Source organism: Elaeis guineensis, chromosome 3, assembly GCF_000442705.2.
Source record: "Elaeis guineensis isolate ETL-2024a chromosome 3, EG11, whole genome shotgun sequence".
In the NCBI taxonomy this organism is placed as follows: domain Eukaryota; kingdom Viridiplantae; phylum Streptophyta; class Magnoliopsida; order Arecales; family Arecaceae; genus Elaeis; species Elaeis guineensis.
The window spans coordinates 7829754-7901842 of record NC_025995.2 but is presented as its reverse complement, the minus strand read 5'-3'; the positions used below and the strand labels follow the sequence as shown (position 1 = coordinate 7901842).

The 72089-nt window shown below is 36.5% G+C and overlaps 2 protein-coding genes across 2 annotated transcripts; both read left to right on the top strand.

Moving 5' to 3' along the window:
* The first annotated feature begins 25972 nt into the window (after positions 1 to 25972).
* LOC105036796 (probable LRR receptor-like serine/threonine-protein kinase At3g47570) lies at positions 25973 to 42396 on the top strand. Its single transcript, XM_010912530.2, has 3 exons — positions 25973 to 26035; positions 39238 to 39817; positions 42266 to 42396. Exons 1-3 carry the CDS (start codon positions 25973 to 25975, stop codon positions 42394 to 42396), a joined length of 774 nt encoding a protein of 257 aa, XP_010910832.2.
* Positions 42397 to 48065: 5669 nt separating this feature from the next.
* On the top strand, positions 48066 to 60320 carry LOC105042323 (homocysteine S-methyltransferase 2). The gene is made up of 7 exons (XM_010919487.4): positions 48066 to 48329; positions 51940 to 51996; positions 52070 to 52299; positions 52397 to 52526; positions 56409 to 56612; positions 58772 to 58843; positions 59910 to 60320. The coding sequence occupies exons 1-7, from the start codon at positions 48153 to 48155 to the stop codon at positions 60081 to 60083; spliced, it is 1044 nt and encodes a 347-aa protein (XP_010917789.2). The 5' UTR covers positions 48066 to 48152; the 3' UTR covers positions 60084 to 60320.
* Positions 60321 to 72089: the final 11769 nt, after the last annotated feature.

Genomic DNA, 72089 nt, shown 5'->3' with positions numbered 1-72089 from the left:
CAAGACACAGATAATCTTCCAAGAGAATGGAGGTATGTCCATAATCATCCTAAAGAATTAATAATTGATGATCCGACATAAGAAGTTAGAACTAGATCCTCACTTAGAGATGTTTGCAATTATGTAGCTTTTATTTCATATTTAGAATATAAAATAATAGATGAAGCAGAAAAAGATCATAACTGGATAATTGCCATGCAAGAAGAGTTAAATTAATTTGAAAGAAATAATATATGGACATTAGTTGCAAGACCTAAAAATCATCCAATAATAGGAACCAAATGGGTATATAAAAATAAATTAGATGAAGATAAAAATATAATAAGAAATAAAGCAAGATTAGTTGCTAAAGGATATAATCAGTAAGAAAGAATTGATTTTAATGAAACATTTGCTCCTGTTGCTAGACTAGAAGTCATAAGAATGTACTTGCTTTTGCTTGCTTTATGAATTTTAAATTATTTCAAATGGATGTTAAAAATATTTTTCTAAATAGTTATATTGCTGAAGAAGTATATATTGAACAACCTCCTAATTTTGAAAATCATAAATTTTTAGATCATGTATTTAAGTTAAATAAAATTTATATGGATTAAAACAAGCTCCTAGAGCTTGGTATGAAAGATTAAATAAGTTTTTATTAGAAAATAATTTTTCAAGAGAAAAAGTTGATACTACTCTTTTTATAAAAAGAAAAGATAAATAAATTCTAATTATACAAATATTTGTTGATGATATTATATTTGAATCTACTAATGAAAATTTATGTCAAGAGTTTGCCAAGCTCATGTAGGGAGAGTTCGAGATGAGCATGATGTGAGAACTCACATTCTTCCTTGAACTCCAGATTAAACAAATGAAGGGATTTCCATCACCCAAAGTAAGTACATAAGAGAGTTATTAAAGAAATTTGGAATGGAGAGCTCAAAAATTATAAGTACACCTATGACCCCTTCCTGTAAATTAGAAAAGGATGAGCATGGTAAAAGTGTTGATTCAAAGCTTTATAGAGACATGATAGGCTCTTTATTATATTTGACTGTAAGTAGATCTGATATAAATGCTGTTAAAAGGATCTTTAGATACTTAAAAGGATCACAAAATTTAGGTCTTTAATTTTCAAAATAATCTTCTATAGACTTAATAGGTTATTCAGATGCAGACTTTGCTGGATGTAAATTTGATAGAAAAAGTACTAGTGGAACCTGCCAATTTCTAGGAGTAAACTTAATCTCCTAATTTAGCAAGAAGCAAAATTCAGTAGCTTTGTCTACGATCGAGGCCGAATACATTGCAGTTGAAAGTTGCTGTGCTCAAGTCCTATGGATTAAGCAACAGCTCATAGATTTTGGCATTGAACTTAAAAACATCCTCATAAAATGTGATAATACTAGTGCCATCAATTTGACCAAAAATTTAATTCAACACTCTAGGTCAAAATATATTGAAATTAGACATCATTTTATAAGAGAACATATTCAAAATAATGACATAATATTTAAAAATAAAAATACTAAAAATTAGTTAGCTGACATTTTCATCAAAGCACTTAATGAAAGTAAATTTTATGAAATTAGAAGAGAATTGGACATCTTAGACCCTTCTGCTTGAATTTTAATCTTAATTTTACTTTTAAAATTTATTTAAAATTTTTTGACTTTATTATCTTAATTTTGGAAGTCATCTATCATTTTTTAAAAATTTTTCAAGATAATTAAAAATCATCAATGCTATTCAGATATCTTCTCTGATTTTTTTTATTGAAATATTCAATCAAAAATCATATCAAAATTTATCTAGACTCTTAATAACCCTCTCAACTCGATATGATAAATTTTAAATTTTTTAGTTTGAATTTTTTTTCTTTTTTAAATAATTTTTCCATCGTCTGATGTAACCCTGGATGGGGCATCCCATGGGGCATCCCATTCATGCGGATAGGCTCTCTTTAAGTGAGCCGACCCAAACCCTGTTTCATTAAAAAAGAGTTCCAGAATATCTCAAATCCAAAGACTTTTCTTCTCCCTCTCGTCCCAACCTAGGAACCTCATCCTAGATCTCCCAAAAACTCCAAAATCTCTCAAAATCGAGATCTACTCTCTCCAAATTTACTGCTCTCACGGCTCATTTTCCTAATTTTTCTAAATTCCAAACCCTAACCCTTAAATCCATGAGAAACTTTTAAAAAAATCATCTTCTCCACTTAGTTTCACTTCAATCTGCATCCTTCTCCACCCTCTTCTTGGGACATGGCCCCCAAAATGAGAATGCCACTAAGAAGGAAGTCAGTGAGATCCGTGAAAGCAGAAGAAAGGAGGAAGAAGGCAGCACATGAACCAACCCAAGTATCCCCTCCAGTAACTCCAAGTAAGATTCCATTATCTGCAAGGAAGGTTGCTTTGGGTAGAAATGTAGACTTCAAATTTTTGAGATATGATGGTTTTTCAATTGGAGATAAACTAGTAAAGCAAGGGTGGAAATCTTTTCTAAGTTTGTCTGAATCAGTTTATATTGATTTGTTGAAAGAGTTCTACTCAAATTTGGTTTTCACTAAGGATGTTTTGAGGTCTACTGTAAAGGAAGTTCAAATTGTCTTAAATGCACCTAGACTAAGTAGACTGCTTTAGATGCCTTGTGAGGGTAGTTGTTTAGATGAATTGCTTAAGAAGGAGATTGGACTTAGGACCATTCTAGGGAGAGATGATATGGAAGGTTTTCTGAAGATTGAGGCTAAAGATCTTAGTGTGGAGATGAGACTACTCCACCATATAGTATCCAAGATTTTCTTCCCCAGAGGGGGAAGATATGATCTGATGACGGGGAGAGATATTTGTCTCATGCACCATGTAGTTTCAGAGACTCTCCTGAACCTTCCTTTCTTGATGATAGATACCATGAGGAAAGCCTTGAACAGGTCCAAGGCTCCCTTGCCCTATGGTATGGCCCTTACAATTATTTTCAAAGAGTCAGGAGTCAGTTTTGAGGGAGAGATTGTTTGTAGACTGTCATATGCTGACACCTACAACAACCACTCTTTTAGGTGCATGGGTTTTGTGAGAGTTGATGGCCGGTGGGTCAAGGGTCGAGCTATAGTTATTGAGGAGAAGAGTGATGAGGAGGAGGAGCATGCTAAGGGGGAGGGTCCATCTTCTCCTTTGCCCAGGCTGAGTTCAGCTGATCACCATGTTTCAGAGCCTGAGGTAGGACCCTCAGTCAGAGTTTCTCCATCTAGTCATACCATGTCTACTTTCAGTTTGAGGGATATTGATATGGGACAGCTTGCTGAGAGGGTAGCAAGGATCTTATCAGTCTAGCAGCAGCAGTTCAGGATCAGATTCTACAGCAGCTCCATCAGTTTCAACTGTACCAGGAGCAGATTCTACAGCAGGTACAGCAGTAGGTACAGTAGCAGCCACATCAGCCACAGTAGTTTCACCTTGTCTCTTCGAGTGCCTTCTCTGCTCCATTGGATTCATCTATTGTGCCATATATTTTCTCATTGATGGAGCTTCTATCATACTTGAGTATCAGATTGGAGGGTGTGGAGAGCTCCCTTCTGAGATTCAGTGACGGGATCTTTAATTTGGAAAGAGAGATCAAACAAATAGTAGATTCTCTCTCTACTGACATGGGCACATCGACTTCTTCTGCACCACAGATGGATGACCTGGCTCGAGAGATAGGCAGACTTCACTCACGGCTTCACTCTTCTCTCGAGGTGATTAGGGCAGATATCAGAGACTCCAAAGATTTTATGACAGCTAATCTGGATGGACTCAGAATTATTGTGAGGGGTATCTTGTCCCAGTTAGATGGTATTAGGACTCAGCTTCAGTCTAGGTCCTCTACATCTACTGAGTCTGCATTCGTACAGTCCATTACCTTTCGTCCTCCTGCTTCTTCATCTCAAACAGACCCTTCGATTGAGGACGAGGCTGATCCTGTGTTATCTATCTTGATTCCGTGCTCGATGTCCAGTCTCTCTAACTTTATCATTTTGTATTAGATTACTTAGTTATATTTTGTAGATTAGATGTATGAGAGCTTTATGCTCATTATGACTCTTGTAACCTCTCTTTTGGTGTAAATGAATGAGGTTGTTTCCATTTGACTCATTTCTCTTTTGATAAATGAATGTTTATTATCATGTCTTTTTGGATGAATGAATATTTATTATCATATCTTTTTGGATGAATGAATGTCTATTATCATTCTTTTTTTGGATGGATGAATAGATGCTTTATTTCCTTGATACTTGACCTAACGCCGTGAAAATCTTACTCTCCTAGTTATTCTTTTTGATGATGTCAAAAAGGGAGAGAAATGATAGTAAATGGTGAAAGTAGTGTATTTGTTATAAAAAGGGAGAGAAATAATGGTAAATAAAAAATAATAATGATAAAAAGAGAGAAATAATGATAAATAGTGTAGTTGTTAAAATCTTCTGTTCTTTTTAAAATTTTTTTGATCTAATGCAGTACTCTATATTGATTCGCCCATTTTTTAACTCTGATACATTTTTTTTTTACCTTTATTTTGATAATATTTAAAAAATTACTCTGATCAATCTATTTTTTTTCTTAAATACTCTACTAATCTTATTTTTGCACTGATACCAAATTAACTCGATATATCTATTTTTGATTCTTGCTCAATTTGTCTCATTCTTGTCTTAATATCCAAACAAAAAAAAGAGAAAGAAATATCCCTTTCATATCTATTGCTCTGATACTAGAATCAAAGCAGAAAAGAACAAAATTTTTTTATGAACCATCTTTGCTTCAATAAATTTTTTTTTAAAATGGAACACTCTTTATATAAAAAAGAAAGAGATTTATTTTCAAATAATCAAAATAATCTAATTCATACAAGAAAGGAGAGGATTTTGATCGAATAAGAACAATTCTTAGAAATTTTCTAATTCCGTCACAAATGGTTTCAGCTAAATGAATTAAATCATTAAAGTTTGCTGAAAACATGTATATCATGATCCTCTATGTTGAATCCTTGGCATAACTCTTCTAGTGCTTCACAAACCTAAATTCTTTGAGCTTTAAAGATATTTTTTATATATACTCAAATATTTTATCATCATCAAAAAGAGGGAGATTGTTGCTTCAAAAATTGATTTTGATGATTACAAACCATTTGAGGAGACTACTAATGTATTTTCTATCTTTAGAGCTTATTTTTGTGATGTTTCAGATAGTCCAAGAGATTGGATTTGAAAAGCTTTATCAAGTGCGCCAAAAGTTGAAGTTTCAGCAAGTTGGAGAAGTTTTTGAAGGCTTTTGAGAGTGTCCAAATTAATTTGAATCCACTTGAGAGCGTTTGAAAGTATTCTGGTAAGTTTCAGACCTTAAATGTATAAAAAATTAGGTTGAAATAAAATGAAACGATCCATTTGGGTCATCTCCTTTTGTTGGACAGCCGGCATGCTTCATTTTGGCTCATGACACGCAGTGGGACGATCCGTCTGAAACGATCCATGTGATTGGGATGACCCACCTGAGATGATCTCTGAGATCCTGAGATCAAAATAGAAAGCTGAACTTTCTGTCTGACCTATTGGGACACCCCATGGGATGTCCCAATGTCAGTGGGATGCCCCATGGGATGTTCCATTCCTGCAAGCACATGTAACGATTAGTTTTCAGTCCATTTTTAACGCATTTAATGCGCATTAAACGCACTCCAATGGCTCTAAACCAATTCTAAGATATTTTTAAGAGTAAATGGCAACTATAAATACTCTCTTAAAGTAGAAAATCATAAAGTTTTGCTAGCATTCAAAGCTCACATCTGTAAAAAGCTCATTCAGCCCTAAAAGAGAGAAAAAAAGCATTCAATCATTTCACCAACCACTCTCCAGCAGCAATCAAGTATGGAATTCATTGAGGGTGTTCAGCAAAAGCTTCTTCTCCTTGAGTATTGTATTTATTTTGTATTCATTGTATCTATTTAAGGAGATTGTGTGCTGAATTTTCTGTACTCTATTTTTCTGAAATTGTATTTAGATTTTTGAGTTTAGGGAGGTTCCAAAACTCATTTGGGTTGATCCGAACCCTGAATCGGATTGTTAAGGGTTGGCTTGTATCCAAAAAATAAATGTTCTTGCTTGGATAGCAAGGGTTGGAGTGTCCAATGTGTTGTAACTTTGAATCCATTTAGTAGATTGAATTCTTAAGTAGGGACTTGAGGAGTGGATGTAGGTGCAAGATTGACACCGAACCACTATAAATTCTTGTGTTTGGTATGCTTACTTCTCTTTACTTATTCTTTATGCCATTTATTTGTATTTCTTCTTTTATGTTTGAATTTATTTTTATTGAATATCAACCCACTTCACTCGATCTCTTTAGCACATTATTTTAGTGCACTAATCTTTTAAAATTTTAAAAAGATCCAATTCACTCTCCCTCTAGGGCTCCATTTCTGGGCAACACCTTCTCACTTGGGTTTAAAATCCTTGTGGCAGCCCACATCACCCTCCACTCTCTAGCACTTATCTCAAAGACTGAAATGTCTTTTTGGATTTATTTTTGGGCATTGAAAATTTTTGGAAGTAATATCGCACATGCAGAAATAAACTCTCGTGACTCTTCGCATGAAGAGTCCTACTATGGACAGAAGGAGGTGTCTCTTGCTGATGTCCCTACCATTTGAATTCAAAGTCAAATGGGGACATACATGAAAGTTTTTAGATTTATCTGAAAGCAGAAAGGATGCCCAAATGTCACTTGATTGCAGCATGCACGGGGAGAAGAGAAAGGTCGCATAGAGTCCTTCCACCAGAGGGACACCTCTTTTTGGACATGCCACCTTTTGAGGATGTGAGGAAGGGTTGTAACCCTTCCTCAGGTGCCTCTTTCTCATCTATAAAAGTCCCACTACATTGGGGGTTCCAGAGCATTCAAAAAAATCAATCCAGAAGTCCCCTTCTAGCCTAAGACAAGTCTCTCTCTTCTCTCTTATATCTCTCTAGTTTTAGTATAAGTCTTTCTTTTTTTAAGACAAGCCTAAATCTGATCAAGACAAGAAAAAAAGAGGTTCTGAAGGAGAGGTTTAAAAAGTATAAAAGAGTTTTTGAAAAGGATGAAGTCAAGTTCTTGAAGAAACTTGACCAGTGCAAGGCTATTCGAGTTCTAGGGGCTAGAACTCTTGAAGCAAGATTCTAAAAAGGAGCATTATCCTTATTGTACTTTCTATATGGATTACTATTGGATGGCAGACACTTGTATGCCTATAAAAATTATTAGCATATACAGGTATTCTTTTTATTCTATTTATTTATTTTGTGCTTTGATTTCTATAATCAAGGGATTCTGGGTATTAGAATTTTGGAGTACTAGGATGTTTTTAATGAAAAATTTTAAACACCATTCCCTTTCGTTGCACATCGGAGCCCTACAGTGGTATTATAGCCATCTTTGACTAATACAATCAAAGGATAGGATGTTGTCTTGATTGAAATTTTCTAGGATTTCAAATTGGTTCAATATCGGCTATGTGATGGGTTTGATTGAACATTCAAACCCTAGTTAATCTTAAAGATCTGTTTAGATGCATCACTTCAAATTATGATTCACTCCTAGCTCAGTATGATTATGCATCATTATGAAATATTTTGAATAGATGTACATGAGACCATAAATCCCTCCTAAAAAATTATATTAAGTCATAGTGGTGGAAACCAAAAGCTAACCAATTTTAAAATTGATTGATCAATTAGTATCTAAGAAAAATATTTTTAGTGTAGTGGTTATTTAATTAGGACCATTGTGAAAGCACGGTGAGCCTTCCATCAATTTTATACTTATCTGGCTAATTGGGTTAATTAGTTTTGAATTTGGATTGCTTATTATTAAGATCATTACACAAACCTTCCTTCATGCTAAGCCAAAATCTTGTCAAAAATTATAGTAGGTTTGTTGTGCTATCCACAAGGCTTACTATAAAAATTAATATCGAGTCATCTTGATGCATAAGAGATGCTTACAGCATATTTGGATATGTTGCTTTATTATGCAATCTACAAGGACAACATTAATTTAGATATGACTGTTTGGAAATAAAAGATCTGATTTAACTAAAATACTATAGTTTGTTATGCTATCTACAAGACTATAAATATTTTAGAGATAAGATTTTGTTGAGAATTGCATGGGATGCAATTGAAAAAAATTTTTCTATCTTTGAACTCATTGGGATTTGTTGTGCTATCCAGAAGGCTTCTTTGAGAAATTAGGATCTCAACCCCACTAAGAAACTAAATTAAGGTTTCTCACTTACCATAGGTAAGGGATATGGTATTCGATAAAATAGTGAGAGACATAACTAGACAGAAGATCTTATCTAATTATGCATGTCATCATGAGTGATCTGCTTATACGATTGTTCTTAATTCATGTAGATTAAATTTCTACATCATGACATCTTCACTCTCATTGCGTGGTATCTTTGATGCAAATAAGTTGTCCAATTCGAACTATATAGATTAGTTAAGAAATTTATGAATCGTATTCTCACAGAAAAAGATAAAGAATATCCCCATAGATATTATCTATTAACACTGTAGCAAGGTGGGACATTGGAAGAAGAATTGTAAGAGTTATCTTGCAAGTTTGAAGTAGGGTGAAAGTATAATACAGAAAGGTGTGTATATGGTACATATCACTTTTTCATTGAGTACTTCAGCCAGTGATTCTTAAGTATTGGATACTGCCTATGGTTCACATATCTGTAATTCGTTGTAGGGACTACAAAGGATCAAAAGGCTGAAGAAAGATGACTTCGATCTTTTCGATGCAAGTAAAGAGTCCATTCATTTCAAGGCTATGAGAACTTATCTACTGAATTTGCCATCGGACAAGATTCTAAAATTAGAAGAATGCTACTATATGCCTAAGATTATTAGAAATATTATTTCTATACCTTTATTATTGAAACAAAGTTTTGAAATAAAAATAATGGACAATGATTGCTCCATGTATCATTCTAATAAATTCTATGGCAAAGGCTATATTGTTAATAATCTTTTGATTCTTGCACTTAATGAAAATATCCTTCATATTCATAGAAATATAAAAAGAAAGAGAAAAGATATAAATATCACATATCTCTGGTATTGCCATCTTGATCATACTAGCGAGTCAAAGATAAACAAATGGTATAAAAAAAAGTTTTTTGATCCCTATGATTATAAATAATATGAAACTTATAAATTTTATCTCATGGATAAGATGATCAAGACTTCATTCATTAGACATGGAGAGAGGGCAACTGAGTTATTGACCCTAGTACATTCAGATATATATGGACCGATGATAACTCAAGCTAGAGATGGATACTCCTACTTCATCATCTTTTTGGATGATTTATCAAGATTTGAATATATATACTTGATGAAACACAAATTTGAAGCCTTTGATAAGTTCAAAGAGTATCAAAGTATGATCAAAAAATAAACTAAAAAAAGTATTAAGGTTCTTCGATCTGATTGAAGAGAAGAATACTTGTCTGGTGAATTTTTTGATCATCTTAAGGATAAAGGCATTCTCTCTGAATGGACACCTCCTTATACACTATAGTTAAATTGCGTAACAGAAAGGAGGAATCACATTCTATTAGATATAGTGTGGTCCATGATGTACTTCACCAATCTTTCAATATCTTTTTGGGGATATGTCCTAGAAACTACCGCATACATATTGAATAGGATACTTTCAAAGTATGTTGCTAGCACTCCATATGAGATATGAAAAGGAAGAAAGTCTAGTATTAAACATCTTAAGATATGGGACTGTTCAGCTTATATCAAAAATATTTTAGGATATAAACTAAGTGCTATATCAGATAAATACATATTTGTAGGGTATTCTCAAGAAACTAAAGGATACTACTTCTACTATCCTACTGAACAAAAGGTATTTGTTAGTAGGTTTGCCAATTTCTTGAAAAAAAAATTTATCTAAAAAAGAGATAGTAGGAGGAATGTTGAACTCAAAGAAGTTCAAGACCTACAAACCATTTTAGAAATACTTGTGAATGGACCATAAGGAGATCCTCAACTAGAAGTATCCAAGGATGAAGTACATCCACTATATACACCTCTTTTTCGAAAGTTAGATAGAGTGCGACAGGCACCTCTAAGATATGATTTTATCATTAAAAATGATAATGAGATCAACATCATTGAGGATGATGATCCGATAACTTATTCAGAAGCTGTCACGAATAAAACTCTGACAGGTGGCTAGAGGTCATGAAATTCAAGATGGACTCAATATATACCAACTAAATGTGGACTTTGGTTGATGTGCTGGAAGATGTGACCCCAATAGGATGCAAGTAGGTCTTCAAAAAGAAGATTGGAGCAGATGGCCAAGTTGAAACTTATAAGGCTAGGTTGGTGGCAAAATATGTCAGGCAAAGGCAAGGAATTGATTATGATGAAACCTTCTCACTAGTGGCTATGCTTAAGTCCATTCAAATTCTGCTTACTATAGCTACATACTATGACTAAAAAATCTGACAGATGGATGTCAAGATCGCTTTCCTCAATGGTAATCTTGAGGAAGAGGTTTATATGACTTAATCGTAGAAATTTATCTCTAGTGGGAGGCAAATCATGTATGCAGGTTGAAGAAATCAATTTATAGATTGAAACAAGCTTCAAGAAGTTAGAATATTTATTTTGATATGACAGTCAAAGAGTTTTGCTTTATCAAAAATAAGGATAACCATGTGTGTATAAGAAGATAAGTAGGAGTACTATTATCTTTTTAGTTCTATATATCGATGACATACTACTCATTGAAAATGATATTCTAATGTTATAATCGATCAAGTCTTGGCAATCAAATAAGTTTTTTATAAAATACTTAGATGAGACATCTTATATATTGGATATAAAGATCTATAGAGGTAGGTCTAAAAAGATACTTAACTTATCCTAACCTCGGTACATAGATCTTATGTTGAAGAGATTCAACATGAAGGCAAGTAACAGAGGTTATCTACTTGTAAGTCATGGGATACACCTCTCCAAGAAAATATATTCTAAGATACTTGAGAAAAGAAAGAGAATAAGTAAAATTTCTTATGCTTTGGTTGTGGGATCAATCATGTATGCCATACTATATGCAAGGCCTGATGTAGCTTATGCTTTAGGCATAGCTAACAAGTTTCAGACGGATCTAGGAGAGGATCAGAAAGCTGTGAAAAATATTTTTAATTATCTGAGAAGGACTAAAGATATTTTTTTATATTTAGAGGATCAAAATTTAAACTAGAAGGATATGTAGATTCTAATTTTTAATTTGATATAGATGATAGCAAGTCTATATCAGGATATATGTTTACTCTGAAAGATAGAGTAGTGAGTTAGAAGAGTTTCAAATAGCAAACTGTAGTTGACTCAATCACAGAGGTAGAATACATTGCTATTAGTAAAGCCACCAAGAAAGTATCTAGATAAAAATATTTATCATAGAATTGGATATGGTTCCTAAGTTAGAATGATCAATGCCACTCTGTTATGATAATACTGGGGTCATTGCTCAAGTCAAAGAATTTAGGTCTCATCAAAAATCCAAGTACCTTCTCAGACGCTTCCATCTTGTTTGAAAAATTATCGAGAAATATGATATAGTAATAGAATGAGTCAATACTAAGAATAATATAGCAGATTCATTCACTGAGACCATACTATAGTAACTGTTTGATCGCCATCTCGATTGTATGGGATTGAGATACAAAGACGGTTGGCTTTAGTGCAAGTAAGAGATTGAAAGATTAGTGTCCTACAAGCCAATCGCATAAGTAATGCAATGTGATTTTTCTATGTAAATTTTTAACTCATATAATGATATTATTCATTAATGAGATATTTTGATTCATCATTATAGCTACATCTTATTGTGTTTAAGATTATGATGAATCCCATAGATTAATACAATAGTTTTAGGACTATGAAGAGTTCATACCAGTGAGATCTAAAATTCTAAACTTAAACATTCCTAATCGTAGGAGCATTAAGTCAGAGATCAATATTTTCAGATAGACTGGCACATCTTATGTATACTCGATGGAGAGGATGGCTGATCTCACAAGCCACTTGTGTGGCACACTAATACAAAGATGTGGGTGCTTATTAGAAAATAAGTTCGTTGAATTGACTCACCAATAGAGAATATCTTATGGAGCTTTACTTGCATGTCAAAAGGTGGTTCTCTAAATGAGAGTTATGCAAGTGGTCCTTAGACTTGACTATGATGAAATGTTATGCACATAAATTAATATTTTGGTTCATACCCAAGCATGACATAAAGGTATGTATGAGATATTCTGGATATGATAGAGTGTGTATGAGATTATGAGTCGGTCAATAAAAAATCGATCACTCTTAGTAAGAGGAGATATCATCTTATACATTCTCATTTCTAGATGACTCAGAAAATCTTTGGCCAAAGCAGAATGAAGATTAAATAGAATTTCTAATGCTTCGTCATTAGAGTCATCACTAATTAATAGAGAATCAATATGAATATGTATTTGAGTTTGACATGATTTCATACTTATGAACATATTCAGGATGCAGGATGATCGAAAGATTAAAATATACGATAACTTACCACTAAATGGTATATTTGATATTTTTATCCATTGGTGCAGAAAATCATCTAGTATCGGGACACTGGAGTTGATAACAAGATGGGTCTCCTAGGCACGCAACTTGTAAAAAAGTCTCTAATTGGAGGTGGCTCCGGTCAGGACCCTCTGACGCTCAAGTCAAAATCTCGTTCAATAGAAGGAAGAGCGTAAGAAGCAGAGTGGTTGCGTACCTTTTAAGGATCCTCTTTTGATTTCTTTTATAGCAGAGAGTTAGAGCTTGAATTGGCAAATTGGTTGGCATGATCACGCATGATCAGGGCATGATTCATTGGGCACGAGACTATCGCTCGATATTTCTGAGATGTCACGATTGAGGTTGCCTTATTGGCCCAGTGATAGCTGTTGCCTGGTGGGTGTTGTGTTTTGAATAAAATTGCCAATCTAAGCAATGTAGAGGCAAGGAATGGTCAGCGACGACTAAGGGCTGGTTGCCATCATTGAGGTTTACTCCGTAATACATGAATGATTGGTCTTGGGTCATCGGAGAGGACAATGGTCGACCTTAGATCGATAGAGAAAGTAGTGGTCGACCTTGAGTCAGCAATGATCTTAGTTGATGGGCCTATCGGATGCAGTCATTTTGGGTTTTGGGCTCTTTCACTAATTTGGCCCATCTAAAATTTATCCCAACACATGCCCCTTACTCTCGAGTCCGACCTTAGTCGAGCGAAGGGAGTACACCTGTTGCTTTAGGATCGATGATGTGAAAAGGATTTTAGGACTGATAGGACATGCATGATTTTCTGGAGCAAGTTTTGAGGTGGCACGTTTTGAGTCATCATGACAGAATTAAATGTCCATCATCTCACCATCTATGTTTTGAATTATGGTGCCGATTCTCATAACCGATGGCAGTGACTGAACGAATAGAAGAATAACATGTATGCCATGTTCTTCGACTTGTTGGGGAAGAAATGATTCGGTATCCGATGATATCTTTCCTGGCTATAAATAGAGGAAGTGTTGTCCTTGATCTCTTTGATTGCTGCTAGAGTCTTCCATTCCCTCTTTCTTTTGTTTGTTATAGTAGCTTTTTGAAGTAAGGGATGCTTCGCTTTCTTCCACGGCGTAACCCTTCCTAAAAGATTTTTAGAGCTTTTCGGTGACTACTTCATTTCTTCTGTCTCTTTCCTTTGCTCGCTAGTGGGTTTTCTTCCCCTACCTATCTATTCTTTCGCTCTTTCTTTCTTTCTTTAGACATCTTCGCAAACTTTTTGCTTAAAAATGGCAGACAGAGCAGAGCAAGCTTGGTCCCAACAGATATCGCTCTATATTGAACCCGTATGATTTGAGTCGGATTCTGATTTGGTATGGGATCCCTCCCGCTTTTGATGTTGAGCTTCCTAAAGCCGACGAGTGAGTAGATAAGCCACCCCCCGATCGGCTTGCCATATATGAGAAAGTGCTTCGAACGGGCTCAAGGTTTCCCATCCATCCATTCATCTTTGATCTCTATCACTTTTATAGTTTATTTATTTTGCGCCGTTGCTCCAAACTCTTTTAGACTTGTCGTAGGTTTTTTGATTCTTTGCTTCATGGATAGCATTGACCGGCTGCTCCAACAGTGGTCAAAAAGTGGTCAATGCCTCTTGTGGGATTCGAATCTAGGCCCTTGCCCAGGTTCGGTGCTTCACTTTACCAATGAGCTACCCCTGCCTCTGTGCTTGAATCTTTTTTTTTTAATTTATACTCTTCTCACTTTCCTTCCAAAGACCATAATTTTTGATCCAGAGGTTGGATTTAGGTAATTTTTTTTTGATTTCATATAACTTTTCGAGATCTACATGGCTGCGATGATGATTTTATAAAAAAATATTATTTTCTCTCAAATTAAAGTTTTAAAAAAAATTAGTCGATATTTACAAACGATTTTGGATGATTACGTAAATCTGTAATAGTGAAATTAAATTTCAAGCACATCTTCATCATTCATTATCTAAATAATTATTGTTAAAATATCATCATAAAAGATAACTTTGATTCGGTAGCTCTAGCTATATCGATCATTAAAATTTGATTTGATGGGCACGAACGATCGCACAATGATCTGATAGATAGAGATCACTAATAGATTCAAAAATTTATGATGATAATTTCAATGATATTTACAGCAAACTATCAAAATTTTATTTCAATCGAACATCATTATCATGGTTAATTTAGCACGAAATGATTTTGATTGTTAAATAAAAAATGACTAATCAAAAGAAGAAATGATGTTCGATTAAGGTAATTTTTTAGATAAATGATCTTTGCTACTATTTTATTTATTTGTATTATAATGATCATAAAATTCAAACCATGCATATATGGAACGATCTAAAACTATATGTCACTTGCTACTCATTCTTAAATTTTTTAAATAATTATACTTGTACTTTTGTAAGATATGCTCAAGTGAATTCCAATATATATGCATGATTTGAATTTTATGATCACCATCGTATAAATGATTAAAATACTAACAAAGATCATTTATCCAATAAATCATCTCAATCGGATGTCGATTGACCTTTTGATCACTCATTTTTCATTTAACGATCAAAATTATCTCGTGCTAAATTGACTATACTAATAATATTTGATTGAAGTAAAATTTTGATAGTATGTTACAAATATCATCAAGATTATCATCATAAATTTTCAGACTCATCGATAGTCTCTATCTATCAGATCATTGTGCGGTCATTTGTGACCATCGAAATCAAATTTAATGATGGACATAACTAGGGCTACTGGATCGAGGTGATCTTTTGTGATGATATTTTAATGATAATTATTTAGATAATGAATGATGAAGATATGCTTGAAATTTGATTTTACTATTACAGATTTATATAATCATCCAAAATTATTTGTAAGTATCGACTAAATTTTTTTAAAACTCTAATTTGAGGGGTAAAATGATATTTTTTCATAAAATCATCATTGTAGCTACGTAGAACTCAAAAATTATATGAAATCAAAAAAAAAAATCTAAATCTGATTTTGGATCAAAAGTTATGTTAAAATTTTTACCCACTGCAGCAGTTATACGTAACCGCTATGGTAGGTCTGATCTATGACAATAATTATTACGAACCACTATGCTAGGTCTGACCTACCATAGTAGTTATCGTAACCACTATTGTAGGTCTGATCTACCGCAGCGGTTATTACAAACCACTGCGGTAGGTCTGACCTACCACAGTGATTACCGTAACTGTGTCGTAGATCCATCTATGGCAGTGGTTATTACGATCCATTATGGTATGTTGAACCTATCATAATTATTACATAACCACTACCGTAGGTTTGACCTATGATAGCAGTTATTCGTAACTGCTGTGGTAGGTCATACCTACCGCAGTGGTTACAAATAACCGCTACAGTAGGTGCACTTACCGCAACAGTTATCGTAAATCGCTGTGGTAGGTTATCCTACCAAAGCGGTTGTATAAAATCGCTGTAGTAGGTATGACCTACCACAGTGGTTACGAATAACCGCTACCGTAGGATCTATAGTAGCGGTTTTAAATATCACTGTCGTATAAGCACCATCATAGCCCCTTTTTGTAGTAGTGGAAGGAGCGATTTTGTTTGTTTCTAGCTCCACAATTCAGGACTAGAACTTGCCAAGCTGGGGTTAGCCGAAGGCTTCAGCATTTAAGATCCCAAAGCTAGGGGCCGAAAAAGAAAGTCACTTTAAGATCCTCAGAGACCTTGAGGCTCTCTCGATCGATGACTTGATGTCTGGCAAGGTACATTTCAATGCTGGACTCAACCAGACTGACCCCAAGGGTGAGTGCTGCATCCATCCTCCTTACTCATCTTTAAATTTTATGCCACTGATTAAATTTAGCTGATTGTAGAAATAAGGTCCGAAGACATTGCCAAGATGAAGCGAAACCTTCCAAAGAAAAAGAAGGCCTCTGTGTCTGAAGATGCCTCTAAGAAGCTAGTGATCCATTGAGAAAAGGGTGCAGATGAATGTAGCTCATCGATTGAGGCCCCTGTCATCTTGGCCACCCCTTCCTTTACAAGTCCAACTCCATCGACTGTGGTTCCGATCTCTATAGTCCCTCCAGTGCCGGCATCTCCCCCACCTGTGGTTTCTCCGCCCGCTGCTCCAACATCTCGTCAGGAGACTAGGGGTCAGCTTTCTCCCGTGCAGCCTCCCACCACCGTTGCTGGGCCAAGCAGCGTGTGTTCTCCTCCTGGGATGACGGATCCAGATGCTCGTCTCGTCTTCATTCCTAAGGATGCGATCTTTGATGATTGGAGAGTCATCAAGGAGTTGATCGAAAGGATAATACTGCCTCAGGAGATAAGGAGCATTAGCCTGATGAACCTCAGTGCTTGGCAGCAATTCTCTATGATTGCTATTCACCCGATGCTATTCTCATCTTTAATCTCCTTGAGGGTTTTTCTTCTTGTCCTTTTGCTGATTACATCTTCTCTACAAATTATCCATTTTTTAGTTGATGCCTTGGAGCATTCTCGTAAAGAGGAGATGGTTAGGTTTCTGCTCAGAGATGCTAGATCCGATGCGGTCGGGGTGCAAGAACAAGCCAAAGCAGCCAAGGTAGAAGCCGATAAGCTGAGGAAGTCCCTTGAGAAAATTTTTGCTGATCTCGTGCAGCGGGAAGAGGAACTTCAGTCGGCCAATGTGAAGCTTGCCGAAGCTGAGCAAAAGGCCGAGAAGTGAGCGACAGAGGCCAAGGAGCAGATCGACAAGGCCAAGTAGGAACTTCAGTCTTGCCGAAGCTGAGCAAAAGGCCGAGAAGTGAGCGACAGAGGCCAAGGAGCAGATCGACAAGGCCAAGTAGGAAGCTGAGGAAAGGATGGATGAGGCCCGTCGATTGGCTGTGGAGTCCTTCAAGGTTTCAAAGAATTTCCAACAGAAGTTGGTTTGGACGGTTGACAGCTTCAAGATGTCGGAGGAACATCATGACACCCAAGTCATATATGGTCAAGATTTCTTTAATAAGGGATGTGGGATCAAACTTGAACATTGTCACCGTCGAGTCGTTGTTTGATTCTCTGACATCGATCTCTCCTTCCTGGACAAGGATGAAGATGAGGACGATGAGGAGGCCGCAATGGAAGAAGCTCCTCCTGCTTCTGTGGTCGGTCCATTGGAGCATCATCGGGTCCTCGAGAAGCCATGCCTGATTTCTCCGATCTTCAGGGCAAGGTTAAAAAATGAAATCTGTACTTTTTTTTATTTTTTTATAAAAAATAATCGATAATGGAACAACACTTTACCTTTTTATGTTCCCTTTCATTTGTCCAGCTTCGATCGTGCGCTCTCATCGAGTACATTCCTTTAGCTCCTATCATTGAGCTTTTATCAGTGAAGCCTTTATCAAAGATATCTGTAATAAGAATCAGGTCTCATCTAGACGATCTTGAAAAAGTTGTTAAGAAGTTAAATAAAAAGGTTTCTACTCAAAAGGAGCTATCAAAGACCCAAAAAGCCCTGGACGAGGCTTTAGTGGAAGCCGATCGACTAAGGACGATCAATCATTGGAGCATCATGGCATACTCAGTCAAAAAGGTCCAACTTGCCATCGAGTCTGTGCGATTATCGAAGTTTGTCGAGGATGCCACTTGGGGTGCTGCTGTTCGAGAACAAGATCTCTGCATCAAGCTCTGTTGGTCTGAAAATACAATTTCGGAGCTGAAGTTGTTGGAGACCACTTCTAGTGCAGCAAGGAGACGTTTTGCTGATCACGTGGCACAGCTCCAGAATGATGTTCGCATTGCCCATGAGAAAATATCCAAGCTTGAGCATTCAAGAAATGCGATCACTGAATATGATCCGAGGGAGAGTCTGCGATCGACCAAAAGATCCTGAGGTTTGGTCGGGCATGATCCTACCGATCCCATGTCGCCAGATGATATGGTTAGGTGCATGTTCGATGTAGGGTACACGACGGATTTTTGGACGTATCGAAATTAGATCAGGATGGCATTTTCGAAACTTGACCTCTCCAACATTTTTCTTGAATGAGATGTTGAGCTCCCTTCCGCTCCGATAGGTCTAGAGCCATGGAGATCCACGAGCTCGGTCCGGATGGTGAAGAAGTCCGTGAGGAGGCTTTCGATAAAGCTTTAGAGACTGGAGCTGGTCGTAATTAATTGTAAAAATATTTGGAGTCATCTTATTCATGATGACTATGTTTTTGCTAAATTAAATACTTCTCTCATGTCGCTTTTTCTTTCATTGCCAATCTTTTGTTCGGAAAACCTTCCTCATTGGATGAGGACTCTTCAGTTCCCTTTTCTGTTTGGCCTTTTATGCATTAATTGTGGTTGGTCTTCTGACTTTTAGTGATTCTTGCATATTTAAGCTAGATTTGACCAAAGCACATTGCAGCCATGGGGAATGACAATTGCCTTCCCTCCCGACGGAATGACACCTGGAGAAAAATGTTGGTCTTATGAAGGTATGCCATGTGGTCATATCCTGTTCACAAAGTATTTCCTGAATTAATTGCTAGAGTTAGAAAAATATGCCATTTATGGCCCGAAAGGCATCTATATTTTTTAGGCTGGCGATTGGTAGTTAATGTGGGCACTGGTGCCTATAAATAGAGATTGAGAGCCAATTGAACTCTATTTTTCACTGTTCTTCCCTTTGCTCCTGTAAAAACTTCTTTTCCCCTCTGTCATTATGGCACCAACTCTACAGGCAATCAAAGCCAGGGTGAAGGAGCAAAGGGCTGCCATGAGAGCAATCCAGAAGAGGGCCAGGCATGCTGGTCCATCCTCCTCCCGTAGGGCACCCTCCACCTCTCAGTCTCCGCTGTCCTCTAGGGGTGAGTGTGTCCCTCAGTTCGAGTGGATTCCCCTCGGAGTCCGAGTGCATTGCATCCGAGAGTTCTGGGCCAACATGGAGTTTGAGAGGGAGGTCACTGACATTGCTGCCACCACCTTCATCCTCAACTTCGAGGATTGCAAGACCCACCTATGGCAAATAATGCCAGACCTAGACCTCCATGGCCTTCAATCGGGGAACAGTGACAAGGAGGTGAGGGCCTTCTCATTAGATGAGAACTGAGCCCCCTCATTTTTTCTTCTGCTTTTCTTTTTCTCTTCTCTTCTTTTTTTTGTAAGATGGTACTTCAGGCACCATCCTTTTTCTGTGAATATTTTGAATGAAAAAGTTATCTTGCTTTCCTCACTGTTTCTGTGTATCATGGGTGCATATTTTTATCAATTTCTTTTCTTTGGCTGATCAGAGATCGTCATTATCCTCTTTTCAACTGACTGGGTTGATAAGAGGCTATTGTATTATGAGCTGAGGTTTTGTAGGTTAGCCCTCCAAAGGTTCTGTAGGTTAGCCTCTGCATCTTGCATGACTAGGGTCTTCAAGAGGGTCCTATAGATTAGCCCCCACCTCTTAGTCACCAAGATTTCTTCACCTTTTTCAAGCTAAAGGTTCCATAGGTGAGCCCTCTAGGGGTCCCATAGGTTAGCCTCCACTTCTCATATGACGAGGATCTTTAAGGAGGTCCTATAGGTTAGCCTCCGTCGCTTAGTCGTCGAGGTTTCTTCACCTTTTTCAAGCTGAGGGTCCCTTAGGTTAGCCTTTTAGAGGTTTCGTAGGTTAGCCTTCACTTTTCGTATGACTAAAGTCTTCAAAGAGATCTTATAAGTTAGTCCTCACCTCTTAGTCATCGAGGTTTCTTCATCTTTTTCAAGCTGAGGGTCCCGTAGATTAGCCCTCTAGAGATCCCTGTAGGTTAGCCTCCGCTTCTTATACGACTAAGGTCTTCAAAGAGGTCCTATAGATTAGCCCCCATCTCTTAGTTGTCGAGGTTTCTTCACCTTTTTCAAGTTGAGGGTCCCGTAGGTTAGCCCTTCGAAGGTCCCGTAGGTTAGCCTCTACTTCTCATACGACTAGGATCTTCAAGGGGATCCTATAGATTAGCCCCCACCTCTTAGTCACCAAGGTTTCTTTACCTGTCGTATAATGGGCTGAGGGACCTGTAGGTTAGCCTTCCGGAGCTTCCTTTTGTGTGACCAAGGTCTTCATAGGCATCAACTCGCTGAAGAGCAAGTATGGCCCTCAACGGTCCTGTTGGCTAGCCCCGCTTCCCGATCATCGAAGCTTTCTCATCTTTAGTGACTGGTCAATCTAAGGCCATTGTATATTTTCTGTAGATTGATGAGAAGACAAGAGATCGATGTCTTTTTAGAAAAATAAAATTTTATTGCAGGGGTTGTGTGATACATCATCGATAATATATTCAGAGATTCTCCGAATTTCATAATCGAAAGATTGCTGCTCCATCAAGTTGTCTTAGTTGGTAAGTTTCTGGCTTGACGACTTCCTCCACTTGGTATGAGCCCTCTCAATTTGGGATTAGTTTGCCTCGCTCTCTAAGTTGAGATACTTCCACCTTGCATAGCACTGGATCGTCGACTTTGAACACCTTGTTTTGGAGCTTGGTATTGTAATACCGAACAATCTTTTGTTGATAAGCTGCCATTCGGACGTGCATCTTTTCTCTGATTTCTTCGAGCAGATCCAGATTAGCACGCAGCCTTTGTGAGTTAGTCTGCTTATTAAAATTTGCTGTTCTTGCCTACGGGATCCTAATTTCAACTGGTATCACTGCTTCCATCCCAAAGGTTAGGCTGAAATGATTTTTCTCTGTTGGGACTCTTAGGGTCGTCCGGTATGCCCATAGTACATAATAGAGCTCATCAGCCCATGATCCTTTAGCTTTATCTAACCTAGTCTTTAGCCCTCATAAGATAGTATGGTTTGTTATCTCAGTTTCTCCATTAGCCTAACGATGAGCAATGGAGGTAAGGTGATATGCTATTCCATGCTCTTCACAAAATTCTTCAAATTTGGCCCCTGTGAATTGACGCCCATTGTCAGTTATCAGTACTTGAGGTAGGCCGAACCGACAAACAATCGACTTTCAAACGAAATCTACCATCCTAGCTTCTATCATGCGAGCAAGAGATTCAACCTCTATCCATTTGGTGAAGTAGTCCATGGCGATGAGTAAAAACTTGCATTGGCCTGATGCCTGTAGGAAAAGACCAAGGATATCCATCCCCCACTGCGAAAGGGCCAAAGGGTGCGGATGGGAGTGATCGGCATGGTGGGTAATAGTTGTATATTGGAGTTCTTTTGGCACTTATGACACCACTGCATGTAGTCCTTAGAGTCCTTCTGCATGATCGACCAGTAATAGCCTTGTCCAAGGATCTTGTAGGCCCATGCTCTCTTGCCGATATGATTCTTGCAAATCCCCTTATGTACTCTTCAAAGAGCGTAGTTGGCTTCTGATGGCCGTAGGCACTTCAGGAGAGGTAGTGAATGAGATCTTTTATCCAATTTTCCCTTATGAAGGAGGTACCTAGCTGACTGATACCTAATCATTCGTGCTTCTTTCCAGTTTGCAAGTAGGTTCCCATCTTTGAGATAATCGACTAACGGATCAATCCATGAGAGTTCTTCGTCAATCTGTAGTACCATCATTGGTTCTTCAATGCTTGGCTGGCTCATTACTTCAAAGAATATTTGATAACTCGAATGGCACCGATGTCATCAGTTTGGACAGTAAATCTACCCTTGAGTTCTCCAACCTAGGTACCTGTTGAATTTCAAACTTACTGAAAGCAGATGCCAGGTCTTTGAACTTTTGAAGATATTTTATCATATTTTCTCCTCAAACTTCATAACTACCTTGAGTGTGTTCGACGACCAACCAAAAATCACTGCAAGCCTTCAAGTCTTGTATCCCCAGCTTCCTGGCTATTCGGAGTCTGACAATCAAGGCCTCATATTCAACTTCATTATTCATGGTTAGGAACTCAAAGCGCAGAGTGTACTCAGCCACTATCCCTTCTGGGCTAGTAAGAATTAAACCCACTCTAGATCCTGAGGAGTTGGATGAGCCATCTACATGTATCATCCAGGAGTGGTCATTATTCTCCGATGGACCCTCGCCAGCTGGGACCTGCAGCTCCGGCTCTTCCTGCTCAGCTGGCTCATTTGGGATAGTGCACTCGATGATAAAGTTGGCTAAGATCTATGCCTTGATGGATGGTCAAGGTCGGTACTGAATGTCACATTTTGAAAGCTCGATCGCCCTTTTTGTGATTTGTCCGGATGTGTTTGACTGATAAAGGACATCCTTTATTGACTGATTGGTTAGGATGATGATAGCGTGAGCCTAGAAGTAAGGTCAGAGCTTTCTTACTGAGATGAGAAGTGTATAGGCCAGCTTTTTCAACTTCGAATACCTGGTCTCCGTGCCTCTCAATATTCAGCTTATATAGTAGACCAACTTCTGTATCTTGTTCCGCTCTTGGACTAGCACTGCGTTCATAACAACAGATAAAACTGCAAGATATAAATATAATTCTTCATCAAGATCGGGCTTACTGATAAGTGGAGCAGAACTTAGGTAGTCCTTGAGGTCGGTGAATACTTTCTGGTATTCTTTAGTTCACTAAAAATTTTTTAGTTACTTCAGGACTTGGAAGAAGGGCAAGCATCGTTCTGTCGATATTGAGACAAATCATTCAGAGCAGTAATTTTTTTGATAAAGTGCTGCACTTCCTTGACTGTTCTTAGAGGAGTCATCTCCTGTATGACTTTTATTTTCTCTGAATTGACTTCAATTTCATAGCTGGAGACCATAAAGCCCAAAAATTTTTTAGAGATTATTTCAAAAGTACATTTGGCTGGATTCAGTTTCATCCTATACTTCCATAGAGTGACAAAGGCTTCTTCGAGGTTGTCAATATGGGTTCTTTTGGACTTACTTTTAACGAGCATATCATCCACGTATACCTTCATATTTCATCCAATCTGGTTCTTGAAGACTTTGTTCACGAGGTACTAATAAGTTGCATCTATATTTTTAGACCGAAGGGCATTATCCTATAACAAAAAAGACATCGATCAGTAATAAAGAAGATCTTATCCTCATCTTTAGGCACCATCCAGATTTGGTTATAGCCGGAGAAGGCATCCATGAAGGACAAGAGTTTATGGCCTGACATGGCATTGATATTTGATCAATCCTCGATAATGGATAGCTGTCTTTTGGATAGACTTTGTTAAGATAAGTGAAGTCGATGCAGATTCGCTATTTACCGCTCATCCTTTTTATCATGACCATATTGGTTATCCACTCCACATAGGCTATCTCTTTAATAAAATCTGCTTGGAGTAGCTTATCCACCTCCTCGGCTATTGCCTTCTATCGTTTTGGGATGAAGCTCTTCTTCTTTTGCTTGTAGGAGCGGTGCTCTGGGTTCACGTTTAGCTGGTGCGTGATCACTGAAGGATCGATTCCTGACATATCCGTCGGTGTCTAAGCAAAGACTCTGAGTTTGTCTATAAAAAGGAGGTTAGTTGGTTTTTCATTACTTGATCCAAGTTCGATCCGATATGGACCATATGCTCTGGGTTTCCATCTATCAATGAAATTGAGATTAGGTCCTCGACGGGCTCTCCTTGCTCCATCAATTTGTCATGGGTATCTAGCCCCTCGATCGGGTACAATTCAACGAGGTGACCTCCTTGAAGAGAGATGTTATAGCAGTATCATGTTAGGTCCTGGTCTCCATGGACTTCTCCAACCCCATCAAATATCAAAAACTTTATTTTCAGATGGTATGTTGATACGATAGCTCAGAGCGCATTTAGACCTGACCGATCGACAATGGCATCGTAGGCCAAAGGTACTCAGATGGTCAAGAAGTCTACTTGTGCAATAGACTGAGTAGGGGGTCGGCTAGCCCTTATGGGCAAAGTGATGACTCCCTCAATAGGCATAGAGTCCCCAGTGAATCCGATGAGTGGGGAGTCCATTCTTTCCAATCGATCAGCAGGTATCTCCATCTTTGAAAAAATATCGTAAAATAATACATCGATAGAGCTTCCATTATCTATCAAGATATAGTGTACATCATACTTTACAATATTTAACGTTACAATGACCACATCATTATGTGGGAACTTAATTCCTCGAGCATCCTCCTCGATAATAGTTATTAGTTCTCCAGTCTGCTACCTCTTTGATATTTCTCTATCCCTACTGATTTCTCTAGATCCATGGCCCCCAGTGATGGTGTTGATCATGTCAGTTGGGGGTTGGTCTTCCTACGGTACTACCAACAATGACCGCTCATTCAAACAGGGAGACCTTTGGTGTCTTCCTCATTGCTCTCGCCACTCTTGTCGTGCCCGCCTCCATAGGATGAAGCGATCAAGATGACCATGCTTGATGAAGTCTTTGATTTCATCCTGAAGATCGATGCAGTCTTCTATGTCATGGCTGTAATCATGATGATGCAGATAATACTTATTATGATTCCTCAGATGCAGGAGTGTTTGAAGTTTTCTTGCTTCTAGGAGCTGATCCCTTATTTGCATTAACACCTAATCCTTAGGTGTGTTTAGCGGAGTGTGGTTAGTGTATCTTCTCAGCGATGAAGGCTGTCGATCCCTTCTTTGAGGACTTCGGGGGTCGATGATTTCGAGGAGCATCCCCATTTTTTTATTTTTGGGTTGGGGATCAAGAGCGTTGGTGGGTTCTCCCCTCCCACTTTGAGGAGCACTTCTTATTTTACACTGCCATATTAGAACTGGCAGAGACCTCTTCGATGAAAATCTTCTCCATGTGGGCATACCTCTCCATATGGACAAGCATATCGAAAAAAATCTTCACTAACAACTTTTTGAGGTTGTTTTTCAAAAATCTATCCATCATCGCAAACGTCACAATCGATTGATCTAGGTCGTGAACCTCCAAGATCGTCGTATTAAAGTGGCTGATGAAAGCATGGATCGACTTTTCCTCCTTTTGCTTGATAGTGTTGAGGTAGTCAGATCGCTTTTGTTGTTGTCGGTTGCTGACAAAATAATCGAGGAAGATCGAAATAATTCTTCAAAAGAGTGAATCGAGGTCGGTTTCAAACTTGAATACCATTACTGAGCTGCTCCTTTGAGAGTACTAGGGAGTGCTCGACAAAGGGTGCCATCAGTCATTCCGTGACGGTGCATCGCCACCTTGAAAGCTTCCAAATGATTGACGGGGTCGGCAGTCCTATCATAGGCCTTGAACTGGGGTACCTTAAAGTGCCGAGAGAGTGGGTCCTGCATTATCCTCGAGGCAAAGGGTGGCTCGCTACTAAATCCCTCATAGAGCTGCATCGAGGAGTTATTCATTGCATTGATCTGCTTATCGAGCGCCTGGGATCATCTCTCGATGGCAGGATCTTGGATGGTGTAGGCTTTGGAGTGCTGCGGAGAGTGGTGACCAGGGATTGAGTCATGCCCAGATCACGGGCTAGGAGATCACCGTCTTGCTGCTTCTTGGGTCCTGAGGTAGCTCTGGTGAGTTTGCCTCCTCTCTGGACTCTGTGGAGGTGCTTGCGGCTACTCTAGTTGTAGTGGCGGCTGTGGAGCCAGATTCGATGGGGGTGCCACTGTAGGAGGTGCTGGTGGTGCCGCTGAGGAAAATACTAGCACTGCTGAAGGAGATATGGGAGCAGTCTGATCAGGCTACGGTGCCATCGATTGAGGTACAAGAACTATTTGGACTGCGTGAATGGTGGCCGTCAAAGATTGGACCTGTTGGAAGAGCAGGTTGAACTGATCCACCATGACCAATGCTGGCTGGGTTGGCGAAGGAGTCTCCATCACCAATGGTTGCACCAGATTGTTGGCCTGGCTCTCCACTTGATAGGAGGCAGTGGCATTGGTGAGAGGGGATGAGACTTGCTTTAGTAGCATAATATCTACTCTCGATTTGTGCTCCTCCAAAATTGGGTCAAAAGCTCTTTCTTTGGCATCATCTGTGGGTGCAAAAAATCGTTCAGCATTAGGGCACTGGAGCTGATGACAAGGTGGGCCTCCTGAGCATGCGACCTGCAAAAATATTCCTAATCGAAGGTTGCTTCGGCGAGGACCCTCTAATGCTCAAGTCAAAATCTCATTTAATAGAAGAAAGAGCATGAGAAGCAGGATGGTTGGGTACCTTTTGGGGGTCCTCCTTTGATTTTCTTTATAGTGGAGAGTTGGAGCTTCAATTGGCAAATTGGTTGGCATGATCCTGCACGATCAGAGTGTGATTCATTGGGCATAAGATTGTTGCTCGATATTTTTAGGATGTCATAATTGAGGTTGCCTTATTGGCTCAGTGATAGTTGTTGCTTGGCGGGTACTTTGTTTTGAATGAAATTACCAATCTAAACACTACAGAGGCAAGGAATGGTTGGCGATGATTAGGGACCGATCGCCATCATCAAGCTCTACTCCGTAATGCATGAATGGTCGGTCTTGGGTCGTCGGTGAGGATAATGGTCAACCTCAGATTGGTGGAGATAGAAATGGTCGACCTTGAGTCGGCGATGACCTTAGTTGATGGGCCTGTCGGATGCAGTCATTTTGGACTCTGGGCTCTTTCACTAATTCGGCCCGTCCAAAATTTCTCCCAATACCACTAAATTTCACATCTTTTGGATAGTCATGATACATTGCTAGATGTCAATCTTGACTTATAGGTTTGATTAAATTAAAGTATTTAATTCGATCTTCAATTAGAAAGAGTTTTAATTATTGAACTCGGATCGGTATGGTTTGGACCTTAATCGATTAGAAGGATTCTAATTAAATTAGATTAATATGTATCTAGATCTACTGCTAGCTAGATATGAAATTCAATGGGTCACATACATAAGAGAATTAATCAAAGACCCATTTGATATAGTTGGTTAAAATTTTAGATCCAATCGGATAATCGGTAAGCATGCTAACATGTGTGGAAACCCTAGCTTCTTGAATCAGATTCATTTTTTATCTGAATCTTACTATTTGATCAAATCAAATTGAGCCAAAGCTTAATTTAGATTTGGATCAGGGTGTGACAGTCATTGGATGGCACCATATAGCCTCAGGAGGCACCATATGCTAGAGTCCTAGCTTGAAAGGACTCTTGGTGCGTAGATAAAGATGGACGTGCGCTATGGTGCGTAGAGAAGGGGATAGAGTCCATCTCACTTGGGTTTAAAATTCATGTGGTAGCCCACATCACCCTTCACTCTCTAGAACTTATCTCAAAGATTGAAATGGTTTTTTAGATTTATTTTTGGGTGTTGGGAATTTCTGGAAGTAATGCCACATGTGTAGAAATAAACTCACATAACTCTTCACATGAAGAGTCCTTTTGCCATAGGCAAAAGGAGGCACCCCTTGTTGATGTCCCTATCATTTGAATTCAAATTCAAATGGAGACATATGTGGCAGTTTTCAAATTTATCTGAAAGGGGGAAGGATTCCAAAAGTCGCTTGATTGTAGCGCACGCAGGGAGAAGAGAAAGGTCACGTAGAGTCCTTCCGCCAGAGGGACCCCTCTTTTTGGACAAGCCACCTTCTAAGGATGTGAGGAAGGGTTGGAACCCTTCCCCATATGCCTCTCTCTCATCTATAGAAGCCCCACTATGTTGGGGTTTCAGAGCATTCAAAAAAATCAATACAGAAGTCCCCTTCTAGCCTAAGACAAGTCGCTCTTTTCTCTCCTACATCTCCCTAATTTTAGGACAAGGCTGTCTCTTTTTAAGACAAGTCTAATTCTGATCAAGACAAGAAAATAGGAGGTTTTGAAGGAGAGATTTAAGGAGTCCAAAAAAGTCTTTGAAAAGGATGAAGTTAAGTTCTTGAAGAAATTTGACGAGTACAAGGCTATTCGAGTTCTAGGGGTTAGAACTCTTAAAGCAAGGTTCTAAAAGGAGCATTGTCCTTGGTGCACTTTTTATATGGATTACTATTGGAGGATAGACACTTGTGTGTCTAGAAAAATTATTAGCATATATAGGTATTCTTCTTATCCTGTTTATTTATTTTATGCTTTGACTGCTATAGTCAAGAGATTCTGGGCATTATGATTTTCGAGCACTAGGATGTTTTTAATGAAAAATTTTAAACACCATTCCCTTTCGCTACACACTGGAACCCTATAATTAAGAGTTAATCTATATAAACAATTGTGTTTTGTGTTTTGTAGTAAGCTAACCTCAAGGGATCCCAGCAGAGATGCTTGTATCCATTCATTTATCTTAAAATGAGTGCATTAAGTCTCATTTTACCAAATGAAGATAAAAGACAATTCTCCTTCAGATATGAGATTACTTAGTCATACCTTAATATAATTCTATCATTTTTATATTCCTTAGATCTTAAAGGACCTAGGAAAAAAATATAGGATGACTAAGAGTGCATACTGAAAAATTATGTAGATGATTGTAACCCTAAGTCGACTTAGACCATGCCATTTAAGATTTACTCATCTAAATTCATCTTATAGATCATAACATGACCATTGAATTTTAGAAAATAGATCACTTCTTTTTGAATTTAAAAACATGCAAATGGTATTAACCCTCATCAACTTAAACCATATCATTTAACTCTTACATCATCCTAAATTATTTCAGCTTTATATATCATGATAATGACAATTGAAGTTTAGCAAATAGCACCTAAGTTGAGATAATTTCTTCAATAAATATAGAATCTTAAATCATAATATATTTTCTCAATGAGATCTATTTTTCGAAGGAAAAAAAAGGAGAGTGCAAGGGGGCCTATGATGGCCTATAAAATTTAGTTCTACTTCGTTGTTTATGTTATTAAGTTTATATAGTCAAGGAGCAATCCTTCACGACCCTCTACAACTTCAAGATGCCATATTGATGAAGCAAAATGGTCAAGCTTGATACAGCAACTTATTCATGATTCATCTTCAGAAGCACACATAAGGAATTATAAATTATTTTCAATCGAACTAATGAAATAGACACATTATCAATAATATAAAGTCATGAGAGATGCATCAGGAACCAATCCAAGTTGAATTTTACATCTATGTAAGATCTTGACTGGCCTTTTGGGTTAAATCTTAGTATCAAAGTTGGATTGCAAATGAAGAATTAGGGATCTATTAGTTAGCCTATTGTATGGACTTTTTCCTCTTTTAGGGCCTCTTTCAGCAATGTAACAGGATTTGGGATGAATTTCTTTCTAAATTCATGGACTAGGAAGCCCATCTGAGCATATCCTATATCAATCCAACACTCCATTAACTTGATCATGTAACAAGAAAAATAAGACCTCTGTGTGTCTTTTTTCCTTCTTGTATACCAACAAGCCCATAGGCTAAGATTTAGGCTAAAACTTTGATAGATCCTTAGAAAATATGAGCTGGATGGGCAATATATCTGACTCCTATAAGATACTTCTGTTGGAATATCTAAACAAGCTCTTAAAAGAAGAGAATTGAGAGTTCCCAAGTCCCAACCCACTTTCACTAATAAGAGAATGAAAAATGCGAGGATAAAAAAAGTGGAGGGAAAAAAAATAAAAAAAAAAGAGAACTATCATATCTATATCTGATGCCAAGTTTAATAGCCCAGTAGTTGATAATTTTCCAATCCCTATCCCAAGTGGGATACCTTATTCTTCGGCATCTTGATGATGTTGCATCCTTAAGGAAGGTCTTTTTATATTCCTGTTGGAGTAGGTTCCCGTTGCTTAGCCGACTACCCTGACTTCTCATATCTGTGCCGACTAAGAAAACTGCACCGACTAACCGACAATCGTATGACTCTGACAGGCCAAATCAAGATCATGTCACTTAGGCACCATATCCTGATCGACTAGTTGCGTGCCGTGATGGCATACTACGATCTTATTAAATACACCTCCAGAGTCATTTATTAAGCCCCATGTCTGGTAGTGTCTACCATTGTGAATGCGCCGAATAGAAGGCATGCACGCCATCGACATTTAAAGACGTCCACATGGCACCATACAATATCATACAATAGGACATGATCGACATGATCATCTGTCCTCTCATCATTCATTTTGCTCTCTCTATAAATAGAGGTAAGCAAGGATCCCTCTAGGTATGTGTAGACACACAATCTCAAAACTCAGAGACTCTATCACTCTTTTCTCTTAAGCCAACCATTGACTGGAGCATCGGAGGGTTTTCATCGAAATCACCTCCAACGGAATTTATTTTGTTGATCTTCCTTCTTTGACAATGAGCGAAGCCCAGCACCAAATCATTCTAAACTCTATCATCGTCTTTTATCTTGACCTTGACTGCGTGCACCTTTTTCGATGACAATACCTTATTTATCGATGATTCCACCATCAGTTTTGAGGTGCAACTCCTAGTCGGCTTCTGACCGACTATCGACTACCCACAGGAGTAAGGTTGCAATAGTTTGGCATGCCAAGAAGGGAGAAGGTAGCAAGCGATTGAGCAGAGAAAAATTTTCTCTCCCAAAGACCTCCATGGCCAAGACAAGGGCGCAAAATATCTCCGCTGTTTCAGTTCGACGCTCATCGCGGTGTGACGCACCTCCGATAACCCGTAGAGAGCCAAGTCTTCATGACCATCGATAATGGCAGATCTTGGGTTTGCTGCCCTCATACAGTAAGTAAAAAGTCTGACGGAAGCTGTTCAAGGTCTCTAACAACAATAACAACAGCAGCTGGGAGAAGATGCAGCGTGTGATGCGCCTTTCAGGTGCGGTCACTGACCACGATCTCTGACTCGCTACTCTACATAGCATTCCCATCGAGTGAATTCTTCACTTGCTCGACGGCCACCACGCTTGAAGTCTCAGTGCGCTTCGCATAATGATTCTAATGATCGTTGGTCCCCACATTCTTCTCGACAAACTCACTACAAGGGGAAGAGGCCACGGTCCCCTTTGAGATGTTCTTCTTCTGAGGAAGGCTCTACTCTAGGCTACTCGCAGTATCCTGATCTGTCGCAACAACGGTTGGACGAGTATGATTGAAAACTAAAAGAGATAGATCACTGTCTGGAATGGCTCCAAACCAACCACCATGATTCAATCGATGAATTTGGCATCAACACAAATCTGTCTTTCTCAAGATGGATCCTCGATGAGCCAGTTCCTAGTCAGTTCAAAATACTACAAATCGAGCCATACGACGGCTCCTCAGATTCACTCGATCATCTTGAGAGCTATAAAGCCCTCGTACTTCTACAAGGGGCATCTGATGTCCTCCTCTGTATTACTTTTCCGATTACGCTCTGAAAAACTGCACAGGTGTGGTACTCGAGACTACAGTCGGGAAGCATCGATTCTTTCGAACAGTTCGAGCAGCTATTCATGGAATATTTTGGTACAAATTGAAGAGTGTCCAAAACTATTGACAGCCTTTTCTCTATTAACCAGTAGGATGGAGAATCTTTGCGAAAGTTTGTGGTGTGTTTCAACACAGCCACCTTGGAGGTCAAGGACCTCGATCAGGCGACGGCCATCACGATGATGAAGCGGAGACTTTAGAACTCTAAGTTCACCTACTTTTTGGATAAGACACTTCCTCAGTCCTACGTCGAACTCCTCGAGCATGCACAGAAGTACATCTACATCAAGAAAGCCACGACTGACTGATGCCAGTTTGAGGGAAAGAGCCAGAAGAAGAAGGCAAGGAAGGGAGGAGGCTCCAGGGAGCCCAACCAGATCTGCATCAAGAATGAGGCTCCACCTCCCCGACCAAGCCAGAAGCTCCAAAATTTTGTGGGCAGGTATGACTCCTACACTCCTTTGACTGCTTCTTATCACAAATTTTAATGGAGATAGAAGAGGAAAGCTTCCTTTGTCGACCCCTGCCAATGAGGATGAAATCTTGTGATCGAAAGTGCTATTGCCACTTCCATCGCGACCATGGACATGATATAGGGGAGTGCCGCCAACTGAAGAATGAGATCGAAAACCTGATAAGACAGGGGTATCTTGAAAAGTATGCATAGGAGCACCTTGCACAGCTACCTTCCGATCTACCTCATCCGAAACTCGAAGAGCAGACTCATGTCTAACCAACAACAGGCATGATCAATATGATCTCGATGGGACCACGACTTTGGGGGGTAAACGATGGCAGAAGCACTTTGAAGCACCAGCATGTCAACAACAACATCATTTTTACTAAAGCAGATCTGCAAGGAGTCCAGATTCCTCACAATGATGCTGTAGTCATGTCAATTACAATTGCCTATTATGATGTAAAGAGATATCTTGTTGATAATGAAAATTCTGCTAACATGATTTTCTATGATTGTTTCTTCTAGAGCAATGATTTTCTGCTAGACTTCTCAAATATGTTAATATTCTTCTAGTCGGATTTACAAGTGACTCGATCAAAGTGGAGGGCGAGATCGAACTTCCCGTCACAGCTGGGCAACTGTCTTGGCAATCGACTGTTCACCTCAACTTTTTCATAGTCCGGGTTCCATCCACCTTTAGCGTCATTCTGGGGTAGTCCAGATTGAATGCATTCCAAGCAGTCATCTTAACTTATCACTTACTCGTATGCTTTCCGACAAGAAACGGACCCGTTGAGATGTGAGGAGATCAACAGTTGGCTCTACAATGCTACTTAACCACTAACAATGAAAAAAGACTAGCCAAAACTCTTCTCATCGACGACGGGTTGGATCAGAAAGAAATTAAAAGCTGAGGAGAACCTGCAGAATAGCTCATCTCAGTTCTCTTATTCGGTGGAGACCCAAATAAAACCGTTCAAATTGGATCCTCACTGGGCAAGGAATTGCAAGAGGAGTTGATCGGCTTTCTAAGAAGAAATACCGACATCTTTGCTTGTTCAGCCTCTGACATGCCGGGCATCTCTCCAGAGGTTATTATCTACCGACTAAATGTTGATTCCAACCACAAGCTAGTGAGACAAAATAAGAGAAGTTTTGCTCTAGAATGACAGAAGGCTATTAATGAAGAGGTTGACAAAATATTGACAGCCGACTTCATCCGCGAGATAATCTACCCAGATTGGCTTGCGAATATGGTTATGGTCAAGAAAACAAATGGTAAATTGTGTATCTGTATTGACTACATTGATTTGAATAAAGTCTGTCCCAAGGATAGCTTTTGTCTTCCCTGAATAGATCAACTAGTTGACGCGACAGTTGGACATCAGCTACTCAACTTTATGGATGTCTTCTCTGGCTTCAATCAGATTCGGATAGCATCCGAGGATGAGGAGAAGATAGTATTTATCCTAAGAAGGGTTTATACTGTTACAAAGTCATGCTTTTTGGCATCAAGAACGCCATAGCAATCTATCAGAGACTAGTCAATAAAGTCTTTAAAGGCCAAATCGGGCACAACATGAAGATTTACATCGATGACATGCTCATGAAAAGTGCTAAAGCTACTTTCCATATCAGCGATTTGGCTGGAGCTTTCGATGTCCTGAGGAAGCACCGGATGAAGCTAAACCTGATTAAGTATGCCTTTGGTGTCACATCGAAAAAGTTTCTCAATTTTATGGTGATAAAGAGAGGTATCAAGGTCAATCTCAAGAAAATCAAGATGGTTTTCGATATGAAACCTCCTGACTCTTGAAAAGATATTCGGAGATTGGTGGGATGAATTGCATTCTTAAGTCGATTTATCTTCAAGTCTGTGGAATGGTGCCTCCCTTTCTTTAAGACCATCAGGCAAATGAAAGACTTCACTTGGATGGAGAAATGTCAAAAGTCTTTCGACGAGTTGAAGTAATACCTCAGCTCTTCTCCACTTTTGACGAAACCCAGCATCAGTAATATATTACTCATGTATGTAGCAACCACTATTGAAGCCATCAGCTTGGTGCTGGTTCAAGAAAAAGATAAAATGTAAAGACCCATCTACTATGTAAGTCGGGTACTACACAATGCTGAATTAAGATATTCCAGAATTGAGAAAGTCGTCTTTGCAATCGTGACTATTATTCAACGATTACGGCCCTATTTCTAGATCCATTCAATAAAAGTTTTCACCGACCTCCCCCTAAGGTCTATACTTCACAGACCTGACACCTCAAAAAGAATGGCAAAGTGGGTGGTCGAGCTCACTGAGTTCGACCTTTCTTTTATCCCAAGAACATCAATGAAATCCCAAATTCTCGCTGACTTCATCGTCAAATATCCCCTAACAGACAATGACTAAGTCAAAGGCAACTCTTCAGATTCTAACTGAAAAAACTCCATTTAAGTTGGTATTTGAAACTGAAGCCATGATTTCAGTTGAAATTGGCCTATCTTCAACTCGAGTGGAATACTACGATGAATCTACCAACTCGAACAAGAGATGAGCAGACTTAGATTTAAATGAAGAAACTCAAAAAAAAGTTAGACTAAGAATGATCTCCTACCAACAAAGGGTAGCATGATATTACGACTCCTGAGTCAAGCTAAAGATCTTTTGAATAGGAGACTTAGTCTTAATGAGAATAAAAATTTTCCAGTCCATTGAGCAAGAAAAATTATCCCCAAATTGAAAAGATCCCTACAGAGTCTCGATAGTCCTATAACCAGGGGCATACAAAATCGAGAACTTGGATGGCACCGAGATCCCTCAAACTTGGAACGTCAAAAACCTACGAATGTATTATCAATAAAAATACCTTCATCAAACAAAAAAGGTCTTTTTTCTTACAAGACATGTGCCTTACAATTCAAACTCTCAGCAAGCCACAATACGACCACTCCCTCATTGGCTCATACCCGATGAAGTGCTAGTCAGCTCATACCCTACTAACAAAGTCGAGAGTGGGCCCGTTCTTAACAATGGATGGTTTCCTCAATCATAAGCACGCTCGCTAAAAACTGTAGTGCCAGATTGAATGCGAGACTTAGGTGAAATAATTGCATTAATCAGCTAAAATCTGATATCGGAGCCGCACAGTCCGACAACCACCACCATACTCGTAATAGCCCAAGGGCCGCAAGTATAAGAGTTGCGGTTCGTCATACAATCTGACGAAAATAAGTTGTGCTAAGTCAGCTCTACACCGACCAGCCAAGGATCTATCGATCCTAAAAATTGCCTACAAGTTCCTACTTAATGGGATAACCAGCGGTGGATGATTTATGATTATGACTTCACTCTGGCTGAGTTCACCTACAAGAGTCGATTATGTGACTTGGAGAATTTTTTCAAGTTCAATTAATTTGGCTATAACCTACTCGGTTAGCTACATTTTACAAACTATTTTACTTTATTGCTGACTTCATTACTTAGTCAATTTTGAGAAGCTTGTCAAGAAAGAAAAGAAGAAGTGCACATAGACAAAAGAGATCGAGCAATTCATAAAAAAAGATTTCATTTTATTTCCAAAAAAAGAATTGATACAAATACAAAGAAAAGGAGTACAAGAGATGTTTAGGAGCTCGGGTGGGGACGGTCCGCTTCAGCCTCTGCATACTCATCGTCCACTCATTCGAGTCCTTGTCAGGCTGAATAGAGCTCAGGTTTAGCTTGGGCACGAGGTGGTGAACTTGCTTCTTACACTCCATGAACTCGAGTTGGAATGCATCTGCACCTACATCGGCAAGCTCGTCTTCATACTTTTTTGACTCGCAGAACTCGATCAGTGCCTGAGAAGTAGCTTCCTGGGTCTGAGTTTCTGCTGACGTCAATTTTTCTTGGAGTTCGGTGGTGATCTTCTCAACTTCCTTGGCGGCCTTCTCCGCCTTCAGTACTCTCTTCTTCTCCTCGATGAGGGTGCTCTTGGCTGACTCTATTTTTTTTCGATAGTCAGCCTTCAGTTTCTCAATTTTTTTTTTGTCGCTCCGATGCTGGGCTATCAAATTGGCCAACTCAGCCTCCAGCAGAGAGATCTTTGAAGGGAAGAAAAATTATTTCTCTTCGAAAAGCTCAGGTTGTATCTGAAAATTTTTCTATTCATCTACATGATTAAAAATCAAATCCTTACCTGATTAGCAATAGAATCATAGATCAAATCTCAAATAATCTGATATAAACCTTCATAGAAGTCTGGATATACAGATCCTCTACTTCGTATGCACGTCAGACACCGCAGAAAAGCAGAATAAACTTCAATCCAATTACTTTCGCAATCCAATCTAATGAAGGAGGAGATGTGTTGGTGTGACACCTCACACCAGTAGGTGGGATTCCCAAGATGAATTCACACCTAAGGGAAGAGGGGCGGCATCAAAAGGGAAGAGACCAAGGGAAGATGAAGGCTCTTCTCTTCTCACGCTTCTCTCTCTCTTTCTGTCTTCTCTCAATCTGATTTGTTTGCTATACATCCATAGGTAAAGACTCTCTCTAATAATAGATGATTTTCATGACCCAATAAGTATAGGAGTCCTAACTTAAATTTGATTTGAATCAGTCCAATACTCATGAAAGAAAGATTCTTACATGAGATAGAATTGCCATTACATATGACAACCAACTTGCACCCACTCCCTCACCCACATGGGATGCCCCAAACCAGCACCATTCCAGGTGTTGGTCAGTCCACATGAGAGGAGAATTTCAGTACAAGTGGAAATATTCATATCTCATTAAAACGGATCCGATTCGAATCCAATTCGAAGCTGGTTTGAAATAATTTTAAAAGGCTATCAATCCCAAACTCTTTAGGACTTTTGTACCAAGTCTAACTTGAATTTTGGATCCAATTAAGTCTAATTAATTCACATATAATCTAAAATTAATTAGTACTTAAATTCAATCTTTCATATGCTTCATGGATCATAGATCAAAAATTATTCATCTTCAGGATCGAATCTGAACCTCATGTATAGTGCTAGCTAGACATAGTCAACTCTTAAATCTCGTTTGATCCATAACTTAATTTTAAATTAAGCTAGTTTATATGTTCAATCAAGTTAAGTACTTTCAAATTAAACATATAAACATAGGCCAATGGCTTCTTATTTTGTCTGACTTATGTGCGTGACTCCATAAGTTCAAACACTAAACCGGTAACACAAGAACCAATTTCTGCACTAATCGAGAAACCATCTAGTAATAGTTCCTAACGTCCAGATAGGTCGAATTATCGTTAAGAAATATTTTAGAACCCATACACATAGTTACCGCATAATTTATCCTTTTAACCTTGAATACTCTAGGATGGTCTTAGGTTAACTGTCAATTGAGATTGCTTTATCCGCATTGTATTTCAACTTTTTAAATCTATCTCATGGATTACCCTAGTCAAGGCTTTGCTAAATTGAAATACAGCGATACATCAACTCCAATAATTTGGAGGGGTCAATCCCATCTTGATCCACACACAGACTTCGTAAGTACTTGATTGTACCTAGTAGTTTTCTGTCACTACATTAGAAATCCAGATAGTCTGGCACTAAAGCACAGTGAGTTGCTTGCAAGTCACTATGGTGATCTCAGGTCTGAAAGATATTTATACCCATGTGTTTCGCAAGCAGCTCTTGACAGCAGAATGTTCAGCAAGTGAGTCACTTGTTCCATAATGATGTACTCCTACATCTCATCTATATGTCATACCAGTATTACCACATTCCTTAGTTAAGAGGACAACCAACCCATATGGCATACAATGATCTCTACTCAATAATCGTCATTGTCCTGTAATAATGTATCATTTGATCGTAAACATATTTAAGAACTATATGATAAATTCTCTTTTTATCGCATACTAGCATAATTCTAAAGACTTCATCACAACACAAGAGTTCAAGAAAGTTGTAATTTTATGATGAAAAATATTCGAATAATTTTTATTCAATAATCAATAACTTATATACAAAGATAAACTCAATCGTCATACGATTGATTTTAGGACACAATTTCCAACAACTTTCACTTGAACTAAAATCAATTGGGGCAATATCTTATACCCATCTTCCATTTGAAGTCATCGAACTTTTTGATTCCAAGAGTTTTAGTGAAGGAGTCGGCTAGGTTCTCCTTTTCGTTGATCTTCTGAAGTTCACATCACCTCGGTTCACGATCTCTTGCACCAGGTGATAGCGGCGCAGAACATGCTTGGTGCGATGGTGCGACTTAGGTTCTTTCACCTGAACTATAGCACTAGAGCTATCACAGTACAGCAGAACAGGACCATCAATGGAAGGTGTAACTCCAAGCTCGTTGATAAACTTCTATAACTACACCGTCTCCTTTGCAGCATCCGATGCAGCAGTGTATTCTGCTTCACATACAGAATCGACTATAGTATGTTGGTTGGAATTCTTTCAGCGAACAGTTCCTCCATTCAGAGTAAATACGTAGCCCGACACGCTTTTATTGTCATCACAATCTGACTGAAAACTAAAATCAGTATATCCCACAAGTTTCAGATCAGTATCTCCATAGATAAGCCATTGGTCTTTAGTATTTCTCAAATATTTAAGAATTGCTTTCGCAATCTTCCAATGCTTCTCATCCGGATCAAACTGGTACCTACTCACTATCCCTAGTGAATAGGCCATATCTGATCTCGTATATGTCATAGCGTACATGATAGATCCCACTGTTGAGGTATATGGTATTCTATTCATACGCTCTCTCTTCTCAGGAGTTGTCAGACAATCTTTCTTGAAAAGAGTAATTCCATAGCCTATCGGAAGATAGCCTTCTTTGGAATTATCCATGTTGAGCCGCTTCAACAAGATATCGATGTTCGTGAATTGGAACAATCCGAGCAACCTTCTAGATCTATCTCTATAGATCTTCATTTCAAAGATGTAGGATGCAATTGATGGATTCTCCTCCACCAATCTTATTGGCACAGAAAGATATGGCTCAGTGTATAAAGGGTCTCTGCTTCATGGCAATGCAGCTGTCGTTGTGAAGGTTTTTAAACTGCAACAATTAGGAGCTGTCAAGAGTTTCGTAGCTGAATGTGATGCTTTAAGAATCATCAAACAACGTAATCTAGTCAAGATCATAACATTGTGCTCGAGTGCTGATTTTAGAGGTTATGATTTCAAAGCTCTGGTTTTTGAATTCATGCCTAATGGGAGTTTAGATGAATGGCTGCATCCAAGAATCAGCGAGCAGAGAATGGCAAACAGTTTAAATTTACTTCAGAGGTTAAACATAGCCATTGATGTTGCTGAAGCAATGGATTATCTTCATCACAACTGTCAACCACCGGTTGTTCACTGTGATTTGAAGCCTAGAAATGTTCTTCTTGATGCTGACATGGTTGCTCATGTAGGGGATTTTGGGTTGGCAAAAATCCTTTGTGAAGCTATAAGCATATCCTTGCAAAATTCAGCAAACTCAACTAACGTCGTTAGGGGAACAATTGGGTATGTTGCTCCAGGTAATTTTAGATCACAACAAAACTAAGGTTTAATAATATTTTTTCCTTTGTTTTTTCCTTTTTCTAGAAGAGAATGGTTAATTTGTTTTACATCATAATAGAGCGACAAACGGTGAAGGATTGAAAAGATCTGAGTGGCTTAGTCATAATTTTATTCCGAGAAATTCCACCTTCGCGAGATGTCAGCTTATGGTGGACTAGATAAAGATTTAGTACACCAACCACTCGAGACATCCAACGTAATTTCCATCACTAATATACAAGTCCAGCCCCAAAGAGTGTCAGATGGTGTGGGTCCGGGTGTTGTTTAAAAGTCCAGTAGATACCTTAGACAAAGCTACAAAATCTTAGTATGGCTTCAAAAAAAAAAAGAAAGGAAAATGAGGCAACAAAGACGCAAGGGAATTCAACTCTACGTGCTAATCTAGGGGATGGGGGAGGAACAATACGAGTCACATGGAGGTTGACATGTGTTGAAGCTTAACAAGCACACCTTTCTTTAGCCAAGTCACAACTTTAAATGAGATTACCAACTTTCCAAATCATTCTTTTCGCATGAAAACAAGGTTATTGTAAGAAATTGTAAACCTTCCCTACAAGTCATAGACCAATTTCTGCCCCATCAACCTAACAACAAGCATGTTACTCTCCTTGATGTTGTTCTACAACTGACCTTTCTTCAGCTAAGTGACAATTTTGAGTTACCAATCCCTAAATTATTCCTCCATGAAAACAAGGTCATTGCAAGTTGCAACATGATTTGAAACTTTTGCCACCAAATCTATCACCAAACCTAAAAACAAGCAAATGACTCTTCTTGAGATTGAACACAATGACACTATTTCTTAAGAAATTATCCTCTATACTGTATGCACCACATGGATGTATAGACAACCATCATTGAGGCATATTATTTTGATTTTCATTCATCAGTCGCTCGTCTTAATAACTGGCCATATGTATCGTCATACTGGTGTAGATATTTCTAGAAAGAGAATTTGTATATTGGAACAAATTCTTGAGTCCACTGGAATTTTTACAATAAAGAAATTCACAGCATCGTCAATATATCAAACAAAAGGAAGGTGGATATTAACTAATTGATAACTAAAGGAGAGTAAGAAGGCCATCCAGATATCAAAATTTAAAATTGAAAATAAATATTGCAGATGGTTTTTATGATTGGTTACATCATAATGTCCTCTTATTTATCCTCCAAAGTGCCTTCTGATTTTAAAATCTTGGAAAAAAAATAAAATTTATCCTCCAAAGCCCCACGAAGTGTCAGTCGAGTGACAATCGACTAAAGCAACTCATGATGATCCGAAGACAAACTCCTCTCGCCCGACTAGCTGCTAAGTCAGATTGAGAGTGAGGGCAAGTGTTGAGGTAGGTTCCTGTCACTTAGCCAACTATCCTGACTTCTCGTCTCTGGGCCGACTAAAAAAATCATACCGACTAACCGACAATTAATCCAACTCGGATATACAAGTTTCTCTGGCTGAGTGGACGTCGGGCGCTTTGCTGACATCCAGCCGACTGAAGGATGGTCGTCTCTGATCAGCACCATCCCGACTAAAGTTAATATGTCTCTCATGGCTGCTCGACTTGTAATCGACTTATTGATCAATTAACAATCGACTATGCCTGTCGAAAATAAGGCAGCTCGGCAATTCTATCCTGTTGACCTAGATAAAATGGACCTCTGCCGACTGACTAAGCATCGAACGTGGCCATCGTACGACTATGATAGGCCACATCAAGATCATTTTACTTAGGCACTATGTCCTGATCGGCTAGCTGTGCACCGTGATGGGATACTACAATTTCATTAAATGCACCTCCAGGGTCATTTATTAGGCCCACGTCTGATAGCATCTGCCGTCGTGAGCGCGTCGAATAGAAGGCACGCTGCCGCCGACATTTAAAAATCCCACGCGGCATCATGCGGCACCGTACGACAGGACATAATCGATATGATCGTCTGCCTTCTTATCATTCATTTTGCTCCCTCTATAAATAAGGTAAGCGGGATCCCTCCAGGTATGCGTAGACACACAATCTCAAAATCCAGAGATTTTTCATTTTTTTTCTTAATCATTTACTATTTGAGCGTCGGAGGTCTTTGCCGGAGCCACCTCCGACAGAACTTATTTTGCAGATCTTTCTTCGTTGACAATGAGCGGAGTCCAATACATCTCACTCTAAACTCTATCATCATCTTTTGTCTTGACTTAATTGCATGCCTTCTCTGATGATAATACTTTATTTATCGATGATATTTGTTGTTAGTTTAAGTGCAACTCTTAGTCAATTTTTGACCGACTACTGACTATCCATCACCACAATAATTCTCATAGTTTTGGTGACGAGACAATTCGTACCCTATTTGTCACGCTTACCTTTAGAAAAGAATCTTATTTGCTGTACATCCTATGGACTCTACAGGGAGGCCAATAAACATTAGTGACAAAGTAGTGATAAGATCTGTAGAAGAAAAAGAGAGGGAAGAAAATGTTCCATTTTGGTCACCGCTCACCTATAGACATTTGGAAAGCACAGCAGTGGAGGGCCAATAAACGCTAGTGACGATAAGATCTCCAGAAGAAAAAGAAAGGGAAGGAATGTTCCATTTTGGACACCGGTCACCTACGGACATTTGGAAAGCAAAACGGCAGAGCAGCACGCCTCAGAAAAAATATAAGATGGCATGATGATGCCTCTGCAACCAAGCCATGTGGCAAGTCCATTCTCCCTCACCACCAACTGGAAGAACCTAAAATGCTACCACCAGAGAGAGAGAGAGAGAGAGAGAGAGAGGAACGAAGAAGGAAAAAAAAAATCTAAAGATGCATTTAATTTATAATAAAAATTGAAATCGGAGACTGAATAAATTAAAATAGAAATAAAATGATCATATCTTTTGATGTGTTTGATTTATGATTAAAATTGAAAGGAAATCGAATTTTGAAGAATTAAAAATTTTTATTTTTTCTAAAATTGGAATGAAAATGGAACTCTCTTAATCCAAATGGTTGGAAATGAAGTTAGCCATTCTCCTTCCATTCCAAAATCTAACTTCTTCCGGCCAAATATGCCCCAACATTCTTTCCAATCTCCTATTTTGGCTCTCAATCCACCGCATGGAAATTAGCTCCAATAGTCCTACAACCCGTTTCGACCTAATGGAGCATCCACAAGCGCTCAAGTTCTCAATGCAAAAACGCTATATTGCACTACCAAGCTGAACTGAACTGAATCTCCATTTGGTATCACCGCATCACATTTTGTTGATTGAGGATGCTAACAGGGAGATGAGCACAATACGTGAGATATGCAATATATGCACATCCTGACGGCATAAGCATACACATATATACACCATATATAGTTAGTACACACACACACACATATATATATACACACACAAACATGCATGTATGCCTGCATGCATGCATGTACACACATCTCATTGATGATGTAGGATGTATTTATATATGTACATCTCATTGATGATATAGGAATGGTACTACAGCAAAACGTTAATTGGCATTCCATGCAGCAGACTTACTCTACTAGGTGACGTAGTGCACAGAATCGATATATTTTGGGAGCAGTATAAGTTTTGAAACTTTGGTGCTGCGTTTGCCAGCATCATTCTTCATATGCGAATGCTGTGATCATAAAATTCTCATACCAATTAAGTTGAATTGGATGGTGCTGAGAATGCAAGCGTGTACCTGATTGATCTAAATTTGATGCGGATGTATTCTTGATCCAAATCATATGTTCGGAGCCAAGAAGCATTCTAATATTAAAAGTTTATAATTGCAACTTAAAGCTTTGTAGACTTTGGTGCTTTTCTTATCTTTTCTTTTCCTTTTACAAAATGACTTACAGTAAATTCGTTTTAAATTAGATTAATATTTTTGTGCATATAATGTTTATAATGTTCTAAAGGAGTGCAAATCTGCTAGCAATCTAGTTTAGGAATTTGAATTGGAAAAAGGCAAATTTTTATTATTTATGTAATTTTTTTTGATAAAGTGGTATATTCATACTATTCTGGTATAAACACAATCAAAAATATTAGAGAATAAGATATCATAAAAACCTACTTGGCATCATAGTTCAGAATTGAAGAATTCACTGCCACCCAAAGACTGCTCCAATATCTAACTACTTGACAATATTAGGATGTGCTAGTTTTGCACGCACAAATTATCCTTGGAAGGTGATAAGAGAGGATTACTATGACTCATAAGAATTGGGCCAACACAGAGAAATCAATTGAATGTAAAATTGCAAGCCAACATTTTATGGGCTTGAGAAACATTTTGAGTGCCCTAATATGCACCAACCATTTTTCCTCGCCAAAATATTTAGAGCCATTCATTAGGGGATAAAAAACTTAGACAAGAGTATATTTTCCCATATAAATATTTTCTAGGTAATATTTAGATAGGTAAATAATTTCCTTATATTCTTTTATGTATTGGAATGTGGTTGTGGAATCTGTTATTTATGATCTTTTGTATTACTAATTTCAGGTAAGTTGTTAAAATCTATCCATAGTTTTCATAATACATTATATATATATATATATATATATATATATATATTTATATAATAAATTATATATATATATTATATATATATATAATATATATATATATATATAATATTTTATAATAATTTATACTATTTATTATATATAATATTATATAATAATATAATATAGAATAATCTAATATTATATAATAAGATTATATAATAATATAATATAATATTCATTTAGGGGTACTTTAGAAAAAAATTAAAAGATGGTTTATCGGTTGATGAGAAATTGACTTATCCATCTTCTGGATGGATAAGACTTCTCTTATTTTATGAGTACATACTATTTATACCAAAATGATTTATCCACCTAAAGAAGTATGAAAATATAGATAACTTGCTCGATCGAAAAATTAATCAATTTTTTTATAATATTTATCCATAAAAAGGGGCTCTTGAGCTATTACTCTGCTAGTCACGTTACTAAGCTATATGTGAAATATATATTTATTGGACATATTAAATTAAAGTGCATAATCTTAATCATTGTTAAATTTTTTTGATCGTTGATAAATTGATTTCTTCTAAGTTCCAACTATGTTGCGAAGTGATTGGATGGAGGATTTCTGGATATGATTTGTGAAATACTTGAATGCTCTTATATCTTGAGTGATGTACATCCAAACTTTCTATCACTTAGACTAGTCTATCTTTTTTGAGATTACCACTTAGTGTGACATGATATCTCAAGCTAGGTACATTGTATCTCGCTTTAATTTAGTACCTTTTCAAAGAATCTACTTTGTGCATGGTTCGTTGAATCCGGCCCTAATCTAGTTCATTCCCAAACTTTTTATAATTGAAAATCAGAAAATTTTCACAGTTACTCTCAAAAAATAAAATTTCAATATTGCCCCTAAGAGTTAATATATTTTATTAGGCCTGCAAATGGGACGGGTTGGATCAGGTCCTGAGTGATCCCAACTCGATCCGATTTCTTGATCAGGTCTTAATATTGGACCCATACCCATCTCGATAAAAAATCGGATCGGATCGGATCGGGTCCATGACTGAATTTATTGACCCATTGGATCATTCAGATCGGATCGAGTCCATATATAACCCGGTTCCAATCCATGAAATACGGATCCGATTCGGATCGGATCAGATCATGGGTTTAATTTATTTAAAACCTACCATCAGTGAATATTAATACTGTATGACAATTAAGAAAGATCTCTTTTCTTTTTTTCCTCCAATCCTCCAACTATAAATTCTAATAATTAATTGTATTGGATAGCAGAGGGAAACAAGCATTTTTGAGAAAAATCAAGATTTCAGAAGTCCACACAAAAAAAAAAAAAAATATATATATAAATTTTATATAATGATATAATTGTCCCAATCTAAAATATAATACATGGAGAATACTTGTACATGGTTAAAAATGAGACTGTATATACTCTGGATGACACAATATCTGTACACATTAGAGCATACTCTAAATTTTTTTAAAATCAACAAAATAAAATTGGAATTCAAGAAGTCCTCTTCCTTTTGTAGCTCATGGTACGGTAAACAAAAATCAGAAGGTTTTAAAAATTGAGCCAAGCAAGGAGCGAGAAGAAGTAATTGAAATGTCCTTTATTTAAGTTATCAAGAATCCATCCAGTCTTTTCTTCTTGGGTTGTTATAAATATTACAACAGTCAAAATAAAAGAACTGAAGGGTTCGAAATATTTTTAATTTTGAAGATTTTTAGTTTAAAATCGGATGGGGAAGATCGAAGGATTTAGATAATTTTGGCTCAAATCCAAATCCCTATTTGGGTGGTCATTCTAACTGGGTTCGGGTCCTATATTTGGGTCCAGATCGGATCGGATTATATATCTTAAGATCAAATTAATCCAAAAATCTCTACGGATCGGGATCAATCGGAATGAGTCCAAATTCAAAAAATCCAAACTCGACCTGGAAAAGAGAACGGATCCAATTTTTGAACCCGACCTGACTCTATGGGTTTTTTAAATGGATTCGAATCAGATCTAACTGGATCAGGTCGGGTTGCATCATAGATTAACCCGATCCATTTGCAGTCTTATATTTTATTTATAGTCTCTTAGGTCACTCTTTCCAATATCTTAAACCAGATAATTTAATTAATAATCCTAATCAAACTCTTGATTTTTTTTCCCCTTGTTTGATGAGGACTTCGAAAGGGGGGACTCGGCCAAATTCAACATGCAGGTAATATCAAAAACACAAACACTGGCATCCAACAATTACTTTAGCAACTCAACTAGTTGACACCCTCTTAATTAAACTTGTGACCAAGAGCAATATTTTTTTTATTTTGATAGGAGCCTATAATTAAGCAGTGCTGTGCTGTACAAAATAGAAGACAGTCCTTCCCTCTAACCCGCCAAGCTTGGGTGAAAGAGTCCAAATTATTGGCAACATCATGTGCACTAGCATGGCCATACACAGAGCCAATCATGACTGCAGGTTCTTATGATGGTGGATTAAGGTACATGCTAGATTAATGGGTTCCATCAAACCATTGGCCATTATTGGATGTGTGTATAGCCACATGGAGCATTTAGTGTAGGCAATAATTTTGTGTAAAACAGGCATTTAATTTTACATTTCTAGGACAATTACCAGGAGACTTTTCTAGCATGGTATATAATCTAGTATTTTTTTATTAAAAATAATTTAAGCACACCTTTTGATAATATGAGTGCCTTTTTGAACTTATGTGGAAAACTGTCTCCTTTAGAAAAGCTATTGAATTTGTTTTCCAAATCCACACTTTATTTGGAATAGTACTAAGAGTGCATTTTTTTCACGGCAGGGTGTTTAATGCTATAGCTTTAGAGAGCTATCACTATCCCTGGATGTCCTAATCTTATCAAAACCTGTTTCTGTTTTAACCTTAGTGTGCTTACCTCATCCTTATTGCCACTAAAGTAAAAAAGAAAAAAAAAAGGGTTCTGTTTAATCTATTATCCTTTATAACTTAATATGAGCAGGATTATTGTTTGATTCGAATCCTTTATTATTTCCTAGAATGGATGTAATTAAATTCATGGCCCTTTAGTGATCCATGATGAAAGTGACAATTATTTTTTCTAGCTATTAACAAATCAGCAATCATGCTATCAATGAAGAGTCCTTGTCACCTGGCATCTGCTGTTGATAAGCTTTCTTGATTAGAATTTGGGTCCAGCTACAGTACTTGTGCTTAATGATCTACAATTAGTTGTACTCATAAAGTTTTAAAAATTTAGATGTTGTTTGAAACCATGTTACCGGCCCTACCACCATTAGCATGATGGGACAAATTAAAAAAAAAAAAATCAGGAATCGATCTCGATCTTACACAGTTTCTATTTCAAAAGTTTCGAGTAATATTTAGGATTTAAATCTTGGATCTTTTTATGTATAAGTTTTTAAAAGGCAAGGCATCAACAAGCTATGCTAACAATTATCGGTGGGGACAAAACAAGCAATTATCTCGAATAATTCGCTATAAAACCATGCCCACTGCATGGCCCCATAATATTGACCAATCATGACGTGGCCGCATAAGATGCCACAAGGTGAAGGCCACATAGGATCCAGACACCATTTGTCCAATTTTGTTACTCGCCCAAAAATTCTATATGTTCTCTCTCTTACGTGGTGAGCCCTTCTCAACTCTGGTTCTCCGTTCCCTCTTCAAAAAATAGCCCTCAGGGTCTCTCGCTCTCGCTCTCATTCTGTCTGGAGTGAGGTAATGGAATTAGGAGCGAAGGATCCGATGGCGATGATGCGGGAGTTCCTGCGGGAGGCCGGAGGATGCGCGGTGATCGACGGCGGTCTCGCGACGGAGATGGAAGCCAATGGTGCTGATCTCAAGGACGCGCTCTGGAGCGCCAAGTGCCTGTTCACCTCCCCCGATCTCATCAAGAAGGCAAATCCACTCCCGGATATTTTACAGAAGTTTGAATACATGCGAGCTTCTTTTCGATCTCTTTACTGCTTTGTCTCGTGGAGTTTGGGGATTCTCGGTTAAATACAGAACTTGAAGTGTTTTTCTCGTGAACGAGTAGTTATTGGATTTTTATTTCTTTCGTTTTCTTTTAAATGGAAAGAAAAATTGTGGTTGTCTGATTTTGGTTTGATCTCCTTTGTTTTTTGAAGGCCTGGTCGGGGCCCGGTCCACTTAACCCCCAACGGGCCGCGCGTGCTCTGCGCGTGACCAGACGTCTTCTTCCTCTCCGACCCGTCCCGGAACCAAGCGGACTCTTATGGCCGCTGGTCTCGAGCGGAACCCTCGGAAATCCGCTATCTCGTGACCCTCCACCACGAGCACCGCGCTTCCTCCTCTCTTCTTTTTCGCTCTTTCTCCCTTTTTTTTGCCGTTTTCCTTTCTGTGTGTGGCCGCCGGAAATAGGGACCGGAGAACGCTGCCGGCGCGGAGGTAAAGCCCCTTCCTTCCTCCCCTTTGGTTTCATCTTCCTTCCGAGGCCTTAAACTACCGTCGCCGGCCAAGAAATCGGCCGGAAATTGACCCAAAAATCCCCCCTCCCCCAGTTCACCGCCCCTCTTTTGTTTTGTTTTTCCTTTTTTTCGGCCACCGGCGCTGTTGCCTCTTGACGCCGGACCCCTGGAGGGAGTCGTCGACCTCCATAAATTCCTCCACGGCGGAGCCATAGCCGCCGGTGATGGGCCAACGGCCTAGAAATGGAGAAAACCCTCTGATTCCCCTGTTTTCTGGCTCTTTTTTCTTTGATTTTTCACTGGCCGGTCCTGGCCATCGGCTGTGCATGGCCTCCGGCTGCTGCTCATGCCCTCTAACACGATCCCCAGCTATGCCGGCCTCCCCTTCTTCTTCTGGGAGAGGAGAAGCCTTGTCTTTCTCTCTCCCCCTCTTGTTTCTCTCTCCTTCCTCTTACTCTCTCTCTCTCTCTAAGCAGACCCATGGGTCCCAGTACAAAGTTCTGTCTTTCTTTCCTGTGGACCCAAATTGTCCCTAATGATGAGGCTCTGAACCGCCGTGGCCAAGGCAGCCTATTGGACTGATCACCCCAGCCCCTATTGAGTGTCTTTGAAAACTACTATAGATGAACTTATCAAATGATATTGGTCTTGATCAAGTTTATATTTCATAATTCATTGGTTGAATCGCTTAGATCTAACGCACCAGACCATCAAATGCCACTTGTCCAGCCAACCATCCCTTTTTCTTATTTTAATACTATTAAAGTCATCATATAGAAATTAATTTTGCTTTTAATATTTTAAATAGGTTTCATAGATTTGTCTAGTGAATTTTTAAAGCTCAAGCACGGAGACTAGTAGATTTTATATTCTTTATTAATTTTCAAACTATCATATGTTTTTCATATATACTGTTTGTCAGTGATAATACCATATTTTCTTAAAACAAAGAATCAACATATGTATTATGAAAATTATGCGAGAAGTGGTTTTATGGATATTTTGAATGAAAATAGCTTATGTCTAAAATATGAGTCTTATCATGCATTTGTATTTTTATACCTACTTATATATGTTTTAAGCCAAAAATATAAATATTTTGAAAGCTCTTAGATAGCTATGTATGATTTCTTAAAATTAAGGAAGATTGACATCTAGAGCTAATACCTATATGAACATGGGCCCTATCAGTAGGTATAAAGTTGGCATACAAAATATGATCCTTGTCAATTACGAACATAGGTTCTATCACTAGTATAAAGTGACTTTAGCATGAATATCTATGAGCAATATTTTGAATTATAGTAAACTAAATGGTTAAAATTAAATTATGATTTTGTTTGCAATATAAATTTAGAACCATGTTTATGAAATATTGATGATGTGGGCATGCATGATTAGCTTTACGATTTGCTTTATCATATTGTACTATGAATTATGAAATGCTTTATTTTTGTAATATTTATTATTTTTTAAATGATGTAGTGTTCATAAAAAAATTATGCTTGTGGTGAGAAAGTGTAAGTTCTATTTACTAAATTGTATAGCTCTTATCTCTTTTTATTTTATTTTATTTTTCCAGATGAATAGGTTCATTAGGAATAAAGAATGGTTTAGGCTTGGAGTTGCTAGCAAGTTTGGTGATTTTATGTAGAATTTTGGTTCTTTAATTGACTATGAATTTATAGTTGATAACTTTCTAAATTTTGAGGTTATGGATTTGGGTATTTAAATTCGGATTTAGTTGCTTTGAACCAATATTTATTTACTTATTTAACGGATGATGGATTTAGACTTTTTATTTTATTTGAGATTATGATTGTTGAATTCTTGTTATCGTGGGCTGTATCCTTTAGTAGCATGGCCATGTTATGTCCTATAGTTGTGACGTGATATGTTTATTTCTTTTGTTGGGTGTACAAATTTATTTGTATCAGAAATGGAAAGGGGTGACTAGAACCTGATAGGTAAGGGTGGTGATTTTGTTGATGGTATTTGATGATGAAAAACATGGGCTCAGTCTAGTTTTTGGACTTTTCATGACTCAGCTAATCATACAGATTAGAAACGATGTTGAAGGCAATGTATAGAATGAAAAAATTTAGGGTGAATGAACTTTTGAATAGAAAAGGAAATAATTGAGACTCCCAATTTATGGAGGCAAATGTAGACATGGAGTTGCATTCAGAATGTAAGCAAAAAAGGATCAATTATCCTAGACATACACCAAATTTACCTAAACTATGCCATCAGTTGCAAGTATCTGTCAGAGACAGTCTGTATTAAGATAATGGTGAGTAACACTTTTTTTTCAATGTCTTTTAGTCTTTTAGTTTCTGGTTAGACCAGAGTAATGGAATGATATTAATGTCAGTCAAACAAGTTTCAGTCCATGGTGAGAAGTTGGAATGGACCACCTTGCAGTTTATGGGTACTTTTTCATTAAATGGAAGATTCATGTGTTACACTTTTAACTCACTTCAGAAAGGAAAAAGTAAAAAAAAGGATCTTATCTTGGTAAAAGCAATTAATCCGTTAGAGCAATGGATTTTTGAGAGCCACACGAACATTGCCTCCATTCATGAAATGGGATGAGGCCTTCTGAGACTGAGATTGCTTATAAGTAATGGTATGCATTTATACTTTGTATCTTCCTTCTTGTTTATAGGCTTTATAGATGTTTTAAGTATGCGATCTATGGTCAATTTGTAGATAAAAAGGGCTAGCTTAGTGCATATTACTGAAGATGGGAAAGCAGCATATCTTTTTATTTAATATAATCATAATATCTCCACATTTTCTCCAAAAAGAACATGAGAACGTTTCTAATCGGAGTTTTTGAAAGCCACCTGTGGATCTAATAAGGGACTTATTCAATAGAACAGCATAAAAATGCCAGAGCTCTAAAGCTAATTGAGAATATAAAGGTAATCCAGATCAGGCAATCTGCTGTGTCTTTAAAATAAACTATCTTTTTCCTGTGGTGATCTGCATTTTCCTGTTATATCTTTTACTTTTTGCCCCTGAGAGCCAATGCTCCCTCTCTTACTTTCCATAACTGTCAAATATCACTGAAGCAGGTTCACCTGGACTACCTTGAAGCAGGTGCAAATATTCTTACAACAGCATCGTATCAGGTATCCTTTGTTGCTTACCGTTTAAAGTCATTACCTCTTAGGCAAAGCTTAACTATAGTTCACATGGGAGCAGGCTACTATTCAAGGTTTTGAGTCTAGAGGCTTTTCTAGAGAGGAAAGTGAAGCATTATTAAGGAGAAGTGTTGAAATTGCATATGAAGCACGAGATATATTTCAGAAGAGATACTTAAAAGGCCCTCAAAATGCTGATAAAAAGGAAAATACTTTCAAACAACGCCCTATATTGGTTGCAGCATCTGTAGGAAGCTATGGAGCATATTTAGCTGATGGTTCTGAGTACAGGTGTATTTTTGAAGTATTTCTCCATCCTTTTTTTCGTTATCTTCTCTTTTTGTGAAGTTTTGATATCTGAATGTATGACTTATTTACATTTTTGCAGCGGCAATTATGGAGAAGCTGTTACCTTGGAAACTCTTAAAGATTTCCATAGGAGAAGGCTTCAGGTTCTTTCAGAAGCAGGTGCTGACATAATTGCTTTTGAGACAATTCCAAATAAATTAGAAGCACAGGTACTTGTTGATATACCACCTAATTCCTTTGCCTACATCTAGTTTCCTTAAGAAGGTCAGTTCCTGTTGTCTTTTGTAGGTCTTCTCGTAAATGCTCTGCTGAAGACTCAGGTGTTGTTTTCAAATGTTCTAATGTTGAGACAGATATGTTGTGAAGTACTAAAGGTTAATAATCTAACTTTTTATGATCACACTAAGACCAGCAGATCTTTGTCCAAAAGGTCATATGGTGCAAAGGAAAATGATGGCAGTACTGCAAGTTGAAGATCGGTCATAACCACCTATAAATAAAATATGATGCGTAACATATATGTCATAAAACAGATAAATTGAAACAAAGCCAGAAGCATCTTAAGGCTTATTGGTGATGAGTCCTTTAGCGAGGACCAATCAATAGAGTGTAAAAGGGAAGGGATTGTTAACATAAATCTAGGGTGCAACACAATTAAACAACATAGAAGAATGGATTTTTGGGAGAAAACTGCTCAAAATTGGAATAATCCGAATGATAAGAGGAGAGATGTTTAGAAGAGAAGGCAACCAAGAAAGGAGAATGGAATTGGTAAAAAGGGGAATGAGATTTTATGCAGTTCAGAATGTCATCATCTTGCTGAGCATTTCCATCCTCTCCCCATGATAAGATAAAATAAAGAAGAAACGTATAACATCAACCCTATAAGAGATTGAGAAGAGATGAAAAGGCAGAAAAAACAAGAAGCATTGGAATGACCCTTCTTAATTTCACATAAGATGGACTTGAGCTGGGAAAAGGGTGGGCAAGTAGCCATCATGGAGACCAAGTGAGTGGAAGGAGAAAGAGCGAGGAGGGGGTCTGGGGTTAGACTGTTTATGTCGATTTCAGTCTATATCTATTACTAGTATATGTCCTTGAACCAGCCTTTAAAACATATTAAATTTAATTTTGAATATATTTTATTAATCCTTGGACCTCGTGCTTGGTGTTTCTTCACTTATTCAATGTTCACTAAGCACATAATGTGAAAGCGCTTTTATTGGCAAACGGAAAAGATAGATAAAAGAGGTTTACACAGAAATGCAACTGCAAATAGGACTGACATAGTTTAGATCTCACAAGAAATGGACTTGTGCTAAGCTGGATATAGATTCAGGTATTAGACACAAGGCAAGTTCGATTTGGGTTTAATAATCTTGACTTTGTTTATTTCATGTCTCAATCCCAGATTGATATCAAGTTTATCTGTTTTCAATGAAGTTGAATCAGATTATAATAATTTTAAATCTAATATGATGGTGATTTTGGTCACATCGAGGACTTGGATCCAATCTGCATGATCCGATTTTGGGTTTGGTAATCTCCATGATATGTCACATTAAATATAACTTTACCTAATTCACTAGTACCTCTAATGTCTTTGCTCCTAAGTAAACAATACTTATTATGTCAAAGAAACAAACTTGGTGCTTCAAATAAACATAACGTAAGAGTTCAACCAATGCTTAACAATTGACATGTTCTGAAACAGTATATACCTTTAGGTGAATCTTGCTTGGTGGATGTAAACACTCTCTATAAGTCCTAATCATAGTGTAATACTCACCTAGGACTGATCAACAAGGAAATCCACTTCCCCTTTCCAAGAATAACTCAACCTCATTAGCTGAAGTCCAGATCGAACTCTAATACTCTCCTAGTGCTCATCAAAAAGTAAACCCACTTCCCTTTAGTCAAAAGAACTCAACCTCGTTAGGCAGGCATCTGACAGTTGTTCCTTTAAATCCTTGCATTACCTGAAGTTGTTCAATCATGTGAAATTGGTCAGTGAGCAGTCTTTTCAACAAACCAAGTATCATTTAAATGTGTATTTTCTCTAAAGCTACTAGTAATAATTCGGCAGATGATAGTTAACCTACATGGGTAGGTTCTGAAATGTCTCCTCTAAGTTTGAGGAACACAATCAACATGCTAGTAACTAGCATAATAGGTTGTTCTAACCTCTGCAAATCTTATCTTTACCTGACAAATTTGTTGGATTCACAGTTGCAAGTTTGATGCTTGGGAACAATGCAGCTGGAGGTAAATATATGGAGTTTTTTGGGAATCTGGAAAATTAAATAAAAGTTCTGAAAAGGATTTGAAAAATTAAAAATTATACAAAAAGAAAAATTTAAGAACATTATTGAAATATCTATATATTTATTTGTGTGAAAAAAAAAAGCATGGGAGAGGTAACAACAATAAACAATAGCAAAATAGAACAAACAGTACAACTTATAGCATCCATTGTTTATTAATCAGAAAGGTGTCTTCAATTGTTTGTGAGGAATTTGTGAAATAGATTGCAATTATCTGTGAATAAGTTTTGAAAAAGTTTATTGTTCATTATTCATTTTAATGAGAATGATTTGAAGCATCATTCAACCAAGGGAAATATGAAATAATTCAATAATTTTCAAGAATTTAGAGATGACTGCCATGATTGGACTGAGTTTCGGGCTTTGGTAGTATACTTTCCATGCATAAAAACTAAAAATGGTTTGATAGGTTCCAAGTCATAAATCATATTGTTATATTTGCTGTTAAAATGCAAAACACTGTTTGATAAATTTATAGAAACATTGTATGCAAATTCAAAATGGAAAAATTTAATTCTGTTGTGATGGTACCTTCCTTGCTCCACTTCTCAGTGAATTCCTCAACAATGGTCAAGACACTCACTTTTCCATTTGTTTAATGTTAATGCTAAAGCATTATGGTTTTATAACTGTTTAGCCAGCATCAGAACAAATGGGTTTTAGTAGGAAAACTTTAAATGTGTCACAGTATACAATATGGTCTTCAGTATTGAAGAGAGTTACAAAATGACAAAACATAGGTCCTAAACAGTAGATGAAGTTAAGATGAAGCACAAAAGCATAGTAAACTAAATAACAAGGGCTAAATAGTAAAATGAAGCGCAAGCAGGGTTCATTGGTATTTAAGGGGATATTAAAGGATTTGATGGAATGTAAAGGGAAAACAATCATATGCAGATGATAACAATGATGTTTATTCTTATTGACTAGGAGAGATTATTATAACTTTCTGTTGTGTGCACAGAAAGACGAAATGGATGATGGCTTAACAACAGATTCTATAAGATAGAAATTCAAGTATGGGTGCTCATGGAGTGCAGCCAAATGGGGTTAAGCCAGTCGAAGTAAAAAGAAGAGATGGATTATGAGTGAGGAAACCAGGATTAGATCATGTAGTTGACTTAGAATCATCCCTATAGGTGATTTAGGTAACCATAATGTGATCCTGCATCAGACCCTTAATTAAGTTTCAGCTCATCTATGGACATCCACATTTATGAATGATAAATCATAGTATTACGCCATTTGACAGACCTTATCAAATGAGACTTGTGAATGCCCCACATACAAGTTGCTTGTATACAGTTCATCATAGGCCAAAATTAGCAGCTCATCAAGTGGCATCCAAATGATGAGAATTGGAGAAAAAGTAAAGTAGCATCAACTGGAACTTAAAGCCTAATTGATCCATTTTAGGTCATTTGACCTAATATCAGTATTTTTTATAATTTATACTCCATTATCAATCTGTACATTTATTTATTTATTTATGTTTTTGAATGATCAATCTGTGTAGTTGAAGTGTACCATATTTATCATGACGGTGATTCCTAGGAAATGATTCAAATAATCACTTGTGTAACTTTAGCCTTTCCATTACTTCTATATATATTGAACCTTCATATTGAAATAGCCTCAAGCTTCATCATTGCAGCCCAAAAGTAGAGTAACTTGCTATCTAAAAAGTGATGTGCATCTCATATGCATTGAAACTAATACTTACTAAAATTTTGATACTTATGCCTAGTTGTGATTTTGCTTTCACAGGTATACGCTGAGTTACTTGAGGAATGTAATATAAAGATTCCAGCTTGGTTTTCTTTTAATTCAAAGGATGGGATCAATGTTGTCAGTGGAGATTCCTTGATAGAGTGTGTTTCTATTGCTGATTCATGTGAAAATGTTGTTGCAATTGGAATCAACTGCACTGCCCCTAGAAATATTCACGGGCTTGTTCTCTCTATTCGAAAGGTACCACCTGCTCCTACCTCCTTGTTTGCAAGTTTAGGTGATTATGGCATGTACACCGACACCCAGTTGTTATCCTGTCCTTACTGAAGCAAGGGGGAAAAAGGTACTCCGTCATTCATAGTTCGAGTTCAAACAGTGGTCTTATCTTCTGAATCAAAGAACACGGGTCAAAGACTGGTTGATTGATTCATGATTTACTGAATCCGTGTCTTCTAGTGAAAGTGAAAGAGTCGAATAGAATGCATAAGTCGAATAGAAAGATGTTCATGATGAGTCGAAATAGCGTATAAATGAGTTGCTAAGCAACGGGGAACGGAACTTCTCTCAAACATCAGTCTTTGACTACTCAACCATCGAAAGAAGGACGAATAGTGGAATAGGCAGATGTTGCTGAAGGTCATTTTGTTGGGGTGCAATATGCATTTTTTGCTTTATAAAAGATTGGCAGCCTTTTCTTTGTTTTTGGCACTGATGTTCATGACTTTGTTTTTGCTCTAGCATTGCTTCAATCTTGATTGCTCTTATTCAATGTATATAATTGAAGGTGGAAATGTATCAAATGAAAGTAGAAGCAAAGAAAATAAATAATCACATCATGGCAGCATTATGGCACAACAAGGATCATGATCTACTGTCCATAACAATTTTTGCCAGCATTAGCTATCTCTATTTTGTATCATGCTAGTTGAAACTTGATTAACTAATTCAATAACTCCTTTCCTGAATCCAGATTCACATGCAAGTTCTTGATAAAATATATAGAAGAAAATCAAGTAAAGCCTTTTATAGGATTAAGGAATTTTTGACTGAAATTGAATTTATTTGCAGTGTTTTGAATTTTTATGCCTTGACAAATGAAAGGACATATGTTAAAACCAATTTTTGTACCTTGCCATTATTTTATCCTACCTTTCTATGCATAATCTTGCAAAGATTTGCACAGAAAAGACAGCTGAAAAACTAACATTGTTATGTCTGTGATGAACACTCTTGATTTTCTATCTCATATATTTAGGATTGCAAGAATGAACATGGGCCATGAATTCCAACAAGCATATCACTTATGCATATAAGAGTTCTCTCTATTCATTTTAAAGTTCATGTGCATTACATTTTCTTTGGTTATGCCCTTTACCACTGTTTACAACCGCTTGAACACCTTAGAAAACCAATCAAAATGCCTTAAAGAAGCAACTTAAGTAATCTATGTAAATTATAATGTTAGATTGATGGCAAAGTCAACCCATTTCAAAACTGGTTATGGGCAGGTTCTGCTTTTTTTATATGCTCCTGACTTGAAGCCCTCTTCTTGGAGAGAGGTCTTCCTCAGTTCCCATATTCTCACATGTTTGTATGATTGATTCCATCTGAGTGATATATCACACCGCTCCACTGATCAACTAAGAATAAGAAGATTGAAATCCATTTTTTTTGGGATGAATGTATATTATGGATGTTTATTTGCAATGATGTGATGACAAATTTAAAGAGCTGAAATAATGGATCCCTAGTTGAAGAAATTTGACATATCTTGTCCGATAGAACTTCAATTTTGGATCTAAAGTGTAAATGAACATGTATCCATGATACCAGATTAACTAAATTTAGGGTTAAGTTTTGAAGGTTTGGAGAAAATAATTTTCGATTTGATGTCCCAACTATGATTTCACAGAAAATTGGGAAAACAAATCCAGAAAAGAAAAGGTTAAGCTTCCAAAATTTGAGGACAAGTAGGTAGATATTGGTGAGATTGTGGTGGTTAGATGCTGAAAGATATATTTGAATCTGATTAGTTTTATATACGATAAAAATAGACAAAGAAGCCAATGAAAAAGGTTAAAAAATCAAAAATTAAATTTGGAGCAAGGTGAGTGCATATTGTGAGTTCATATAAGTAGTTCCCCCTTTCAAAATACTTGTAGCAATGACATTTCCTGCTTCATTAATTGCTTGAATAAAATGTCCGCGGTTAATATCATTACCTTAATATCAACTGCAGAGTAGCAGAAAATGCTGACTTGTTTTTCTTCATATCTTCTTGATGAAATATATATTATTCTTGTATTACTCATGCATTTTTCAAGAGGTGATGCTCCTACTGTTTTTATTCTGCTAGCCTGTGCTGCTGTTAATTTGTTTTGTGGCTTACATTTTGGCAGGTGACAAATAAACCAATTTTAGTCTATCCAAACAGTGGTGAGAGCTATGATGCTGATAGAAAAGAATGGGTGGTAATCTTCTATGCGGAAACTTTAAATGGAATTTTAAATCATAATTTTACCTCTTGCATAAATTTCTTGAGTAGCTTAAATCAGAAAATAAAGAAAATTTACATTTCTACAATTGTTCTTGATCTGCATGTGCTAGTTTCTGGCTTGGCTTTTCTCTGTTTATTGAGGTTTCCACTTGAAAGTCCTAGATTACTACTAATAGAAAGAAACATACCCTAGTGAATTCTAATCGAACAACATTTGAACTATAACATGCCTTACCTCGACTGTCACTGCTAGACCTAGTGAAAAATGATTTTATCATCTATTCTATCTTAAGGCGCTGTCCTGCATTGCAAACATCATTTTATCATCATTTTCCTTAATCTTGTCCTTTTAGCTCTAAATACATGCATGTTCTGATCTTTTTAATATTATTATTAAACAAAATATTTCTGGAATTTGAATTTTTTAAGAAACAAAGGGTAGCAACCTTAAAATCATTTTGTTGATGGCTCCATGTTCATTGCTCCAAGATCTTAAGTGTTCTTTGAATACTTGGTTTTCCTGATACAAGCAACCTTAAAGTCATTCTGTTGACGGCTTCACAAATCATTCTAAATAATGATTCAAGGCATCCTAAATTTTAGTGATTATGATATCTTCAAGATGCACGATTTCCAATTCTTTCTAGTTTGCCATAACTCCCCAAAAGGATGATGAATTCTTGGTTGTCAGTCTTGTATATTGGTGAACACTTCCATTTGATTTTGTGGAGGCAGAGGAAAAGGGAGAGAACCATGTTCATCCATTTCTAAGATTCTTAGGATACTGCAAGTCATCTTTTCCATTTATTTTTGTGAGCCCATATATTGATATGGTTGGAGAATCGAACTCCAATCATTCCAGCCATTCCTCTCTTCTGTTTATGCTTTTATTTGGATATCTCTCAGTTATTGCCCGATATTCAAGCATCTCCCAAAGAAAATAGTAATCCTTAATTATAGGAGACATTACATATGAAACTTTAGACAATTTGGTGGCTGAAGGTATGTTTCCCACTAATATGCCTCTTTCTTGCTTGCAGGCATCCACAGATGTTTCAGATGAAGATTTTGTCTCCTATGTTAGCAGGTGGCATGAAGCTGGAGCTTTGCTTATAGGTGGCTGCTGCAGGACAACTCCAAAAACCATAAGAGCCATTTTGAGAGCCCTGCACAAGGAAGATGATGTTTTTAAGCCAGATGGAATCCAGATATAATAATATATCTATAGGCTTAATTTTAACGTACTCATGCTAAACTCTGCATTAAAAGTTTGCCTTTTCCCCTGAAATGCTAGTGCTTACTCTGTAAATATCTGGGAAGAACTGATGCAGGTAAAGGTGATCATTGTGTCGTTGTTGTATTTTGCTTGGACTGCCTTCGTGGCTATCTGCTTAAAATGATATCAGATAATGTAGTTCCTTCTAGTGTAGTACATAACTTGGAAGTGGAAATTGTGACCTTGCAAGGTGTTTGAAAAACGGTAAATTATTTTTTGGTTCCATCATAAACTGGTACAGGGACTAGGAAAAAGGACTTGAGACTCCACAGCATAGATGGTTCACTCACTATTCAAAATTTCACCATAAACATCATGTTGGTGAGAACATGGTTGATTTTGATGAATCCTTGATGAGGTTTCCAAGTGGTAGTTCTACTTTTCTTTGATATACTGCTCAGGAGTACAGTTAGAGCAATTTGTGTAATCTTATTTCTTTATGTGACATGGAGGGTTAGAAACTTTACTGCTTGACATTTTGGTCAGAAAAAGGTTACTCGGTGATTCCACCTCTGCATGGATTCTAAGTGCATGTGCTTGGCTGCTTAAAATGCACTGGACTTCCAATCCTCAATCCTTACATAGATCATGCTTCGATGAAATTACTATAGTAAAATGAAGATGCAGAGGATTTTGTTACTCAAGTTTGATGATCTAGATTCAATTTTCATTTTTTTCTTACTTTCTTCTTCAATTTAAGGGCATAAAGTCTTTGCAGATAGATTGTAGAGTTCAAGAAAATCTTTAGCTTTCGATGAATCTTCCATTAGTTTTCTTGCAATAAATAGTCCTTCCCTTCTTCTATATCCTTCTTTTGCAAATGCTTTTCTACTTCTTTGTTTGTGTCTTTTTCCCTGTGTTCCCCTAACCCTACTCACCTCACCCCCACTCCCTGCCGGAATATGTACTTTTTGAGATTTTTTTTTTCCTGTGTGAAGACCCCTCTTGTTTTCCTCTTTATTTTTTCATGAATCCTTATCAAATAAACTCCTCATGCAACATATATTTGACAATATGTATAATGCATTGGAATAAGATTGAGAGAACACCCTTAATCATAGTTTATCCAAAAAGGGCTTGACAAAAGTATGTATCTTAATTCTTGTTTACCTTCTCTAGCAGATCCCTGGATCCTACCTAAGTCCATGCCATCTCATTAAAATTTCTAAAAGTCGACGTGCCTGTGGAAGAACTAACTTTTAGAATTTTACTACATCTTTTGTGCACATTTGTGAAGAAAAGTTTTTAGAAATGAATAATGCAAATTATGCCAATTTTGGCTTTTTGACCGGTTAGATAACTACATTGCTCGATTAACTTCTCAGATTTATAGTTCTGTCACTGAATTTTACCAATGCAGTAATTTGATACCACTACTTATTATGGGAAAATTGGTCACATTTTCTGTTCTCTTTCAAGTTGTAAGGTTTTTGATAGGGGCTTTATGCATGACAATTTACAATAGTTTGTTTATTTGCATAATGTCTCCAACTAGCCCTCTTTTTTTTTTTTTTTTTTTTTTTTTAAATGTCTCCAACTAGGCTTCATTAGAGGAATTGATGTTAGGATTATGTTTGAGAACAAACTTCTGTGAATATTTATTTAACGTCCTTCCCTGTTCAACATCGGAACTTCTTCCATCAATTTGGACTTCAACATCGGTTAGTCACTTAAAAATAAAAGTAGCATCTTTTTGTTGCCCAACTATTTGTGCAGGAAATATTAAATTTAGGAATTTTATTAAATAATTGATCTGAGAAATTAATTATTGTGCAATATTTGATATTATTTTGATCACTTTTGCTCTGATTAATTGTCTATTTGTCTTTGGATGACCAGACCATGATGCATGGCTTTTCTAGAGATTGACAATTGACTTGATCGTTAGAGGAGACTTCTATGTTTTTTTTTTTTCTGAAACCTCCACTAAATTCTGACTATTACTGACAATAAATACCTAACGATGGATTTTTCTGAAATAACTTCCTAAAGTAGTTTTCATGATAAATTTTGTAGAGTTTTTCCAAAATGTTAGAAGACTCTTTCTATAAATGCATAAAACATCCAGTTTCAAATTTACTTAGATTTCTTATTGTATTGGACTTTGATCCCTAATTTATCATGCATCTTTTACACTTCTAAAGTTCCATGTCAAAGGTAGCCTAGTGTGCGATGCTCTTGCTATTTGAGTCTAAGGATCATCAGATGTATGCAATCAAATTTCTATGTATGGAGAGGCTATTTCTATAAACCCATAACTAAACCTCGACGAAGCATCCTTACTGTTGTACAATGGCTCACCCTTTATAAATTATAGCCTTTAAATTTTACAATCTTTACTATTGTAATTTTAGATTCTTTTTAAATCTTTTAATTCTAATATTCAATCCTTCAATGAATGCTCTAGATGTTTCTAAATCATAATGTAATTATTTTATGCATGCTTTGATTGTTTTGAAGAACATGGAAAAGATGGTAATGAATTATAGATCAACTCATGGATGTTCCTAAAATCAAACCATGGCAAGCAGTGTGGCAACATTTGCTGATTATATAGCAAACTTAGAGTCCTCTAGAGTAAATCAACAAGGATCTGCCAGATTTCTTATCTTTGGTTTCTTGACTAATCACTAATTTTAAACAATTAATTGGAAAACTAAACATATCAATAGTTTGTAGGTTAAATTGCATTGTTTAAAATTTTGTGCTCATCATTCATGTCTCATATGGTAAGAAATTTCAGAACTTACATTAGCTTCTATAATGTTGCATTTACTTGGTAGAAGCTTGAAGAAGGCTATCAAGTTTAGATATGTTTTTAGTTATTTATTGGAGACTGTCAAATAAGCATCCCCATGATAGTTCCAAACACAAATGTCTATTATACCAGGGTTTTCTAGACTAGATGTGTCACCACTCTATCTATCATTTTAAAAGTTTATCTATCATGAATTAGAACCTTTTTGCTGAAATTAATATTCAAGCAAATAATTAAAAATAAACATCTCAACCTCAAACGAACTCTACTGGATTTGCATTTCAACTTGCAACATATCTCTGACGGACTTCTATATCCTCTTTACCAAGATGGTGTATTGGATGAAAACAATGCATTGTCATTGTTCCAACCCTTCAAAGAATATCAAAAGATAACAAATGCAATTCAACAAGTTTTTGGGGATGCATTCATATTTTAGCATCTTGAAATATAATGGTGACTATTAGTTGTTTTAATATTGATTATCTCTTAAATTTAAAAGTTGAAGGTGCCCAATCAACAAAAATTCCTTTTTGATCAAAATGGTAAAGAACATCCCCCTCATATTTTACAAATGAAATGAAGTGAGAAAACAAAGCATGAAAAAAGACTAGAAACAAGAAACAGAAAACAAAAATGATAAAAAAGGAGAGGAAAGAGGAAGGAAGTTCTCCTACCATCTACAACCTAGTATGACAAGGACAACGACTAATTGATATGCAAGGATGATGTGGCACAATCACTAATTTGAGGCTGCCTTCTAATATGAAAACAAGATCAAAGTTCTTCCACTGTTATGCCAGTTAATTAATATTTATAATCTACATAAGGCTCCATGTGTCATATGAAAGAGGTATTTCTAAAAATTAAAGAGAAGTATGAAATTCAAAACACAACATAACAGATTGTAAAAAGCTAAATAGGTCATTACCTTTAGATGTAATAATGTAAGGATTTCTAGTATTGTCATTAACACATCAAAACTATATGTTAATCGCAATGGTTATATGAGCTTTTTCTTGTGAGTATTGTCATGATTGTTAAGTTCTTGGATACATTAGCTTCTTTGGAGACCACTCTTAGAAACAATAGAATGGACTTGTAGTAAAAAATTTCTACTGACGACAATTAAGCATATAGGTCTATGTACTAATCTCTCTACCAAGCATTGTGATATTGTTGGCGCATTTTTTTCCTGATTGGGTGCAGTCATGTCAGGTGATTGCATGGGCATGCTGCCGATGTTTGAATTGGAATGAGGTACAAGGATACTGGGTTCTACTATCTTGAGCTTCTAGGACTTTTACTATTGAATAACAGGTAGCTGGAGTCATGGATCTGTGCTACAAACTACCAAAGTTAACTAAGATAAATTAAAGCAATCGAAGATAAAGGTAATACAAAGAAAGTGCTTAACATTTGATTGGTAAAGGGCCTTCTAATATTACAATCTAATATTTATAAGTATCATTGCTTTGACTTTTGCTCTTGTTAGTTTGTGTATGGGGCCACTATAGTCATGCATGATGGTTATCTTCCTTTACTGCTATTATATTCTATATAGTGCCACCACATCTCTCATATTCTGAATAGTGGTAAGATAGGCATCACTACTTAATTATAATACTTGTTAGTATATGCCATGTGGACACTATTATTGTACATAACAGTCATCGCCCTTTCGTACTTCTATATTTTGGGTAATGCAATCATTTCTCCATATATTTGGTAATTGTGTTGGCTAGTCATCCTTGAATTTTGCTTTATTAAGAAACCTCATCTTAGGCCTATAACTCTTGCTCCTCTCGATATATAACTTAGTTACTCGTCTATATTCTTAGTGTATTAGTCTGCATCCTTGCTGTATCGATCTGCATCCTTAGTATTTTGACATAATCTTTTTGGTGTATCAACAAGCCTGTTGATCCCAGGAATGATTTTGATGATGACTAAATATTAAAGCATAATAGTATACTAATATTTTCAAATTTTTCTTAAAAATATTTTTATAGATATAAAGCACCATTAAAATAGGATTAAAATCAATTGAGAATACTTTAAGCTAATGAGACATGAGTTGGAGTTAAATCCCATACAAAAAGATCATTTGAAGAAGTTGGAATCGACTCAAGATGGAATAGAGTCGACTCCGACATATTTTGAAAATGGCACGTAGGACTAGCACGGTGTTGAGCTAACTCGGAACCAAACCGAGTCGACTCCATCTCAGAGAATAGAAGACTAGTTTCTGTAGTCTGAGATTGAGTTGACTTCAAGCAAAATCGAGTCGACTCTGTCTCAGAGGATAAAAATCATAGAAAGCCGTATTTCTACTGATTGAGAATAAGTCAACTCGAAAATCAGTCAAGTCAACTCGAAGACTAGTCGAGTCGACTTGAAGTCAGTTCGAGTCAACTCATGAAGCCCAGACAGCCATAATGGCTAGTTTTGCAATAGTCTAGATTTTACCAAAACTTTTTCAATGGCTATATTTCACCTCCAACGGTCAAAAACGACTATTTCTAGCTTTAAATTGCATCAAACTCGCTGAAAATCAAATATATATATATATATATATATATATATATATATATATATAAGACGCAAAGGGATAAAAGAAAAATAAAGTTTAAAGTGAAAAAGAGAAAAACTTTCAGTATTCATTGTATTTAAGAGAGTTCGCCAACTTTCAATCTACTTCCTCTTGACTTTTGTGAGATCATTGAAGAAATATTCAAGAGCTTTAATTGCAAACATTCAAGCACTCAACAATCAAGCTTCATTGACTTCTAATTTGCTTATCAAAAGAGCTGTTTATATTTAATTTTATGCTTACTGAATTTTCTATAACTAGTTTTATTTGAGATTGAAACTAGAGGGATAGGCTCATCCAAGCCTTGAACTGGATTTGTACAAGTCTAGAATTGACTTGGGGTTAGGTTGTAGTTGGTTCTCCCATAAAATCAACTGGGTTAAGATTGTGATCCCGAAAAATAATCTTATTGTAATATTGGTGATTATAGTAAAATTCTCAAGTGGATTGCTTGGAGAGTGGATGTAGGTATTAGACTAACACCGAACCACTATACATCATTTATTTGTATGTATGCTATTCTTTCTTGTATCATAACTTTAATTTTTTACTAATATATTTACTACTTTTATTGCATACATTTAATTTTCAATAAGTAGTGCACATAGGTGTTCTTAACTTATAAGAAAATTTTAAAATCCAATTCACCCCCCTCCCCCTCTTAGATTGTATCTCTGGACAATAAGTAGTATCAAAATGGATACTCTTATTTACTTATTTATCTTGTGATCAAGAGAAAAGGTCAAGATAACAATCTAATTGAATGTCTCTCTTGCTGAAGGGCAGTCAACAAATAGATCATCCTTATTTAATAGTTCAAATTACACATATTGGAAAGCACGCATGTGCATATTCATTCAAGCATTTGATTATGATTTATGGAGTGTTATAATTAACAGACCACACACATCCACTATCATTATTGATGGCAAGGTTGTTCCAAAGTTGAAAAAGGATTGGGATGATCTTGACAAGAAAATGATATAATTGAATACTAAACTAATGAATGTGCTTTATTGTTCACTTGATGTGAATAAATTTAATCAGATTTCTATCTGTATTTCTATAAAATAAATATTAGATATACTTGAGGTTATCCATGAGAGTATAAACCAAGTGAAGGAATCCAAGATTAACATGCTAGTACATAAATATGAGCTGTTTAAAATAGAACCAGCTGAAACCATAACTAACATATTCACTCATTTTACAAATATAATTAATAGTATTAAGAGCTTAGGCAAATCCTATTCTAACGGTGAACTTGTGAGAAAAATCCTTAGATCTCTTTTTTGGGCTTGGGTGGCAAAGGTGATGACGATACAAGAAGCTAAGGACCTCAGCACCTTGCCACTTGAAGAGCTTCTTGATTTCCTAATGACGCATGAGTTGACCATGAAACAAAATATGGAGAAAGATACCAAGAAGAAGAAGACCATAGCCCTCAAGTAAACAACCAAAATAGATGAGGGGAGTGAGACCTCGAAGGATGAAAATGAAGATGAAGAGCTGGCCCTTATAACCAGAAAATTCAAACATTTCATGAAGAAGAGGAGGCCAAATTTCAGAAAAAAATCATTCTCTAAGGGTGAGCCAAGTAAAAAAAAGGAGAAAGATAAAGAGAAGGAGCCACCCACTTGCTTTGAGTGTAAGAAGCTGGGGCATTTTAAGATGGACTGCCCTTTGATAAAGAGATCCTCCAAAAAAATCAAGAAGAAGGCAATGATAGCAACTTGAAGTGATAGTAATGAGATAAATTTAGATGAGAAGGCACAAGAAGTAATGAATCTTTGTCTCATGGTATGAGAAGAAGAAGAGATAAAATCTGAAACTCAATTTGAATTTACTTTTGATGAATTACAAGAGGCCTTCTATGATTTAATTGATGAACTTAAAGAGATTTTCTTGAAAAATAAAAATCTCAAATCTTCAAATCAGGACATAATCAAATAAAAAGAAGAACTTTTAAAAGAAAAAGAAACTGCAAATACTAAAATTCAAAATCTAAGAAAAGATGCTGAAAAATATAAACCAACAGTTGAAAAATTTACCTATGGTTCTGAAAAACTATGTATGATTTTAAATGATCAAAGAACTATTTTTAATAAAGCAGGCCTTGGTTTTAAATCCCAAAATAAACAAAAAATTTTTTAAAAAAAAAATGTAAAAGAATCAACCATTGGTTTTCAAAATATAACTTATTTTTACTATGGCAAAAGAGGACACAAAGCATACAATTGTGACTTCAGAAAATTAAAAAATGGATAGAAATTTAAAGTGGTTTGGGTTTCCAAAGGAACCATGTCTATTAACCCTAATAGACTCAAGATGATTTGGGTACCTAAATCTTCTACTTGATTTCTGCATGTAGATGTGTCTTGCAGCCAAAAAAAAAAATTATGGTACCTTCATAATGGCTGCTCAAGATATATGTCGGATGATAAATCAAAGTTTGTCACCCATAAGCTAAAGAAGGAAGAGTGGTGATCTTTGGTGATAACGACAAAGGACACATCATTGATATCGATAAAATATGTATCACTCCATCCTCTTTCATAAAAAATATTTTTTTGGTAGATGGATTAAAACATAATCTCTTAAGCATAAGTTAACTTTGTGATAAAGGGTTTAAAGTTATTTTTGAATCTAATTTGATGTGCATTGTATTTAGTCCCATTGATAATGACATCATTCTTATTAGACATAGGCATGGGAATGTCTATATGATTGATCTGGATGATCATTCTATAAAACATGGTCAATGTCTAATGGCAATGAATGCCAAGATTAATGAAATCAGTTGGTTATAGCATCATAGATTAGGACATGCTAGCATGAATAAATCTCAAAATTAATCAAAAAGGATCTTATAAAAGATTTACAAAAGCTTAATTTTGAAAAAGATAGAATTTATGATACATGCCCATTTGAAAAATAAATCAAAAATTCTTTTAAATCTAAAAATATGATTTCAACTTTAAGACCTATTGAACTACTTCATATGTACTTATTTGGACCAACTAAGACTACAAGCCTAGGAGGAAAAAGCTATGGACTTGTGATAGTAGATAACTTTTTCAGATTTACTTGGATATTATTTTTGGCCTAAAAAGATGAAATATTTTTAGCATTCTCTAAGTTCTATAGAAAGGACAAATGAAAAGAATTTAACAATCATTTGCATTAGAAGTGACCATGGAATAGAATTTGAAAATCAATATTTTAAAAATTTTTAGAATGAAATGGAGATTGAACATAATTTTTCTACTTCTAGAATACCTCAACAAAATGAGATTATTGAAAAAAAAAATAGAACTTTAGAGAAAGTGGCCCGAACCATGTTGTGTGAAGGCTATCTTTCAAGATATTTTTAGGCTGAAGCTATTAATACAGCATGTTATATTCTAAATAGAGCATTGATATGGTCTATATTGAAGAAAATTCTTTATGAACTTTGAAAAAATAGAAAATCGAATAATAGTTACTATCATATTTTTAGTTGTAGATATTCTATACTTAATAATGGCAAAGATAACCTTAAAAAATTTGATGCAAAATCAGATGAGGGTATCTTTTTAGAATACTCCTTATCTAGTAAGGCTTATAGAGTCTTCAATAAAAGAATACTTATTATTGAAGAATCTATACATATAGTATTTGATAAAACTAATGATAAATCTTCTAAAAAAAAATTACTGATGATAATATATAAATAATTAAAAAAAGAGTCGAAAAGTTCACTCTAAAAGATTCTTCGACTCAAGATAACAAAGAAGAATACAAGAAAGCTGAAAAAGAAATGGAATATCATGAAGATGATCAAGATTAAGGTTTGTCTAAAGAATGAAGGTATGTATATGGACATCCTAAGGATCTAATCATTGGTGGTCCATTACAAAGGGTAAGAACTCACTCTTCTTTGAGAAATATTAATAATTACTTAGCCTTTATCTCATAAATAGAGCCAAAAACTATTGAAGAAGTTGAAAATGATCCAATTAGATAATTGTAATGCAAGAAGAATTAAATCAATTTGACAGAAATAAAGTATGGACATCAGTAGATAGACCTATTGATCATCTAATAATAGTAATTAAATAAATATTTAAAAATAAATTAGATAAAAATAAAATTATTATCAAAAATAAAGCTACATTAGTTGCTAAAAGATATAATCAAGAAGAAAATATTAATTTTGATGAAACTTTTATCCCTGTAGCTAGATTAGAAGTAATTAGATTATTACTTGCATTCACATGTTTCATGAATTTTAAATTGTATCAAATGGATGTTAAGAGTGTATTTTTAAATAGATATGTAGCTGAGAAAGTGTATGTTGAACAGCCACTTAGCTTTGAAAATTATGTATTTTTCAATTATATTTATAAATTACATAAAGCTCTATATGGATTAAAATAAATATCATGTGCATGATATGAAAGATTAAACAAATTTTTATTAACTAATGAGTTTATCAGAAAAAATATTGATAAGACACTCTTCTTAAAGAGAAAAATTAATGATCTGTTAGTAGTACAAATCTATGTAGATGATATTATATTCGATGCTACTAATGAATTTTTTTGTCAAGAGTTTGCCAAACTAATGCAGGATGAATTCGAGATAAGCATGATGGGAGAGCTAAATTTTTTCTATGGATTTTAGATTAAGCAAAATGAAGAAAAAATCTTAATCAATCAAATAAAATATATAAGAAAAATACTCAAGAAGTTTGAAATTGAGACTTCAAGACCAATTGGCACACCTATGAGTCCCTCTTGCAAGCTTGACAAAGATGAAAGGGGTAAGAAAGTTAATATCAAATTGTATAAAGACATGATATAATCTTTCCTTTATTTTACTGTAAGTAGATCTGATATTATGTTTAGTATTTGTATATGTGCTAGGTATTAATCTAATTCTAAAAAGTCTCACTTATTAGCTATGAAAAAAATCTTTAAATGCTTATTAGGTACACTTAATGTTGGCTTATAGTATGATAAAATGTCATCTTTAAAATTAATTGGATGTTCTAATGTAGATTTTATCGATTGTAAATTAAATAGGAAGAGTACAAGTGGCACTTGTCAATTTTTTGGAGTTAATTTCATGGTTTAGTAAGAAACAATATTTTGTAGTATTATCTACAGTCGAAGCCAAATATGTTGCTGCTGAAAGTTGTTATGCTCAAATCTTGTGGATTAAACAACAACTTGAAGATTTTGACATTAAATTTAATAAAATTTCAATAAGATGTGACAATACAAGTATAATTAACTTAACTAAGAATCCAATCCAATACTCAAGATCTAAACATATTGAGATAAAATATCACTTCATAAGAGATCATGTACAAAATGATGATATAGTGCTTAAATTTATCAATACAGATAGGCAATTACCTTTATCAAATCTCTCAATGAAGAAAAGTTTAGCTTAATTAGAAGAGAACTAGGAATATATTATCATTCAGATTAGATTTCTTATCTTAGACTGAGCTAGTCCAAACTCAAATCTTCTTAAATCAATATTTCTTGTCATTCCTTAAAATTTCAAAATTATCAATTTTTGGAGCTTGAGTCGACTCATGGTTGGAAGCACTGTTTTTAACCTGAGCCTTCTTCTCTTTGAATTACTTTATCCTTTTTACTATGCACCCCAAAAATCTCTCTACTGCTCTTTGAGGACCCCATCCAGCTGATCCACTTGTCGATTTTCTCCTTTAGATTTGATTGATTTATCTTAAGCTTTTGATGTGGTTTTATCTCTTTCTATTCTAATTCATTTGATTCGAGTCATCTCAAAATATCTTAAAATCTTTTTGAAAATATTTGAATCTTTTTTGTTTTGAGATTGTGCTCGAGTCGAATCGACAGGGAGCTACGAGTCGACTAAAAATTCGAATCAACTCCTCGAGAGTTTTTGAATCGCCTCGTTCGTCGGAATCATATTTTTAAATGGATGATGGACCCACATCTTTACCCTTTCACTGCTCTTTGAGTCCGCACTTCCAAACCCTCAGAGTCCTCTCTATTCTCCCTCCAAACTCCCTAAATTTCCTGTTCCATCTTGATTTTTTGGGTAAATCGAGCGTCATGGCTCTTAAATTGAAATTCGCCATTGCTAAGCGTTGAAGGAACTTTTGTTCTATCGAGAAGAGGATAAAATGCTGGCTGAAAGTATTCGAAGGGCAGTCAGCTCCTCCCCACTCTCCTCCTCCTCGACTATTCACAGTAACCAGAGTAGTCACCACCGGTTGGAAGGTTGATTTTCAATTTTTGGAAGCAGAACACTTTCGAATTGGTTCGTGCATCCACCAACAAGGTTGGGAGAAAATCTGCTCCTTAGAGGTACCCACCTATCATAATCTCGTTCGTGAGTTTTTTGAGAATCTGAGATGTTGTGAAGAATTTGTTGAATTCACTGTAAAGGTGTTCAGATCTCCCTATCTGAGAGATAGGGTAGATTTTAAAAATTCTCAGGATAGGCATCTGCAACCTCAACTCGAGTGATCGAGTTAAAGTTTTGAGGATTGTACTGAAGAGGAAAGATGTTTCAGACATTGAGCTTCTTATTGCAAATCAGCTGTCAGT

Bases quoted from the DNA above. Each gene is read 5' to 3' on its own strand.
- LOC105042323 (XM_010919487.4), top strand. From the start codon at position 48,153: ATGGAATTAGGAGCGAAGGATCCGATGGCGATGATGCGGGAGTTCCTG. The intron at 52,527-56,408 runs GTACTTGTTGAT...TTGCTTTCACAG, and splicing joins CAAATAAATTAGAAGCACAG to GTATACGCTGAGTTACTTGA. The intron at 56,613-58,771 runs GTACCACCTGCT...ACATTTTGGCAG, and splicing joins TTGTTCTCTCTATTCGAAAG to GTGACAAATAAACCAATTTT.
- LOC105036796 (XM_010912530.2), top strand. From the start codon at position 25,973: ATGCCCAGATCACGGGCTAGGAGATCACCGTCTTGCTGCTTCTTGGGT. The intron at 26,036-39,237 runs GTGAGTTTGCCT...TCAAAGATGTAG, and splicing joins TGGGTCCTGAGGTAGCTCTG to GATGCAATTGATGGATTCTC. The intron at 39,818-42,265 runs GTAATTTTAGAT...TGGACTCTACAG, and splicing joins AATTGGGTATGTTGCTCCAG to GGAGGCCAATAAACATTAGT.